Source organism: Geotrypetes seraphini, chromosome 1 (genome assembly GCF_902459505.1).
Source record: "Geotrypetes seraphini chromosome 1, aGeoSer1.1, whole genome shotgun sequence".
Classification (NCBI taxonomy): Eukaryota; Metazoa; Chordata; class Amphibia; order Gymnophiona; family Dermophiidae; genus Geotrypetes; species Geotrypetes seraphini.
The window spans coordinates 343,494,536-343,566,624 of record NC_047084.1 but is presented as its reverse complement, the minus strand read 5'-3'; the positions used below and the strand labels follow the sequence as shown (position 1 = coordinate 343,566,624).

The window sequence follows — 72,089 nt, the reverse complement described above, 5'->3', positions numbered from 1 at the left end:
GACCTATGGCATATGGTCCCCATTATCAGGAATAAGTATTAGATGCATTGCTATTGTTACCTCACCGTTCTGACAAATACTGATAAGTTTGCTGCTGAGTTTGTAATTGCTTTAAGAACATAAGAGCATAAGCATTGCCCCTGCCAGGTCAGACCAGGGGTCCATCGTGTCCGGCAGTCCGCTTCCGTGTCATCCCCCAAGGCCCATGGCCTGTAAGTGCCTCTAACCTAAAACGTTCATACCCTATTCGCCTAATGTCCTGTAAGTAACCCTCTATTTGTACCCTGCAATCCCCTTCGCTTCCAGGAAGTCATCCAGTCCCTTTGTGAACCCCAGTATTGTACTCTGTCCTATCACCTCTCCTGGAAGCGCGTTCCAGGTGTCCACCACCAAAGGGTGGCATTCTTGTCTCATATTGCCAGAAAAACCTTTGTGAGAACATTTTCTGTGTTTTGGGGCCACATTAAGGCAAAATCATACTCCAAAAAGATGAGACAAGCCACAAACTCTAACAGAATAATTATTAACAAACTGACACTATATAATTTGGGGGTAGTTGTCGGCAGTTGATATCTTGTTGATATGAGGTCATTTATCACCTGTTATGATTTGTGTATTGTATGGCGTAGTAAAGCGGATGGGACTTGATATACCATTTTTTCTGTATGAATACAATTTTAATTATATTGTAAGCTCTTCGAGCAGGGACCATCTCTTGCGTGTTTGTTGTACAGTGCTGTGTGCGCCTGGTAGCGCTTTATAAATAATAAATAGTAGTAATTATAATCAAAGTGATTTACATATTTTAGACAGGTACTTATTGTATACCTGGGGCAATGAAGTGTTCTGTGACTTGCTCAGAGTCACAAAGAGCAGTAGTGGGAATTGAACTCACAACCTCAGGGTGCTGAGGCAGCTGGTCTAACCACTCACGTTTCTAAGTTGTTGTTTTTTTAATTTCTTTATATTTCACATCAAAGAACAAAAACTGTGAAAAAGGAAATACAATATACATAATAAAGAATCATAAACAAAGTTTCTAAGTTTATTAATTTATATAATGCCTATCAACAGAAGTTGTCTAAGTGGTTTTTACATTCAGGTACTCAAGCATTTTTCACTGTCTGTTCTGGTGGGATCACAATCTACCTAATGCATCTAGGGCAATAGAAGATTAAGTGACTTGTCCAGGGTCACAAGGAGCAGTGCTGGGCTTGAACCCACAATCTCAAGGTGCTGAGGCTATAGCTTTAACCATTAGGCCACTCCTCCACTCTATGCCACTCCACTCTAAGCACTCTGTTGCTTCTAAGATAGTAACGCCATCTATGACTAGTCAGAGGTTACAGGACACTGTTTCCCTGATATTCAATGGTACTTAGCTGGCTGGACATCTCCCAGCCAGCTATGTACCGCTTAGCTGGCTATCACTGATATTCAGTTGAAGATAGTAGGCTACCCCTCATTGAATATCCAGCTTGCTAGATTGGCTAGTAACTGGCTGTATTATGCAACATAGCAAGTCACCGCCAAAATTCATTGGCTGGTCAGCAGATGGCAGCGTTTATAAAGTCCTCTGAGCTGTACAAACACAGGATGTAGCTAATATGATTTTCCAGACTTGATGAGTAACCTTTGACCATACAGTTTTGCAGATGATATCAAAATTACTCAAGATCTATTTTTTTTCTTTTCAGCTAGACCTACTATGTCGGCATCCATATGCCAGTCTACATTTTTCATTATGCATAAAGCTTACTGGACCCCTGCTAAAATGGCTAAAGTGTTACATGCGATTTCAGAGCTCTGTTGGTCATGCCAACAGCAACCTGGGACTCAAATACACCTCTTATATGAATGCCCTAACTTACAAGTTTACTGGTCAGACATTTGGTCCAAAACCTGCTCAATTTTAAACATGAATATTAATGAGTTGCCCATGTCATATAATCAATCATATTGTGTTCCTCTAATCCAGATATATCAATACCACTGTTATATAAAAAAATATTTGATTTCATGATTGCCTTAGCTATCCACCATATTGTTTCCAATTGGAAAGACAATACTAGGCTTAATTTTTACGAATGGTGAAATCACCTTTGTGTCATCAGAAAGTATGAGGAAATAATAACATTAAAACAAAATAACATAGCCAGATTCACAATAATTTGGACCCCTCTTGATGAATATGTAAGGACTCATGTAAATCCTAATTAACTTTACTTTGTATATTAACTATACTATATTTTGCATATTATTATGTATATTTTGGTATCTGCAGCTTATTGTTTTGTTTTATTCTTATACTTTTGTATTTGTAAAATTTCAATTAAAAAAAAAGATCTACTTTTCTTCCATTTCTGTTTTTGCTTTCTTCAGTTCTACACATGGCCTTTCCTCAGTGTATTGGGCAGACTGGATGGGCCATGAGGGTTACTGTATCTGTGTGTGTGTTATTATTTGCAAAGAATTTTTAAGCACTTCACATGCCAGCCATATAATGTACGCTGGCTTTTACAAAGCCGCAGTAGAGGTTTTTGCCATGGGCTGATGAGGTAAATGTTCCAACGCTCATAGAATTCCTTTGAGTGTTGGAGCATTAATCTCACCAGTCCACAGTAGAAACTATTACCACAGCTTTGTAAAAAGAGCCCTTATATTGTTACTGTAATCTTATTTAAATCAATGAAATGAGCTATAACATCAAAGATGAATTCTCTTAATACTCTTAAACTTAAAATTTAAGAAATGTTGCTATATTTCTTTCTGTGGAAATGAAGGCATTACCAGGAAATAAATTGGAATTTTGTTTAATAATTGAGGGACTTTTGTTCCACACTTCCATCATATCCAGTGAACTAAACAGGAAACAAAATAGTGGTCAGTGAATGATCAAATGCTGAAGTCAGACTTATAATCATAAATTACTTCAAATAAACTAGAAATCAACACAATGTTATTTGCTTTTTGGCCAAAGCAATCAGCACAGGAAAGATTCCTGTAGAAATGTTTGAAACCCCCTTCGTATAGCATTTTCAAACATCAAAGAGTTCATGTTGTGCTACTTAGTGCATTCTGGCAGCTTCTATTGTTTGATAATTAATCCTCTTGACATCAGTCTTGGTGAGGTAAAGCACCTTCTGACAAAACTACACTAAGAAAATTCCTTTGGCACCAGATGAAACCTAAATTCCTAAACAGCTATGTAGAGTACTTTTCCAAAATTGCTTAAGGTTTTATTTTTCTTTTTAATTCTGTATGATTAATTTTGGACATGGGTTGAGTCTCAGAGCAAAGATGGCCATTAACCATGTAGATAAGACAGGGGCAAGAGGGGACACTTCTGGTTGGAGGGAACCAAACAAACCATTCTCCAGCCCTAGCCCCAAAGGGCTTGATTCTCTAAAGGACGCTGATCTCAACGACGGCCTACGAAGCGGCCACCGATTGCGTGTCAATCACGCATCGGTGCCCTTTAGAGAATCACATTTTTTTTCTCTAACAGACGCCTTAAATGTAGGCCAGCATTTTACAGGCTTACATTTAAGGCGTCTGTCTCGTGCCTACAGAGACTTATAGGGACACTTATGGTCACCCAAGGCCACTTCCAGTGATGTCCATGCCAGCCTTGAGTGTTGGTAGGTGTGCCTAGACTCCTCCCTGTAGGTGCGAGTCAGACACCTATATTGTAGACGTCATTCACCGCATGGATTTTTTAAAATAAATGTGCATCCTGAGTGGCTGGAGAGACGGTGATAGGATGTCTACTGCTGCCTACAATCGGGATGCCATTTTTAGAATCAGCCCCAAATTCTCTAGTTGCTGATGCTGTGTTGGGCAAAATATTGGTGAGTATATAGTTTCTGTGACCCACTCTATTCTATTTACTTATTTGGTTTTATATCAAGTCCTCCCAGAAGAGCTCAGAACGCTTACAAATATGCATACATAATAAAGCGTATTTATACAAAATGATGGCAAACATGGCATGGTAGAACACTGTCTGACAAAGAGGGCAAAACATAATTAACAAAGCATGGTAAATATAACATGACAAAATATGGTATGGTGTGACATAGCATGATGAGCAAAGCATGGCAAAAACAGCATGGCAAACATAGTATAACACTTAGCATGGTAAAACCTAGCATGGTAGACGTGGAACGGCAAACATTGTGAAGCAGACATCATGAGAAACTGTACAGTGTGAGAGAAATGGTAATAGTGTGACAAAAATGTGGCAAAACATGGCTTGGTTAGAAATTTGGGTTGATGCACTCTCGAAGAGGTGAGCTTTTATTGCCTAACCTAGTAACCGCTAAAGATGTAGCCAGCTATTTTGTGGGCAGTCTGGAGGTAGAGTTGGCACTTAGGAGGTTAAATGTCTACATTCAGCACTTAACTGCCTAAGTTAACCAGACAAATTGGACCACATAAAATCCAGTCTTATCTTTATCCAGTTTCACGTAAACAATTAAGTGCTAAATATCGCACTTGCCCAGATAAAGGAGATCTGGCTGCCTCAAACCGGTGCCTGGATATGGCCTGACATTGAATATCTAGGTACAACATTTGTGGCAGTCAAAAAAAAAACGCTGACTTCTGCCGGCTGAATACGTACCACACAATGTCTGAAACAAATCAGTACTAGGATACATGAACTGAGCGTGCGCCAAAGTGCTGAAATCAATGGCTAGAGCACCTTGCCGATTTCTGATGCCTACCGGTGAAACTCTTTGACTGGTGGTGGGGCTTGAGCACCACTGTCAACCATGTATTGGCTGCCAGAATTCTGGAGGGGCCCTGAGCCCAAGGCGTGTGCGTGTATGTGTGTGGTAGGGGTGGGGGGCCCAGGTTCCCAAGGCCCCTGCTGGCTACACCACAGACATACACATGTAAAATTATGCATGATGACAATATGGCAAATTCCAGGCAGACCAAGGGAGGGTTTTGCCTGTATGTATGTAGGTTATAGATACGCTAATTTATTTGCACTCTTGCATTAAGTATGCATGTTGATTCATACCAGTTCACAATTAGAGACAGTCAGCATTTTTCAGTGGCATGATCTGGATAAAGTTGCTGAAAATTATTATGGACGATCAAGGTACCAATATTAAATATATTAAAAAATACGTGTTGTGAAATTCAGTTATAAGCAGGGATTCATCCAGACCATATGTACAAAGATATAGCTGACATACTCAAAATCAAAAAGATGAAAAGGAGAAAAATAAACCTCAATTGAGGGAAGTTTTTTTACACGTATTTTTTAATATATTTAATATTAGTTACACGTTTGTGCCTCAACAAATTATTGGCGATCAAGGTACCATCCATTCAGTGGCAGGACAGTCTGTGGGTAGTGTGGTCATTCCTCGGGTTAAGAACAAATTACGTTTTTAAAGCTGTTCTTAAGTCGGATTTGTATGTAACTCAGAACGTATAGATTTTAAGATTCTTGCTGCTTACCTCTGCTCCCAGCTGACAAAAGGGCCAACTTTCCCTACCATTCACAACCACATACTCTTCTTAATGTGGCCATGCATCATTCCTGAATCTGCTGCAGGAGAAGCATAGGAGTCTATGGCACTGGAAATACTGCTCAGTGAAATCAAATGAAGCCGCAACCGCGTTCTTAAGTACGAATCGTACTTAAGTTGAGCGTCTGTAATTCGGGGACTACCTGTAGTAAAATATTTAGGGGGAAAGTTATCAACATGGGCTACTGTTAGGATGGATTTTTTTTTTTTTTACCACTAACCACTGCCATTCTCTCTGTCTTTACTGTATATATGAGGAGAAGTCAACAGATGTATAACATCGAAACTCTGATAACGCACTTTATTTATTGACTTGATTTTTATATGTCTATGATTAAGCTATCCACAAACACTGCAGATCACTGAATAACAAAATGTCCTGAAACAAAAAGTTACACTGAAAATTGCTAATGATTGCCATAATGCCATCCAGGTCATTGGGGTCAGGCTGAGTCATGCCTGTTCCTACCCCATGCAGTCTGAATCTGGGAATGAAGGAGAGGCAGGCAGCATTAACTCACAGGGCACTGGTATGCCTGCTCCCTAGGACCTGAACAGTAACTATGCCATGAAAGCTGGATCAACAAGGCCCTGAGGAGTGAGAAAGAAGGGCAGGAAATCTTTCCGAACTTCAATTTGTTTGTAGATTCCACTCAGTTTATTCTAAACAGTGCATTAGGTGCTAATTAGAGAATGACACGGGGACAAATTTTTCCCCGTCCCTGCGGAAACTCATTTTCCCGTTCAGTCCCCGCCAGTCCTTTCCCTGTCCCTGCCCCATTCCTGCAAGCTCTGTCCTCATCTGCACAAGCCTCAAACACTATCACAAGTGTTCGAGGCTTGTGCGGTTAAGGCAGAGCTTACAGGAATGGGGCAGGGACAGTGACAAAACTCGCAGGGACGGAAGAAGGAAATTGAATTCCTGCGGGGACGGGGGAAATTTTGTCCCCGTGTCATTCTCTAGTGCTGATACTCAAACACCAAGCCATTTTTCAGGAGTGGGATGATCACCGAGTAACTTACCTCACAGTAGCCAGACTCCCTGCAACCAACCACAAAATTCATGAAAAGGGAGCACTGAGAGTAAAGAACTTGAGCTCTTTCATTAATACTTGGGGATTAGTCATTTTTATCAAGCAATGGAAAGGGGGACAGGGCAAGGTCCAGCAAAAGGGCAGCAACCAACCCGGACCCACAACACTCAGAGCAAGCACAAAACTAGACTAGACCATTGGCCACAACATTTTCATTTAGAAAGCCCCAGCACCGCACAAGTAAACAAGCATGAAGCCACACACACCACACCAAACCAAAAATATATTTACAAAAAAAAAGGAAAGGGGGGCTTGGTACACAGTACTGCCGAGTACCCCCTCGTAAAAAGCTCTGATTCTAAATGAAGCTTCATTGCTGGAGTCTAACAAGCAGAAAAGATAAGAAAAAATTAGACACTATAAAAAGCAGAACTTTAAATGTATTCAATATTTGACAGGATAACTTAAACCCCCCCCCCCCAAAAAAAAAAAAAAAAACCCAGCATGTCTGGTCCTGAAGCAGTATGTCATATTTCTAGACCAGTATTGCATAAGAAAACCCAATCTGTAAATCATGAATACATTAAAGTCCCCCTGTAAGGAATTGGAGAACCTTCCCCCCGTGACCTTTACAAAAAGAAGTACTCAGTCTCTACAACAAAAATCACCATTATTGGTCAGTAAAAAAAATCCAAGAGAAACCACTGTGGAGTGATGATGTTCCTGAAATGGGCTTTATTGAAAATTTAAAAATTCCACAAGTCAATGTAAGTACCGTATTTTCACGCATATAACGTGTGCGATATACGCGTTTTTACCTACCGCGCATACCCCTCGCGTGTTATACGCGTGAGCGCGGTATACAAAATTTTTTTTACATAGTTCCCACCCCGCCCGACGCCCAATTCACCCCCCCCAGCAGGACCGCTCGCACCCCCACCCCGAACGACCGCTCGCACGCGCTCCCACCCGCACCCGCATCCACGATCGGAGCAAGAGGGAGCCCAAGCCCTCTTGCCCGGCCGACTCCCCAACTCCCCGACAATATCGGGCCAGGAGGGAGCCCAAACCCTCCTGGCCACGGTGACCCCCTACCCCCACCCCGCACTACATTACGGGCAGGAGGGATCCCAGGCCCTCCTGCCCTCGACGCAAACCCCCCTCCCTCCAACGACTGCCCCCCCAAGAACCTCCGACCGCCCCCCCAGCCGACCCGCGACCCCCCTGGCCGACCCCCATGACACCCCCACCCCCCTTCCCCGTACCTTTGGTAGTTGGCCGGACAGACGGGAGCCAAACCTGCCTGTCCGGCAGGCAGCCAACGACGGAATGAGGCCGGATTGGCCCATCCGTCCCAAAGCTCCGCCTACTGGTGGGGCCTAAGGCGCGTGGGCCAATCAGAATAGGCCCTGGAGCCTTAGGTCCCACCTGGGGGCGCGGCCTGAGGCACATGGGCCCAACCCGACCATGTGCCTCAGGCCGCGCCCCCAGGTGGGACCTAAGGCTCCAGGGCCTATTCTGATTGGCCCACGTGCCTTAGGCCCCACCAGTAGGCGGAGCTTTGGGACGGATGGGCCAATCCGGCCTCATTCCGTCGTTGGCTGCCTGCCGGACAGGCGGGTTTGGCTCCCGTCTGTCCGGCCAACTACCAAAGGTACGGGGAAGGGGGGTGGGGGTGTCGTGGGGGTCGGCCAGGGGGGTCGCGGGTCGGCTGGGGGGGCGGTCGGAGGTTCTTGGGGGGCGGTCATTGGAGGGAGTGGGGTTTGCGTCGAGGGCAGGAGGGCCTGGGATCCCTCCTGCCTGTAATGTAGTGTGGGGTGGGGGTAGGGGGTCGCCGTGGCCAGGAGGGTTTGGGCTCCCTTCTGGCCCGATATTGTCGGGGAGTCGGCGGTTCTTCGGGGTGGGGGTGCGAGTAGTCCTGCCGGGGGGGGGATGTATCGGACGTCGGGGGGGGCATCAGGCTTTCAGGATGGGGACAGACCTTCAAGGGGGACAGGCAGACCTTCAAGGGGGGACAGGACTTTCAAGGAGAGTCGGAGCGGGCGAAAGGACAGTCGGGCTGCATGCGCGGTATACCCGTGAGCGCGGTATACAAAAGTTTTTGTACATAAATTCGTGGTTTCTGCGCGCTATACCCGTGTGCGCGTTTTACACGGGTGCACGTTATCTGCGTGAAAATACGGTAATCCACATAGAAATAAAATAATCCACATAAAAACCTTGAGGACCTAATCTGCCGAGAGCATGGGACCCAACACGGTCCGTGTTTCCACAAAGAAAATCTTCTTCAGGGGTCCCTGATAGTCCTAAGGTAGTAGAAACGTGGAATAAACAGTCCAAAAGTGCAAATGCGTGGAACTCCGCAGAGAAAGCGCTACATAAACCAAAAGCAATATGTAGAACAATGACTCAAACTTTTTTTTAGCTCCAGCACACTAAACGGAGCAAATGTTTTTTTCATGGCACATTATAATTGAATTCATAAAATTGCAAAACCAACAAAAAATTAAAATTGAGAGTTAGTTATTTAAAGTTCTTTAAAAGTTCAAGTTATATACCGCCTATCAAGGTTATCTAAGTGGTTCTACAATCAGGTACTCAAGCATTTTCCTTCTCTGTCCCAGTGGGCTCACAATCTATCTAATGTACCTGGGGCTATGGAGGACTGAGTGACTTGCCCAGGGTCACAAAGAGCAGCACAGGGTATGAACCCACACCCCCAGGGTGCTGAGGCTGTAGCTCCATCCACTGTAACAATGGTGAAACTAAAGTAGACGGAATTGCTAATCATTGTGATGGATATGCTTGTTTTTGAATGCAAATTAACTGAAAACACGGCTTGATAGTCAACAAGAAAACACCATTTGCAGTAGTTCTCTTTTTTAAAAATTTAATTTCTGTCAGAGCTGAAAATCCAAATTCGCAAAGTTAAGAAGATCCAAATGGTAACAAGTTAGGATAACTACTCCATAAAAAAATAAAAATAAAATGACTTGTCGTTAGTTTTCAAGGATCAAGCATGTCAAAGAATGATGCATGTCTGGGCAGTTGTATCCTTATGCACATAGACGCACATTACATTGACAGACTCTTGTGTATATGATGTACATGTCAACTATTCTAGTGCATACTTATGAAGGGAATTTCTAAAAATAAAGTAAAATTCTGGAATCTCTTGTGGCACATCTGGAATCTCTTCGGGGCACACCACTGTGTCGTGGCACACAGTTTGAGAGAAACTGGTGTAGAACGAGTCTTCAGCAAATGTAGAGACTTGTGAGCAACTCCCTATAAGAACTCCTGTTTAGTTGAGGCTGCATCAAGAGAGTTCGGCTCAGCAACAAATAGTTTCTTCAGCAATGTCCTCACCATTTTGGAGAGTTTAATTAATCACAATTTTGGAGAATTTCATTTACATGGAGTTTTTCTGACCAATGATGGTGATTTTTTTTTTTGGTATAGACCATTGAGGTCATTTATCCATTTCCTTACAGGAGGACTTTAATTTATTCATGACTTACAAATTAGGTCTTTTTGTGCAATACTGATTTATTTTTCCTTCTGTACCTTATAGTCTTTTTTTTTTTTTTTTTTTGCTTTATGAGATATTTCTAGACCAAACGGAAATCTCTTCAGCATCTATTAGGATTTTCCCACAGTCAGTCATAAGTACTGAGATCATCATAATGCCTTCTCCTATCACTAAAACCACACACAGTGTCTATTATGAGCTATCAAGACTCAAGGTGAACAAACAAACTACACCCCAGGGTGCTCAGGGAGTTGAGTGACGTCTTGATGGAATCGCTATCCGCGCTCTTTAATCTTTCCCTAAGTACAGGAAAAGTCCCGTTGGACTGGAAAATGGCTAATATCATTCCACTCCACAAAAAAGGATGCAGGACGGAGGCTGCGAACTACAGACCGGTGAGTCTCACATCGATAGTGAGTAAACTTATGGGAAACTCTAATCAAATGCCAATTAGATACGATCCTGAACGAGGAGAATCTACGAGATCCCAATCAACATGGATTTACAAAGGGAAGGTCCTGCCAATCCAATCTGATCAGCTTCTTTGACTGGGTAACAAGAAAGCTGGACTTAGGGGAGTCCCTGGATGTCGTATACTTGGACTTCATCAAAGTGTTCGAAAGCGTCCCACACCGCAGGTTATTGAGCAAGATGAGTTTGATGGGATTAGGTGAAACATTAACTGCATGGGTTAAGGACTAGCTTGGAGGTAGACTTCAGAGGGTGGTGGTAAACAGCACCCCCTCCGAAATGACGGAGGTGATCAGCGGAGTGCCGCAGGGCTCGGTCTTGGGCCTGATCCTATTCAAAATCTTCGTAAGAGACTTGGCTAAGGAGCTTCGAGGTAAAATTACATTATTCGCCGATGACGCCAAACTATGCAACATAGTAGGCAAGAGCACAATTGATAAAAGCACAGTGCCCGACAAAAGCTCAATGCCCGACAGTATGACACATGACCTACTCCTACTGGAGCATTGGTCAAAGACTTGGCAACTAAGTTTCAATGCCAAAAAATGCAAGGTCATGCACCTTGGCAGCAAAAATCCATGCAGGACTTACACCCTAAATGGTGAGACTTTAGCAAGGACTGTAGCAGAACGAGACTTGGGGGTGATCATTAGTGAAGACATGAAGACTGCCAATCAAGTGGAGAAAGCTTCATCCAAGGCTAGACAAATCATAGGTTGTATCCGTAGAAGTTTTGTCAGCCGTAAGCCCGAGGTCATAATGCCATTGTACAGATCCATGGTGAGACCCCATCTGGAATACTGTGTACAATTCTGGAGGCCACATTACCAAAAATATGTGCTCAGAGTTGAGTCGGTTCAGCGAATGGCCACCAGGATGGTCTCAGGACTCAAGGATCTCCCGTTTGAGGAATGGCTGGATAAGTTGCAGCTATACTCACTCGAGGAACGCAGAGAGAGGGGAGACATGATCGAGATGTTCAAATATGTATCGAGGTGGAAGAAGATATCTTTTTTCTTAAAGGACCCATGGCAACAAACTAAACTAAACTAAACTAAACCTTAGGTTTGTATACCGCGCCAACTCCACAAGCGTAGGCACGGTAAGAGGGCATCCGTTGAAAATCAGGGGTGGGAAATTTCATGGCGACACCAGAAAATATTTCTTCACTGAAAGGGTGGTTGATCGCTGGAATAATCTTCCACTACAGGTAATTGAGGCCAGCAGTGTGCCAGATTTTAAGAAAAAATGGAATTGGCATGTGGGATCTCTTCATGGAGGAAGTTAGGGGGTGGGTCATTAGTGTGGGCAGACTAGATGGGCCGTGGCCCTTTTCTGCCGTCATGTCCTATGTTTCTATGTTTCTATACCAGCTGTCTACCCCTCCATTCTTCTTTATCTTAGAGGCATAATCATCACAAAGGACTCTCTGTTGTTAACAAATTAGTGTAACTTGGGCAATTCACCATACATCCTGTGCTCTCTCAACATGCACATTCAGTCAAGGTGTCTCTTTCCTAAAGCTTGTTGAGGCTGGCAAGGACGCACTTCTAAGCCCACATTCCAATTAAAACCGCATTGTATACATGTAAATGTGTTGCCATAGTGTCTATTTGACACTGTGAAGTAATCCGTTTCAACATTAAATACTAGGACAGGGACAAAATCCAAGAATATTATAATAAGGCAAGAGGTTAAAATAAGACCACCTCTCTGGCGTCACTCGGAGGCCCGAATTAGAGATGTTTTAAAGAAATTGTTGAAAACATATTTGTTTGTGTCGGCATTGATGTTAGAAGAAGGCAAGAATCATAGAACGCAGCAACATGACACAAGAAACAAGAACATGATCCCAGACAATAACCTACCAAGAAACAAGCCCAGAGGCAGGGCAAAAATACTCCTTGCCCACTGTGCTGTCCCCTACACAGCTTTTTGTAAATAGGATAAAAAAAAAAAAAGCTCACTGGCATCCAGGGTTGGCGTGGGGCGGGTCCGAAGGTGCCCACGCTGTAGGAGTGATCCCGTGCTGGGATTGGGCAGCACTCTGGAGTTTGTGAGTGCTATATGCTGGCTCTTGGGTGTCCAGGAGCTTAGAATGAGCAGGCAGCAATGGGGCTTTAGATCTGTGGCACTTACTGGGAACATGGGGAAATAGAGACATAGAGAAGGGGGGGGGGGGGTGGGGGGGGAGAACAGGCCCAGGCTATCAAGAATCCTGTATGTCAGTGGCACAAAAATCCCAAAGAGGAGACCTCAGGGGGGGGGAGGGGGTTGCAGGAGTGAAGTACCCAGATCTGTGCCATGTCAGATGCATGTGCATCAGTCCCAAGTTCAGGAAGAGTGTAAGCAACAAAAAGACAGTTGCCATTGCTGCGGCTGAATATTTTTTAAAGACCCCTGGAGCTCATTTGAGTTTAGGGGAAGACGAGAAGGGCAGAGAGGCTGTAGGAGCAGGCGGGATGTGAGAGATGGAGTTCTGGCTGGACCCTGTGGGAGCTGACAGGACATGAGGTAATGGTTACATTTTGGTCCTGGCAGTGGCTGGAGAGTGGTGATGGTATGGCTTATGCAGCTGAGGGAAATTCTTGTGAAAGAGCAGGAGTTGCAGGAAGAAGCTGCTGGTGGCGTTGTGAGCTGGCTGAGCTGTGTGTGTGAGTGGTGCCTGTCAGAATGTCAGAGCTATGAGGTGTGAATATGAGTATGAATATGTGGAAACTATTGCCTTGGAGTTTAGATCAGTGGTTATTAAACCTGTCCTGTTCTAAGAAAAATGTCTTTTGTTGTCCTTATGTACAGCACTGTTAAACTATGCCCCAAAAGGCCAGGAGACATGCAGTTTATCTGCACTGTCATTTCCAAGGCTCAAACTGTTTAATATAATATCCCAGAAGCCTTCACTGACACTGGGTAGGCCACCACACTGTTATGTAATAGTAACATTTCCCACACTGTTTTATGTAAGCATATGGAGGTAACCAGTGGTTCCTGTCCATATGGCATTCACTTCTGCAACTGACCAGTGTGGTGTCTCTCTCTTATCTCCAATAGTACATATCCTGCTATATCTGAAGGTCCCCTGTCCTGTACAGTATTGTTTCCATGGCTATGGAGATAAGCAGTTCCCATTATGAGTCCAAATCTTCAATCTTTGGCAGAGCAGCCACTACTGGGCAGGGAAACTCAATATGCCAGTAGTGCATAAGTGCAGGAAGTTGTCTGTGGCTGCAGTCATTTGTACTGTCTACAGGGGTGCAGCCATCCATGCTGTATGAGGGGGTGCTGCCATCTGTGCTGTCTGTGAGGGGGTGCCAAGTGGTGCAGCCATCCATGATGTTTGCAGGGAGGGTAGTCCCCCATGCTGTCTGTGGGGGTGCAACTACCTATGCTGTCTGGGGGGGAAGGGTACAGCCATCTGTACAGTCTGTGGGGGAGGGTACAGCTGTCCCTGATGTCTGTGGGGAGGGGGAAGCCGCCTGTACTGTCTGGGGGGAGGGTGCAGCCATCTATGCTGTCTGGGGGGAGGGTACAGCTGTCCCTGATGTCTGTGGAGAGGGGGAAGCCGCCTGTGCTGCCTGGGGTGTGTGTGTGTGTGTGCAATCACCTATGCTTCTGCAGTGGAAAGCTGTTTGTTCTATTTGCAGGGGGAGCCAAGGTTGCAGCCATTCATGTTGTCTACAGGATTTGCATACATCCTTGCTGTCTGTGGGTGTGCAGCACCTGTCTATGCAGTCTGCAGTGGTGCATCCATTCATGATATCTATGGGGGCACAGTCATCCATGCTGGTATAAGTGCCGAAAAGGGGCCACTGAACTGATCGTGGCTGCTGCGACCATCTCAGCGGCCCCAGCAACTTGCCTACCCCCTACAGCAATGATCGCGGCAGGAGAGATGGCTCATCTCCCCTGCCACGATCCACTCTTCCCCCCCAACGATCAGGGCAAGAGGGAGCCCAAGCCCTCTTGCCCCAGCGGCACCCCGATTACATTAGGGGCAGGAGGGAGCCCAAGCACTCCTGGCCCTGCGCTTTCCAACCCCCCTCCACCCCCCACGATCCAGCCAGGAGGGAGTCTAAGCCCTCCTGGCCATGCGATCCCCACCCCCTACAAGATCAGGCAGGAGGGATCCCAGGCCCTCCTGCCCTCGAATTGAACCCCCACAACCGCCCCCCAAACCCCTGATCACCCTCCCCGCCAACCCATGACCCCCATGGCCGACCCCACAACCCCCCTACCCCCAATCCCCCCATACTTTGAAAACGTTGGCCGGATGGATGGGTGCCAAGCCCGCCCGTCCGGCAGGCCAGCCGACTCCGGATTGGCCCAAGCGGCTCAAACCCTGCCCACAGGTGGGGACTGAGGCACCTGGGCCAACCAGAATAGGCCCAGGAGCCTTAGGCTCCTCCTATGGGCGGGGCCTTAAGCAGTTAGCAAAGACCATGTTGACTCTTGTAATGGATTTAAATATTTGTCTCTAATAACCTGACATGAAAGTAAATTATTTTCATAAAGTAATTTAAAAAAACAAACAAACAAAATTTTCCTAAGTTATTCTTCAAATTCTCACAGCACTATAAACTCAGCTTTGAAAATTCACTTATTGCCCAATAAAACCAACAGTAAAATGCTAATTAAACACCTTAAAATCTGACACCAGATAACCAAATCCAAACCAGATCTTTTATTTTTTATATACCATTCTCTCTAGGGAGCTCAGAATGGTTTACATGAATTTATTCAGGTACTCAAGTATTTTTCCCTGTCTGTCCCAGTGGGCTCACAATCTATCTTTTTAAAAATATATATATTTTATTAAGAAATGCAGCATAGACAAGAAAATACAATATACAAGTATGAAAAGCCAGTACAAAGAGCATACAGTATACAGAAGCAGAGATATTGAATAGTAGCCCAACAAGCTACTCTTTTTTATTTTTTTTTATTTTTATTAATTCTTTATTGATTTTTAAACAAGAACAGTGTTATATAAATAAAAGAACAGTATATTATTGCATTCAGTCATAACACTAATATCTATATAGATATCAGAACTATCATTCAATAATTACGTTATTTTGCATATAGTAATAACATAAGAACCAAGTAAATAATATAATATGAAACCAAGTTACCTAAAATATCATTATTAATATTTCCTCCCCACCCTCCCTGGATGTGTAAAGATAAATAAACCAAGAAAAAAGTAAGACAAAATACAGTATTATATTTGTACAAATGTAGTCAATGGGCACCAAATTTTGTTGAATATTCCACTAAGTCCCCTACACTCTGCATTAATTTGTTCATATTTGTATATAATACACACATTCACCAACAAGCTACTCTAATAAGTCACAACCAACACACTCAGGTCTTACTTCAACCAGAAAACTCCCCTCAACTCCACTGCACAACCAACAGCCAACCATAGAATGTTTTCCCTGGTTACCAGGGCAACGAGTAGGCCCATGCCTGCCTGTGCCAATGGGTCTCTGAATTCTGCAAATAAATCTCTTCATGAGACCAAAACTCTCTCAGCCTCAGGAAAAGAAAAAAGGTTTAACCCCACAGGTGTTACATTAGGAATATTGGTCTTTAATTGGAGACTTTAGAGGGATCTCTTCCTGGTTTGGGTATTACTATTATGTTAGATTCCATAAAGGAGCTTTTTGCCAGTTGAGTGATCAACTCTACTTGATTTAGCAAATGTTGGTAAAGAGTTAACAGTTTAGGTGCAATTAGATTTGAAAAGGCTAGATAAAATTCTGTGGTCAGACCATCATTACCAGGGGCTTTGTTTTTTGATAATTGTTTCATGGCATTAATAATTTCAGAAAGGGTTAATTCTTTTTCTAATAGTAATTTTTGATCAGACGTTAATGTGGGGTGGTCTAGATTCTCAAAAACAATATATATCGGATAAAGAGAGATCAATCCTAAATCCACAAAAATACCTCTCCATTTGCAATTTTCAAATTCCTAATTGGAAACAGTGAAGTTTTCTCTTATTAGACTTATCTCTGACAATCATACACTTTAGAAGTTTCTTCAAAGAGGAGAGGCCTCAGATCCCCGTATGTTGTCAGTAAATAACTACACAACCGCACTAGATAGGGAACTAACCTCATCGGCACTCTCCCCCTCCTGCCTAATTTTATGATGATATCGAAAAACTCTCAGATAACTTATAAAGAACTTAGCTTCGTTTAGGCAGGGAGAACATAAGAACATAAGAAATGCCTGCACCGGATCAGACCTGGGGTCCATCCAGTCTGGTGGTCCGCACATGCGGAGACTCAGCCAGGCGTACCTGGGCGAATACCTTAATCATTTGTATCCCTCAATGTGTCCCGCATGAAGATGTGCGTCCAATTTTACCTTAAATCCTAAAATGGTGGTTTCCTCCACCACATCTTCTGGGAGAGAGTTCCAGGCGTTCACCATCCGCTGTACGAAGCAGAACTTTCTGACATTTGTCATGGCCGTAAAGTAACCCCTCTCAGTTTCAGTCCATGACCTCTTGTCCGAGTCACATTTGACAAAGTGAATAACGCTGTTTCTTGCTCTCCATCCTTTCCCCTTGTCGGTGAGGAGCTTGCTCCATTTTGTTGATTCCTTTTAATATTTTAAAAGTCTCTATTAGATCCCCTCTCAGTCTTCTCTTCTCAAGGGTGAATAATCCCAGATTTCTGAGGCGTTCTTGGTAGCTCAAGTTCTCCATACCTTTTACTAGCTTCGTCGCTTGCCTCTGCACCCTCTCCAGCAGTGTTATATCCTTCTTCAGGTACAGAGACCAGTGTTGGACACAGTATTCCAAGTGTGGTCTGACCATTTCTCTATAAAGCGGCATTATGACCTCTTTCGATCTACTCGTGATTCCCTTCTTTATCATGCCCAACATCCTGTTAGCCTTCTATGCCGCCGCCGCGCACTGAGCCGACGGCTTCAGATTCCTGTCTATCAGTACCCTCAGGTCCTTTTCCTGTTCGCTCTTCCCCAATATTATACCTAGCGTTTATACTCATGCTCCTTGTTTTTCCTGCCCAGGTTCAAATCTCTCTGGAGTTCCTCGTTGTCTTTTTGTGATCTGATTGCCCGGCAAAGCTTTGTATCATCTGCTAACTTGGTGATGAGACTGGTCGTTTCTTCATCCAGGTCATAGTAACATACTAACATAGTAGATGACGGCAGCTAAAGACCCGGATGGTCCATCCAGTCTGCCCAACCTGATTCAATTTAAATTATTTTTTTATTTTTATTTTTTTTAATTTTTTCTTCTTAGCTATTTCTGGGCAAGAATCCAAAGCTTTACCAGGTACTGTGCTTGGGTTCCAACTGCTGAAATCTCTGTTAAGACTTATTCCAGCCCATCTACACCCTCCCAGCCATTGAAGCCCTCCCCTGCCCATCCTCCACCAAACAGCCATACACGGACACAGACCTTGCAAGTCTACCCAGTAACTGGCCTAGTTCAATATTTAATATTATTTTCTGATTCTAAATCTTCTGTAGTTCATCCCACGCTTCTTTGAACTCAGTCACAGTTTTACTCTCCACCACCTCTCTCGGGAGCGCATTCCAGGCATCCACTACCCTCTCCATAAAGTAGAATTTCCTAACATTGCCCCTGAATCTACCACCCCTCAACCTCAAATTATGTCCTCTGGTTTTACCATTTTCCTTTCTCTGGAAAAGATTTTGTTCTACGTTAATACCTTTCAAGTATTTGAACGTCTGAATCATATCTCCCCTGTCTCTCCTTTCCTCTAGGGTATACATATTCAGGGCTTCCAGTCTCTCCTCATACGTCTTCTGGCGCAGGCCTCCTATCATTTTCGTTGCCCTCCTCTGGACCGCCTCAAGTCTTCTTACGTCTTTCGCCAGATACGGTCTCCAAAACTGAACACAATACTCCAAGTGGGGCTTCACCAATGACCTGTACAGGGGCATCAACACCTTCTTCCTTCTACTGACTACACCTCTCTTTATACAGCCCAGCATCCTTCCGGCAGCAGCCACTGCCTTGTCACACAGTTTTTTCGCCTTTAGATCTTCGGACACTATAACCCCAAGGTCCCTCTCCCCTTCCATGCATATCAGCTTCTCTCCTCCCAGCATATACGGTTCCTTCCTATTATTAATCCCCAAATGCATTACTCTGCATTTCTTTGCATTGAATTTTAGTTGCCAGGCATTAGACCATTCCTCTAACTTTTGCAGATCCTTTTTCATATTTTCCACTCCCTCTTCGGTGTCTACTCTGTTACAAATCTTGGTATCATCTGCAAAAAGGCACACTTTTCCTTCAGCAATGTCACTCACAAACATATTGAACAGGATTGGCCCCAGCACCGAACCCTGAGGGACTTCACTAGTCACCTTTCCTTCCTTCGAGTGACTTCCATTAACCACCACCCTCTGGCGTCTGTCCGACAGCCAGTTTCTGACCCAGTTTGGGTCCTAACTTCAGCCCTTCAAGTTTGTTCAACAGCCTCCTATGAGGAACTGTATCAAAGGCTTTGCTGAAATCCAAGTAAATTACATCTAGCATATGTCCTCGATCCAACTCTCTGGTCACCCAATCAAAAAATTCAATTAGGTTCGTTTGGCACGATTTACCTTTTGTAAAGCCATGTTGCCTCGGATCCTGTAACCCATTAGATTCAAGGAAATACACTATCCTTTCAGCAACACTTCCATTATTTTTCCAACAACTGAAGTGAGGCTCACCGGCCTGTAGTTCCTGCTTCATCCCTGTGACCTCTTTTATGAATAGGGACCACATCCGCTCTCCTCCAATCCCCAGGAATCACTCCCGTCTCCAGAGATTTGTTGAACAAGTCTTTAATAGGACTCACCAGAACCTCTCTGAGCTCCCTTAGTATCCTGGGATGGATCCCATCTGGTCCCATCGCTTTGTCCACCTTCAGTTTTTCAAGTTGCTCATAAACACCCTCCTCCGTGAACGGCGCAGAATCTACTCCATCTTCTCGTGTAACTTTGCCAGACAATCTCGGTCCTTCTCCAGGATTTTCTTCTGTGAACACAGAACAGAAGTATTTGTTTAGCACATTTGCTTTCTCCTCATCACTCTCCACATATTTGTTCCCATCATCTTTTAGCCTAGCAATTCCATTTTTTATCTTCCTCCTTTCACTAATATATCTGAAAAAATTTTTATCTCCCTTTTTTACATTTTTAGCCATTTGTTCTTCCGCCTGTGCTTTCGCCAAACGTATCTCTCTCTTGGCTTCTTTCAGTTTCATCCTGTAGTCCTTTCTGTTCTCCTCTTCTTGGGTTTTTTTTTATATTTCATGAACGCCAACTCTTTCGCCTTTATTTTCTCAGCCACTAGGTTGGAGAATCATATCTGCTTCCTTTTTCTCTTGTTTTTATTGATTTTCTTCACATAAAGGTCCATAGCCATTTTATCGCTCCTTTCAGCTTAGACCACTGTCTTTCCACTTTTCTTATGTCCTCCCATCCTAACAGCTCTTTCTTCAGGTACTTTCCCATTGCATTAAAGTCCGTACGTTTGAAATCTAGGACTTTAAATATCGTGCGGCCGCTCTCCACTTTAGCCGTTATATCAAACCAAACCGTTTGATGATCGCTACTTCCCAGGTGAGCACCCACTCCAACATTAGAGATACTCTCTCCATTTGTGAGGACCAGATCCAATATCGCTTTTTCCCTTGTGGGTTCCGTCACCATTTGTCTGAGCAGAGCCTCTTGAAAGGCATCCACAATCTCCCTACTTCTTTCCGATTCTGTAGACGGAACATTCCAGTCCGCATCCGGAAGGTTGAAATCTCCCAACAGCAGAACCTCCTCTTTCCTTCCAAACTTTTGGATATCCACAATCAGATCCTTATCAATTTGCTACGATTGAGTCGGAGGTCTGTAGACTACACCCACGTAGATAGAAGTTCCATCTTCTCTTTTCAGAGCAATCCATATTGCTTCTTCCTCTCCCCAGGTCCCTTGTATTTCGGTCGCTTGGATATTGATCTTTACATAGAGAGCTACTCCTCCACTTTATGACCATCTCTGTCCTTCCTAAAAAGATTATATCCCGGTATGTTTGCATCCCATCCATGTGATTCACTGAACTATGTCTCTGTGATAGCAACAATATCTAGATCTGCCTCCAACATCAGGGCTTGCAGATCATGAACTTTGTTGCTTAGACTGCGAGCATTTGTGGTCATCGCTTTCCAGCTATTTTTCAGCGATAATCTCCTTTTTCGTATGGATTTTTGTGTCGTTTCACTTTCCGTTGCAATACTAAGAAATGAGTTGCTGATATTGCTTATGTTGCAGCCTTTACTACTATCACATCTTTTCTTTTGCCGGGGGTGGTCTCTATAATTGTCCTTCGTACATACACCACCCCCACCTTCTAGTTTAAATGCCTAGAAAAATATTGTCTAAATTTCTCTGCAAGGTTTCTTTTTCCTGCTGTAGTAATATATAGCCCATCAGTACAATATAGCTTCTTGTCCTTCCATGTATTTCCCCATCCTCCTATGTACCTGAAGCCTTCTTGATGACACCAGTTTCTGAGCCATCTATTAAAGTCCTCTGTGTTTTTCACTCTTTGCTCTCCCTTTCCATATGCAGGCAGTATTTCAGAAAAAGCTAAAGTCTTTACAAAAGGTTTCACGCCCTCACCAAGCTCCCGAAAAGCTTTCTGTGCTGCAAGTGTGGAGTTGTTGGCCAGGTCATTTGTTCCCAGATGGATAACAACATCAGTGTTAAAATCCTTAGTTTCTTCCTTAATTATAGTCAGTATTTGCCTGGAACTCCTGGTAGCTGAGGATCCTGGAAGACATTTCACTATTTTGGTCTCCTCGCCCTGTGTTGGAATCCCCCAACAGTAATAGTTTTCTGTTTTTGGCTCTTTTATTTGTACTTAGGGTGCGCTTGTTCTCTTGAGTTACCTTCATTGGTTCCAGTCCCACCTCCCTTCTGTTTTCTTGAGTATCGTAGTGCATTAGTGGAGCGAAGGAATTCTGTAGAGGTAATATTAGTGAAGGTGGATGTTTCTGTGTTACATGTCGCAGTCTTACTGAGCCTACTGTGACCCATTTATTCCTGGGCTGTTTTATTCTTTGAGGTAGAGGTGGTAAGTTGGTATGATTTTGTGGAGTGATGGAAGCTGCTTTAATTGTAGTCAATTCCTGTTTAAGTTTGCAGAGCTCCTCCTTAATACTGGCAAGTTGAAGACAGATGGGGCAAGCCTTAAGCCTCCAAATAGTATGTCTTGGAATTAAAGCACCACAGTGATTGCATAGAATAAAGGTCATCTTGATTGGTTGTGAAGTCCTGATTATATGGGTCTCTGTATATGAATAGTGGCCCCTGAGGTTGGTGGGACTATAAGTCTTACCTTTATTCCTATGAAGGGAAAGGGAAAGAGGAAATAAGATTTAACAGAGGAAAGAGAAGGGTTTATTTTTTTGTGCTTTTTTTTTTTTTTTTTAGTAAGAAACAGGGATGAGAAGAGAAATTAAGCAGATATAATGCTGAAAACCAGTGAAAAGAGCAGAATATGAAATGCAGAGCAACTTATCTTATTTAATGAAATTCCAGGGCAGCCTTGTTCACAGCGATGTCCCAAAGATAATGCAATTAACCTTAGCAGTAAAACAGAGCCCCTCCCTTCTCCACCTAATCAGCAGAAAACAATGGCTGAATACTAGTAAGACAGAAATATAGGCTCAGTCTATACCACCTAAAACACAGTATTTTAAACAAAAATGCAGGTTCTATCAGTGCTACCCTAAAACACAGGATTTATAACAGATTTTCCCTACTTTAGTCACCCTGAGCCACAGGCACCAGGATTTAATTAGAGTTAACAAAGTCTTACCCTTTTTCCTATGAAGAGGAAGAGGAAATAAGATTTAACAGAGGAAAGAGAAGGGTTTTTTTTTTAATTATTATTTTTTTAATTAATTTTTTATTTTTTTAGGTCATTTATGAAGATATTGAATAAGATAGGCCCAAGAACCGAGTCCTGAGGCACGCCGCTAGTTACTTGCTTCCAGTCCGAGTACTCCCCATTTATGCCTACTCTTTGTTTTCTGTAGTCCAGCCAATTTCCTATCCATCTTATTGTATCCCGTCAAAAGTATTGTAACAGAAAGCTTCTGTTTTCTTTGCTTTACTGGTTTGTTCCTGCCAACGTGGAGCTAGCTGGCATTTCGCTGTATAGCTGCGTTAGGGCAGTGGACTCCTGTACAAATAATGCAAAAACAGCACTGTTAGAGTAAGACTAATGCCAGAATACCTCTCTCCGTACTTATACTCACTCGGCGAATGTGTAAACGCTCAAATTGGCAAAGATGGATGCCGCTTCGAACTGCCCAGTTTTATACTACTGCATGTGACATCATGACATGTGACATGTGGTCTAGGTTCTCCCCACATTTGTGAAATAAGGACACTGATGGGGTAATTTCTGAGTCATATAGTTTTTTTTATAATTCTCGAAGAATTGTTGCACTGTTTGAGAGTCAGTTTTATGGGTTAAACCATTAGAATCAATTATGTGTGAGATTATGTGTGAGATACGGGTGCGATTATGTTAAGTTTTAGGTACTGAGCTAGCATATGTCCGGATTTGTTATTTTCCGCATAGTAGGATGATTTTTGTATAAAGATAGAAGCATGGGCTTCCTTGCTTAGAATTGTGTTATAATTATACTTTTTAGTCAATAAGTTTTGATAAATATTGGAGTTATTATCAGTGAGATATTGGTTCTCTAGTGATTTACCCCCTCCCCTTTTATCAAGCCATGTTAAGATTTTTTATCGCCGGCTGCTGCGGTAAAATCTCCGACACTCATAGAATTCCAATGAGTTTTGAGCTTTTACCGAAGTGGCCAGCGATATAAACCCTAATGCAGCTTGATAAAAGGGGGCCTTAGTTTCTTGCTCCAGAGTTTTTGCTTTTTAAGTTCATTCACACCTGCAGAATAATTTGTAATTGTTCCTCTAACGAAAGCCTTGAAGGCATCCCACCATATATAAACAGGGTGATTTTGAATAGAATTATGGGAAAAGTATGCCTTGAGTGATGGTTTGGATAAAGGAGGTATCTGCTAGAAGAGAGGAATTAAACCTCCATGCAACATTACACTGAGGGGGACTAATGTTTGAAATAGAGAGATTGTGGAGTGATTTGATAAAGTTTTGCTATGAATCTGGGAATTAATAATGAAAGGTAGAAGGGATTTGGAAATGAGAAAAAAGTCTATTCTAGAGTAACTGGAGTATGGGGAGGAAAAAAAAAAGAAAAGTCTTTTTCAGTGGAATTGAGTCTCCAGGGAACTATCCCCCTCCTTTACTAAAAGGTAGTATGGGTTTTAGCGCCGGCATATGAGTGTCGGAGCAGTTGACGCAGCTACCAGCACTAAAACACACGCTACATGTTAGTAAAGGAGGGGGTATGAGTCTTAAATTTTGCTTAATATTTTTTTAAACAGTATTTGATTTAGCTAGAACATAAGAATATAAGAATAGCCCTACTGGGTCAAACCAATGGTCCATCTAGCCCAGTAGCTCATCTTTGTAGTTTTTGCACGGTGGTTTTGTTTGAGATCCAGAATGATGAGGACTTTGAATCCTTCATGATAAATTGGAAATTTAATTTTGGCTTTCTGCAGAATCGAAAGGGCATGGGGATATCTTAGAATCTGGAGGACAAAAGGGTGTGGTAATTGTTGCTTGGCGGGCTTGCTGGAGGGGTATCTGTGGACCCTCTCTATTTCAAGCGGTGTATCAAAATGGAGATCCGAGAGAGAAGTCAGAAGATTTTCCAGGTATGTGATGAGATCCAATCCTTCTGCACCCTCTTTGGTAGCACGAGATAGAATCATACTACCACCACTAGGCCTGATGAAATAATTTGTAAAGGCTTTGAATAAAGATGGTTTGTGCATTGAATACGCACATATAGTTTTTGCATGGTAAGTCTATTACCATGCAAAAATTGAAAGCAGGAATTTTCAATGGTTCACAGATCAGACGACTTATAAATGATTCACATTTCATAGCATCGATGAATGAAATCAAATTATGTGCCTGGTCTTCATTAGTTCTTGTTGTGAAAAGCTTTCTTAGCAACAAGAAGGCAGACAACTCTACACAATTAGTAGAGGATGTGCTCTTTCATTTCAGCAGGTTTGGCTGTAACATGTGTGTTAAAGTCCATTATCTGCACAGTCACTTAGTTTGCTTTCTAGAGAACCTTGGTGACTTAAGCGTAGAGCAAGGTGAAAGATTTTTGTTCTGTACAGGAAAAGCCAGTGTTCTACTCAGTAAACATCACCCAAGTAAAATGGGCACCTCCTGTCCCCACTTCTTTAGAAAGAACACAGGAACTAAAAGCACCCCCAGAGAAGTACTTTCTAGGGCCCCCTGCCTTGATTCTGTATAATATCTCCTGTCAGGATAGCAGTAACTGGAAGATTTCGTATACATGGGTCCAGAGTAACCAACAACACATTACTGAGACGTCTTTCTTTTTTGATGTATCTTGCTTTCCTACTATCCCCCCTCCTCCCACCTCAGCCCCTCCTGTACTCTACCTTTCTGATATCAATATGTTTCAGGAAGGAAAGCCCTTTCAGGTTAAATATGATGCACCACATGATGTTTTATATGATGTAGAATACCATTTTCTTACTTGGCATTTATTTCCAAAATTGTTTTTAGTTAATCATAGATACCCAAATTGCTCGCAATTTGTTGCTAACCACATACATATGCTGAATATTTGGTTTGACATGCAGTCAGGTACCGCCCAAACCACGCAACGTAGAAATAAACGTGAATTATTGGACACTATTCTAGGTGGCACAGGAACTGCACTAGGTGCTCTTAATACAATTGACATAGAGGTACTACGCAATAAGATGGGATCCACCTCTCAACATGCTTCTGATGGGTTCACCTCACAGCATATTATTAATGAAGCTTCCTCTAAATTATCCAATGTAATGGTAGACACATTTGCTCTTATTTCACCCATTATAGAACATAAAACTGTGATCTTAGCACATGAGGAATATAGGTTGGGAAAAAATATTTCCTGGGCTATGGCCTGTGATCAAGTACAGATCTAGCTTATTACTATCCTAAAAGAAATTCTAATCACAGCTAAGTTAGGCCACTGGCCCCTGTCTCTGGTCCAGATGGCTAGTACCAAAGTACCTGATTTTGCTATAGCGCACCTTGATTGGTGGACAGTGAGTGTTCAAATCTGTACACCACAAGGATACTCTATCTGTACTTTGATCCCATTGTCAGGACACCACACAGTTATTTATCCTGTAGTTAATATTGGTGTGCAGCTTGATAATATGCTTTTATATCCTTTGGATCATATCACATGGGTACTACCGCTGGATGATACCTGGACTTCATTTAAGCCAATGGATCCCTCTCTCTGTGTGCAGACACCATTTCATTTCAAGTGTGAACCTCATCAGTTTAAAGAGACTGTCACTTCCTGCTGGACTAATTCATCCTCCTGCTCCCTGTCCGCAAAGATCTCCTACTCCTCTACTTCTTCACACATGTTGTACTACCTTGGAGCTGGACATTTTTGTTTTCACCTATTCTTTCCACAAAATGTTTCCTGTTCGTTGGATCCCCGGATTCATGACAGCCACCTTCCTAAGAACGCTTTGCTGTACAGTTCAACTTATTTAGTAAACAATACCTGGTGTAGTCATTCACCTCTGTCCTCCATCACCATTAATGGGACAACCTACTCCACACCTCTGGTAACTAATGATTCTATGGACATTCCAGACTTTATTTCATATGCTGTGCATCCACTACCTCTTGGAATGGGGAATGAGACATTTCAAAAGCTGCTGAACTTTACTGAACTCCATACTTACATTGAACAACTTAAGAAAACCTCCAAAGAAGTGAATCATACTATCACTTTTGAAAATGGACAGATTGCACAAACTGTAGAAAATTTGCTACGAGACGCTCATGTCTCAGTTTGGGAACTTTTCTTTGGGTATTCGCCCACTGCAAACCACGTATTTAATGTTTTAATTCACCCTATCATTATCTTAATTATTGTACAAATTTTGCTATGTATTATTATGATTTTTCTTTGCTGTAAAGTGAAACACATGTACATTTCTTTACAACCCATATTATACAAAGTTCCTTCTAGCTTTTAAGGCAGTTATACATGTATTTCCAGTATCTTCTCTGACACTTGCTAATTTGACTAATTTAGTTCTAATTTGGTTTTAATTTGGCATGGCCTATTGCATTACCATTACCAGGGTCAGAGATAATATTATCCCATATCCCATACTTAAGATACTCTCTCATGACATCTTGGTACCTTTATACCTGAACCTCCTGAAAAAGCTTCCTGCATCCCTTATGCACCGTTCATTCGCTCAACGATGGGTAAGATATAAGCATACTGGGATCTAAGGAGTAGTGGCTCGTGGCCAGTAGGGGGTGATGTTTATGGGACGGTAATGGAATAGATATCAGAACATGATAGTGCAGTATTTTTGTGGAGTTTTTCTACAAAAGTGCCTGTTTTTCATATGATTCTGGGTAATTCTAGTTAGATACAAGCATATGTGTTAGTTAGGGCCACGCCCAATAGAAGCGTACGACAAACTGGTGAATAAAAATCTAAATCTAAATGTAGCTAAAGCCAGAAAAACACACTACAGATTAATATAAGGGAAAGAATGGTGTTCTTTTTGTGTACTTTGTTGTTAGGCTAAATCATGGAGGAAATCATAAAGGATACATGGAATCCATTTTGGGTTCTTTGTTTTGCTATATCTGCTCTGTCTTTGGACACCATTATGTGCCATTGACTAGTTTCTGTCTTCTTTGTCCTCTCTGTTTTTCTTTGTTTAGTTTTCCCGCTCCCAGCATCGTGGTGTTAATTAATACCAGCTGTGCTTTAGACTGGTTAGGAAGATAACGTGTCCCAAACTAAGATATAACAGGAATTAAATATAGTTATGAATGAAAATTATGAATGAATGAATCAAGTTATGAACGAATGGGGGCCCCTGGTGTGATTGTATGATTGTGTATTGAACAAAAGCATGTTGTGTATCTTTGCAACCTAAAGAAATCCTAAAACATCTGGAAATGAGTAACAATTTCTAGTGAAGAGAGAGGGAGACCAGCCCCTCCTCCTCCTTTTCTAGGAAGGCTTCTGTGTAATGGCTATGTGATTTGAACCTGTAGTTTAGGGAGAGCCCTCTTTTCCTCTAAGGCTGACTAATTTTCAGCATGGTTCATAGGGCTGAGAACATTTCAGCATCTTTTTAACAAATAATTTCTCTTAATATACTTTTGTGAAAATTATGATTTATATTCAGAAATGACTATAAGCAAACAAATGTACTTTTCTGAAACTTTTGTCTTTGTCTAATTTGAAATACCTCTTTTGTTGATCTTTATTGGTTGAGAAACTGATGATGTCACAATGAGCCAAAAGTATATAATAGAGGGTCATGAGATCCTGAGGTGAGCTCGTTATCAGAAAGCCAGCATTTTGGCAACTATAACGATCTCCCACTAATGTAATGGCTAATGCATTTATGCTGTATTCTTTTGGTGTGCCATGATTGAAGATAAAAAAACAATAAACTTACTGGTAACTTTACATTAGTGAAATTTTACATGTGTTATTATTTTTCACACCTTTGAGCTTATGGCGTCAATGTCCCTTGCTCAGATCCCCGCCCAGATGATGGCCTATACAACCTAAGACAGAGGTTTGAACTCATAATGGGAACTGTTTATCTTCATAGCTTGGAGATTCTGCAGGACAGGGGACGTAATGGAGATAAGAGAGGCATCTGCGAAATTCAGACTGGCTGTTTATAGAAGGGTACCACAAGCTTGCCCTCATTTCAAAGAATAAAAATAATAATAAAAAAAAAATATGGGAGATGTCAGCATAGCTATCGCTAGCATTCAGCATTTTCAGTTGGCATAACTTATGTCAGCAAAGGCCTATGGGAAATTATATCAATCTGACTCTGGCATGTGAATGCAGATAGACCCTGAGGGCAGGGAGACTGTTTTAAGTAGCCCTGATTGATATGTTTTAAGTAGCCCTGATTGAATCATGATTAGCTAAAAGGTGTTAATGTGTTAATGTCTGATTAAGAGGGTGCTTAGGACAATGGGTCCAGGTGCACAGATAACTAAAGTTAATCAGAAACTGTTGTCAGAGGCATACTGGAAATTACATTTGACCATAACCTATTCTTCGGCTGTCTAGCACAAGTTTACTAAGGAGGGGAAGATTTAACTTCTATTGAAGCTCAATAGTTTTCTATATTCAGAATAAGATTCCAAGCTATAAAAGCCTCCTCTCTGCAACACACAAAAATCTATCTCTTGGCTCTTGGGTCTTGGCTCTCTTGTTCTTTCTTTCTTTCTTTCTCTCTCTCTCTCTGGCCGATCTCTGGAACCCGAAACTTAGACTATCACCCCATCTCCCTTTCTCTCTCTCTCTGGCTCTCCCTAGAACTTCAAACTCTCTGTCTCTTTGCCTCTGAACTATGTAAGGCAGGGAAACTGCTTTGCTCTCTACTTAATTGTAATGCTTAATTATTGTAATGCCTATGAATACTACTTTTCTGTAAGCCTATTTCTATAATATATTCTTTATGCAACCACCTCTGGCTGTGTTTCGTATTTGATTCTACTCCTGGTGAATCATCTGTGAGGGAACTGAACCTGGGACCTGGCGTTTGTAAGGGTGCCTCTCAAGTGACCTCACCAACCATATATTGTGGGGGCCACTAACAAACCTTACAAATGGAAGCCAGATACCAAGGAAGATGGGATGCACACAGACTATTGTTGGAATCTTATGCGGGATTGTCCTGGCAGATCCCACTCTCGGAAGTCTTACAAAAGGAGCTTCTGTATCATAAACTTATGCTTTTGGTATGAAATAAGTAGATTTTCATTTTGTATACTATTCTTTTAATTTTCTTCATGCTTAAAAGATATTAATTTAAACACTATATTAAAATATCCTGATTTTGTAATGGGCGAGCAGAATGAAGAGTGATATATGGCACATGTTTTGTATCTCAAAATTAGGGCTGATAGTGAGCAAGGGTCATTGACGCCATTTGTGAAAGCTTCAGGTTTGAAAATAATTCTACATGCAAAATGACACCAGCGCAAGGTTTTAAAATTATAACCAGGATTTATTGAATTATTGGTTCTATTTTCCCATTATTAGATCAAAAGAACAGCATAATTGCTTACGTTGCGCTCATGGGAGATCATCATCGTGGCCAAAGACCTGGCCTTCTCACAATGGTCTCGTCTTTCTATCTCATTACAGTCTATTATATAACTTTTGGTTTAGTGACATCATCAAGTTTGACGACCAATAACATTTCTATGGGTGGTCTTAAAGTTTAGACAAAGAAACATTCCTCCATGTTTAAAAGTTAGTCAAAGTTTCAGATGATTTCTGAATTAACATTAACATTCAAAAGAATTCACAATTATTAACATGGTAAATTCTCAGTCCTTCCATGCTGACAAGTTCTGAGCCTTAAAGGAAAAAAAAAAACTCCTAAGCTGACAGATTCAAATTGCACAGCCTTACACAGAAATCTTACTCAGGAGAAAAAGGGGGGGGGGTTAAATCCCCCTCTCCTCTTCCTGAAGCGTGGGCTTCCAATGCCCCCCTTCTCCCTATTCTTGAGACTGACTCTAATCACTTCCAGATGTTGTGCTCAAGATTTTTCCTTAGTGTTTATTCTTATAAACCATTTATATATTACCACATATAACATTCATGGGCCCCAAACATTCATAATTTCATTCATATCTTGGCCATTCATACTTCATACATTTTATATCTCAGTTTGGAATATGGAGTCTAATATGCTTTTCCTAACTGGCCTGAGCACATCTGTTAACAATTAGAACCACGAGGCTAAAGGCGGGAAGCTGAACAAAGAACAGAAACTATTCACTGGCACAAGATGCTGGCCTAAGACAGGACAGTCATAGTACATACAAAAGAACCTAAACTGGACTCCATGTAATCATGATTTCCACCATGATTTAGCTCAACAGCAAAGTACACAAGAAAACACCATTCTTTTCCTTATATTAATCTTTAGTGTGTTTTTTCTTCTGGCCTTAGCTACATTATATTTAAATGTTTTATCCACCTGTTTTTCCGTACGCTTCTATTTGGGCGCAGTCCTTAACTAACACAGATGTTTGTCTAACTAGAATTACCCAGAATCATACGAAAAACTGGCGCTACAAAAATACTGCACTATCATGCTTCTGACATCCATCTCATCGTACCATAAACACGAGCCACGATTCAGTCCCCTCTTGGATATTACTGAATTTATGAAGTAATATTCATAATTGAGCTCGTGGTCTTATCTGTGGCGCTGGGGTTCACTCAGGGTACGGTTCTTCTTATGGATCAGTGTGTCTGTGCAAGTATATTCTTTTAAATGCCAATTAGATAGCAAAAGCCAGAAAAATGTACTACCTAGGCCTGCAACGGCAGGTGCCTAGAAGATCTTACCCAAAGCTTACTTGAATTCTCTAGTGAGAATGCAAGCAAATCCCATCCACTATTCTAGATAAAACCCATCTAAGTGTACATTTATGTAAGTTGCTGTCTAAACCATATCATATAGGAAACTTACCATTCCAGTGATAGCTAGACAGTGTCTGTTCTAGGTGCAAGTACAGTCCTAGAGCAGAGACGTCTGTTGTTTTATTCATAGAGGTATTCATGAAACTCCAGTAATTTTAAAGTTTAAAAGTCAGAAAATTTAGAGAAAATATAGCTAAAGAAAAATAGAACCCTAGATTTCCCTAAGATAAAGAGAACCTCAGTATTACCTAATTTAATTAGTCCCTATGCTCAAAAGTGTTATGTTATAAAATTTTGGAATTAAATCAATAAAGTGTAAAATAATGCACAGTGTTAAGAAACCCCAAATATATGCTTAATATGGAAATGTACTTATGTGCAGATAATGCATGCACATCAGATATAAGTTTTCTTTTTTCTGTGTGTGTTGCAGGAACTCATTTCTCAAATTTAAATTAAAATCATTAAAAGGACTGATGATATCAGCTGTTAAACCCAATTAAACAATATTGTGGCACTGTGTTGCAGCTTAGAAGCTGCCACTGTGTATGGAAATACAGTCATATGAAATAAAATTTAAAATACAGGATACACAAAATATTTTCTGAGAACAATGCATGAAGACAATGATAAAGAAAATACAGTTATTAATACAATATCAGAATAAGTCTATGAAATTATGCAAAAGCATAATTAAAGTTCAGAAGCCTAATTCAAATGAAATGATTTAAAGTAACGTGGTTTAAGATAAAGTCTGTTTTTTCGTTCAAAATTTTTTATATGAGTCCAGAAATGTCTTTTGCAAATAGTTTTAGCAACTTGTAAGGTCGGAGTCTCTAAATTAATTTCAGTGAAATTTAAATCATGGCTTTAAAAAGTTCATGCTGCAACGTTTTCATAATTCTAGCTTGGCTTTTCTGTAACTATGGAACTGCTTTTCTTTACACCCGTACTGGTACAACTGAAAGGTAAGCACAGCTCATTAGTTGAAGACAAAGGAACACTGAAATTCCCGCCGAAAATTCAGCATCGGAATTTTTCTCTGTGTTCTCCACAGCTCTAGTGGTGGAATGTGGTACTGCTGATCAGTGTAAATCCTGGAAGGAAAGCACATGTTCATTAACAAAAGAACAAAGAAAAAAGAAACACATGGCACGTTATCCCCTCTGCAAACTGTACTAATTCTTGTATTGCAGAGTTACAGTCTCTGTGTTGAATTGTTGAAAGGATTCAAAGAAGGTTCTTAACTGAAACACAAAACATACAGATTAAATAGACTTTTCTCAGGGTCCTGTAGTACCAAAATATGGCCACAGGAAAATTTAAACATGCAGACACATTCTCTACATTAGACTTTCTTTTTTTCTAACATCAGGGAATTATTCTCAATTCCATATTCTTTATTAGGTTCCTATCCTGAAGAGCTTACTTGCAAAAAGTAAGCAAAATTTCAATTCCGAATTCATCCACTTACATAAAAGTTTATTATAATTGTTCTTTTTCCCGTTAACCAAGGTAGCAAGCCCTTTGTTTCACATTTATTTCGATTTTCAAAAAAATATAGGTACTTAACCTCTACTTTTGTTAATCTTTTTATTTTAAACTTCCCAATTTAATTTTAAAATGCATTTAAATTTAATTACTCCCTAATCATACATTTCGATGCACAATTTTAAAAATACTTTATAAACCATGCAGGGGCACAAAAATTCATATTCAAAACTAATTTGAACCCTGAGATAAAACACAAAGGCAGGAATTTTTTTTTCTCATGCACTGCTTTGCTTGCTCACAAAAACAATCTTTCTTGTAAGCATGGTATCTGTTTTTTAGAATAAATCTTTTTCTTTTCCACAAAATTATCCTTTCACTGTTGAATATATTCCCAAGTCCAGCAGAATTCTTTCTTTTCTCCCATCTTCCCTATCGAACCTTCTCCTCATCTTCTGCCCGATTCCCACTTAAAATATCCCTTATAATCAGGTCATAATTCATAGCACATCCTTCCTTAACACGTCTCACAAAACTTTCTTCCACATTCTTGTACGTTCGTTCTACAGACTATCTCCCTGCTTTGAAATCGCCAGACATTTAACTTTCTTTTCCTTTTCACTTCACTTTCTCGTTTAAAAATCACTTTCCAATTCCTTCTGATCCTACAGTTCTGTTCTTCCAACATTCTGATAACCTTTTTAAAATATAAAGAAACAACATACAGGCTACATAACATCTTTTTAATGCATTCTTTGACATAGCCCTAGGCTACAAACAGCTCTGAAGCTACTAAAGTACCTCAATTGTTCTTAACAGCACAGATCTACACTACAAAAACAACATACACAAACTTTCCGGAACTCTAAACAGCATGCTGGTAAAGTTTTATCAGAGAGAGACCACATTGAATCCTGATATTCACACTACATAAGCTTTTCTTTTTTTCTACTACATCGGAAACAAATTTAAGCCACGGATACATAGGATTCTCATGTCTTGCTAAACTACCAGTTCTCAATAAACCCTTTTAATATGCAAACAGACTTGCTCCGAGACTTCTCAAAAAAAAAGAATCAAATTCGTTAACTGACTAGTATATAAGCAAATACCTGTTGGAAAATCTGTAGCCCTGAGACAAAAGAACTCCATTGCTGCTATTCCCTCCCCCTCTTTCCTCACGTGATAGCTCTGTGGAAGGCATCGAGGGAGGAAAAAGGTGGGGGTGAAAATCCCCCATTTGCAGCCCGCTCTTTCAAACAAAGGAACAGCATAGAGCGAGAGGGGACTTCTTGTAAGATACCATTAACTTTTCTTTTCTTTTTCCAGAGACAAGAGAAACAGTTAGGGCAGAGCAAAAAAGACAGAGAGAGACAGAAACTGGAGTTTAGAAAGACAAAGCTGAGAAACACAATTTCTTTTTTCCTTTCAAAGTAGTTACTTCAGATAGGCACTGAAAATGCACAGAGGGAGACAAAGAAGGAGGGGGTGCCCTCAGCCCGTTTTTTTTCAAACAAAAAGACGGGTGAGGGAAACTTTTCAAAGTCAGATTTAAACAGACAGTTTTCTTTTTCACAGAGAGAAAGAGTTAGTTCAGAGACAAAGCTTAGACACACAGCAGGAAAATATATATTTTTTTCTCTTCAAACTCAGTAACCTCTATTTTCTCAGCATTTTTAGTATAATTCAAACAAGCAAAAACTTATGTTCACAGAGGAGCTCTCTACTGGGCACTTCTACCTTAATTTTTTCTTTCAGACAGGCACTGCTCAGTTTAAAAGCCAGATGGAAAAATGCCAGCACTGCAAGGGATTTTTTTCTTTCTTTTCCATTAACAAGTAATTTCCACTAACTTTATACAATTATGTACAGATATATACAAGCATGCTCCTTATTGTTAAATAATATTTTTTTATTATAATTTTTAATTAATTTTTTTTTTTTTAATTATTATTTTTAATTTTTTTTTAATTATTTTTTTTTTCTTTAAACAGGCGTAATACTCACAATTTTCCAGTTTTCCGGTCCCGTTTTATCTCTAATTTCCGCCATATTCCTGCGCAGCCAGTCAACCTGTGACTACCTTTTGTTACACAACCATGCGAAATCTCTAGAGTTCCTAGAGTTTCTATGAATAACCTATAAGCTTTTTCAAGGCGTCAAATCGGATCCGAGTCACGGCCCCAATTGAGCAAGGGTCATTGACGCCATTTGTGAAAGCTTCAGGTTTGAAAATAATTCTACATGCAAAATGACACCAGCGCAAGGTTTTAAAATTATAACCAGGATTTATTGAATTATTGGTTCTATTTTCCCATTATTAGATCAAAAGAACAGCATAATTGCTTACGTTGCGCTCATGGGAGATCATCATCGTGGCCAAAGACCTGGCCTTCTCACAATGGTCTCGTCTTTCTATCTCATTACAGTCTATTATATAACTTTTGGTTTAGTGACATCATCAAGTTTGACGACCAATAACATTTCTATGGGTGGTCTTAAAGTTTAGACAAAGAAACATTCCTCCATGTTTAAAAGTTAGTCAAAGTTTCAGATGATTTCTGAATTAACATTAACATTCAAAAGAATTCACAATTATTAACATGGTAAATTCTCAGTCCTTCCATGCTGACAAGTTCTGAGCCTTAAAGGAAAAAAAAAACTCCTAAGCTGACAGATTCAAATTGCACAGCCTTACACAGAAATCTTACTCAGGAGAAAAAGGGGGGGGGGTTAAATCCCCCTCTCCTCTTCCTGAAGCGTGGGCTTCCAATGCCCCCCTTCTCCCTATTCTTGAGACTGACTCTAATCACTTCCAGATGTTGTGCTCAAGATTTTTCCTTAGTGTTTATTCTTATAAACCATTTATATATTACCACATATAACATTCATGGGCCCCAAACATTCATAATTTCATTCATATCTTGGCCATTCATACTTCATACATTTTATATCTCAGTTTGGAATATGGAGTCTAATATGCTTTTCCTAACTGGCCTGAGCACATCTGTTAACAATTAGAACCACGAGGCTAAAGGCGGGAAGCTGAACAAAGAACAGAAACTATTCACTGGCACAAGATGCTGGCCTAAGACAGGACAGTCATAGTACATACAAAAGAACTTAAACTGGACTCCATGTAATCATGATTTCCACCATGATTTAGCTCAACAGCAAAGTACACAAGAAAACACCATTCTTTTCCTTATATTAATCTTTAGTGTGTTTTTTCTTCTGGCCTTAGCTACATTATATTTAAATGTTTTATCCACCTGTTTTTCCGTACGCTTCTATTTGGGCGCAGTCCTTAACTAACACAGATGTTTGTCTAACTAGAATTACCCAGAATCATACGAAAAACTGGCGCTACAAAAATACTGCACTATCATGCTTCTGACATCCATCTCATCGTACCATAAACACGAGCCACGATTCAGTAGGAATCAGCAGGTCAAATATACCCAGAAACAAGTCTAACATTTGAGGCACCAAAATGAGTGTTGGCCAGTGTTTAAGTCCATCTAATTTTTAAGACCATTGATTTCTTTCATCCTGGTGTGAAGAAATGAGATTTTGCTGGAGTTTGTACTACAGATCTGATTCAGTGTTTCTATGTGAGATTCTGTTTGGCCTAAGATGGATTTTATTTCATTTATTTCTACCTTTAGTTCAATGAGTGAATTGTGGCTATCTTGCAGAATGCCTTTGATTGAGGGGATCTCGTCCATAATAGTTTGTAAAGCAATTTCTTCGGATAGATTAACTTCTGTTGAGCCATGTAATAGTGAGAGATCATGTTTTGGCTTTTTAGAAGCAGGAGAAATTGGTTGTTTAGAGTCAGTTTTTGCAGATTTGTTAGACGTGATTGTCTAACACAGAATTAAGATGACAGAATGATATAAAAGTGTTAGCTGATAAATGCAGTCAGCTGGATTCTTTACCCCGAGTCAGGCGTAATGAAATTACTTCTTGTAAAGCTGAACAGCGTCCCCAAATTTACCACTAATGGGTGCCAGAGATTTAAGAGGAATCTTCAAGTACAGCTTGATATGTTGCCTATACATGTTACATCATATGAACTCCAGAAGGAAGCTCATTGTGGCACAACACAAGTACCATGGTAAGTTTTCTCGGTAAATTTGAGGGACTGAGATCTTACTCCACATACCCCGGCTTAGGAGTGAGGTTGATTGCAATCATGGTAAGCACAAAGCTGACCCATTGGCAGACATTGCTCCTCAGTGATGCTGTCCTTCAAGGTGACCTTTCTCTTCCAAGGCAAAATCAAAGTTGTCAGCTGGAGATGGAACTTTTCTACTATATTCTTGAAGACTTTTTCCTCTATATACTTCTCTGTCTGCCTCAGCTCCTTCAGGCCTGCTACTTTAACCTCAAGAGATCAAATTCAGGACTCCATTTACAAAGCCGCAGTACTGATTTCCTCGTGGCAAATGCACTGATGCCCACAGGACCCGAATGGACTTCGGTGCATTTGCCATGGGGGAGCTGCTACCACGGCTTCATAAAAGGGGCCCTCAATTTCTGAAAATCAGGAGTTCTCTGTACTGACTACATGCATAGATTCTCATATCAACTAAGAGACAATCATACATGGTACTCAATCATACGTGGTACTCAATTCAAAAGACTGGATAGCCCCCATCTCACTGGTTTGTTTTTTTTCTTTGTACTGATGAGTTGAAGTTTCTAAGAGTCTAGGAATACCTAAACTAATCAAAAGGACCTTAAGACTATTTGCAATATTTTATGCTATTCTGTGTTTACTTCTCCATGCACTGTAAATAATCTATTGCTAAGGATTAATCATTTACAGATGAAAATTCCTTGTGGTGTATTTTCTTCCTTCTCCTCTTAATTGGAACAATTGACTCTAAATTATGTGCTGTGCCAGGCTTGGGTGCTTAATAATCTTTTTGGGATTGTGACCCCATGATGGGGGGCCAAATAAAATTGTGTAAAATCCCCTTGTGGTGCAGCATAATGATGTACCTAAGGAGAGCCCATCCAGGTTCTGGTTCCATTTAGGGTCCCAACTCACAGTTTGGGAAGCTCAGATCTAAAGCTAGTACAACTGATTTTAAGCTCTAAGGCAGGGGTGTCCAATGTCGGTCCTCGAGGGCCGCAGTCCAGTCGGGTTTTCAGGATTTCCCCAATGAATATGCATTGAAAGCAGTGCATGCAAATAGATCTCATGCATATTCATTGGGGAAATCCTGAAAACCCGACTGGACTGCGGCCCTCGAGGACCGACATTGGACACCCCTGCTCTAAGGCAAAGTAATACTTAATTTTTATGCTTTTGGGCAGTAAAAGAATAACTATGAGGAGTGGAGGAGTGGCCTAGAGATTAGAACTCCTGCCTCAGCACCTTGAGGTTGTGGGTTCAATTCCCATGCCATTCCTTGTGCCCCTGGGCAAGTCACTTAACACTCCATGAACATAAGAATAGCCTTACTGGGTCAGACCAATGGTCCATCAAGCCCAGCAGCCTGTTCTCACAGTGGCCAATCCAGGTCACTAGATTGTGAGCCCGCCAGGACAGATAGGGAGAAATACTTAGAATACCTGAATGTAAACCACTTTGAATAGAAGCAGTATATAAAAAAATTAAAATAAACAAATAGTGAAAATTGAATTCATATCCTTAAAACAATCTAACACTTAGAAAACAGATTCCCCAATCTTCGATGGTTTGAAAACAACTCAGTGTTCTACCCACAATCCCCTGGGCATCTACTAGGTCTCTTTGGTGAGTAGTAGGGAGCCAGACTAATTCTCAAAAGGTGATTGCAGGCCTTTTGTTCCATTAGTTGGCAGTCTGACCCATAGCAGTAGTATTAAAATGCTACAACCAGAGGACAGTGGCCACCACTTATCAAGCAACAACCACCAGAGCAAGAGTGAACAGAGAACATCCCTGCCCATAACTACATGTCTTATGGATATACATGTAATGGGTAATTCTATAGCTGGGTGCCTGCATTAATGCATCCTTTGCACATGTAAAGTTACAGAATATTAGCAGTCTTGTGGATAAGTGTACATTTACACACATAAGTATTAGCAGAGTATATAAATACAGGGGAAACATACACATGAATGAGACATAGGTGTGTCTTCCATTTACTTGTGTAGCTTGTGGAACATTGTTAAGTTATGCATATCCCTGCCTTATTTACAGGATTGAAGTTATGTCAGCTGTATGGCTGGTATAACTGCAGTTACACAAATGTAAGGCACGTCGACACTGGGTTATATTAATCCTCTATAATAAAATCCTAAGCGTGCATGCGCATTTACAATGCCGTGATCCCTGACAGCGTGATGTGTCACTCCATGGCCGTGTTCGATTTTTGTCATGTGCATCGGCTTGCATAGAGAGCAACGGCAGGAGGGTGTCCTTCAGCCTAGACAAAGCCGACAGGGTGCGGGTGCTGCGAGGCATCCATCTGCTACTGCTGCACAGGGAAGTGGAGGGGGAGAGGGAAAAGGGGCTGCTTTGGGGGGAGGGGTGTGCTGGGGGCAGGCAGCAATCTTGGTTTGTTCGGGGGGCCAGAGAGAGATATAGGCAGGGGGCCAGGGAGAGAGACAGAGAGACAGACAGAAAGAAGTGGAGGGGGAGAGGGAAAAAGGGCTGCTTTGGGGGAAGGGGTGTGCTGGGGGGCAGGCAGCAATCTTGGTTTGCTCGGGGGGGGGCAGAGAGAGATAGGCGGGCCAGGGAGAGAGACAGACAGAAAGAAGTAGAGGGGAAGAGGGAAAAAGGGCTGCTTTGGGGGAAGGGGTGTGCTCGGGGGGGGGGGCAGAGAGAGATAGGCAGGGGGTCAGGGAGAGAGACAGAGAGACAGACAGAAAGAAATACAGACAAACAAGGGCCAGAGAGAGACATAGATAGAAAGAATGACAAACAGGGGGCCAGACAGAAAGAAAGCGGCCAAGGAGCGAGAAAGAAAGACAGACAGGGGGCCAGGGAGAGACACAGACAGAAAGAATTACAGACCGACAGGGGGCCAGAGAGACAGACTGAAAGACAGACAGACAAAAAGCGGCCAACGAGAGAGAGAGACAGAAAGAAAGAAAGAAAGATAGACAGCTGCTAAGGAGACAGAGAGACAGAAAGAAAGACAGACAGACACATCTATTCTAGTACCCGTTAATGTAACGGGCTTATAGATTAGAATTCTATAATGGAATATGGGCGTCAAGTTGATGTTATAGAATAGGTTCTCATCATGAGTCCACAGTGCACCATAATGGGGGCATTGCTTGAATTTCATCTCACAGAGCAAATAGAGAGTACTTGCCTCATAGGAGAGCAACAAAAGGAAAACAAAAAAAGGCAAGGAAGATTTCTTAAACAACATGTGTATACCTTTATTATTAAAATGTCCTTTTTATGTAACAAGGATCCAAATTAACAAATGCCTTCATCAGGGGACACTGGAAATACTCGTATATAAAACATAAATAAGTATACTGTAGAACAATAAGATAAAAATATCAAATAAGTAACATGAAAAGAAACCATAAAACATAATAGCACAAATCTTAAATAATAAAATGCTAGCCCATGCATGCGCACTCGCGACGCGTGTTCCCTGATCCCTTTTCTGTCGGGATGTGGCCGCACAAGTGTGCATGCGCACTTATTATCTCACAACAGCCTCCCTGCTCTCCACCTAGCGCTGCTTTCAAAGGGCCCGGTCACCATGATCGATTCCACAAGCCGGGACCGCAGCCAGCCGCCGATCGCCTCCACAGCGCCTCTTTCCCTCCGTCAATGGCGCCGAAGCCCCGGGTCAAGGAGAGCCCCGTGCGCGTCTGATCCGTGCTGCCCATCCTCCCACCGCGACACAAACCTCCGGCCTGCAGCAGCTCCACAGCCGCCGATTGCCTCCACAAGCCCGCGAGGGGAGGAGAGAGAGGGCTAGGCCTGTCCCGCTGCCAGCATGGCCCCGATCCCCTTGTGCCCGCTCTCCGCCCCACTGCCAAGCTCTGGAGCAAAGAAGCCGTGGTCCGGCCCGGCCCACTGAGAGGGAGAGCGGCGCTGGCACCGAGGAGGGAGGGAGGAGACACACACAAGGGCTCTGCCGCCAGCTCAGCTTGGCCGCTCCGTCTCTGCCAGGGCTAACAGTAGCAGCCCCCAAAGCTCCTCACTAGCCTGTCCCGTCCCCTCCAGAAGGGTTAGGGTTAGAGTTAAAGTGAAATGTGGCCTGGGCAGCTGTAAAAGGCAGACATGTAACGAAGCACTCTTACGCTTCATTGGGGATCCGATCTGGGAAGGGAGGAAGAGAATTGGCTTGGGGGTAATAATGATGATGAGGTAAGGAAAGGGGGTGAGAAATAAGATGGAGAAAAAGGAAAAAGCAATGAAGTAGGGGAAAGGAAAGACCAGGATAAAGGGTCAGATAAGGAGAAATGAGGAAGGGATGAGAAATTAGATGGTGAGGCCGAAGGAAAAGGCAGAAATGGAACTAGGAGACAGCAATGGAAAAACTAGAAGAAGGGGGAAAAATTGAATAGGATAGTGGAAGGAAGACGGTCTGGTGTGAATATTAAAAGAATGGAGACAGGCAACAGGAAATGCATTTTTAGAAGGAGAAAAGAATGTAATCGCAGAAAGCGTGGTTGGAGATGAAAGAATGGAAACTAAGAGTTGAACCCGGAAACAGAAATAAGAATGAAATAAAAAATAAAAAGATCAATTAAAGGGCTGCTGCTGGATAAGGTGAGCAGTGATGGGGTGGTGGAGGACACAGGGGAGGAAAAAGGAAGAGAGAAAGGGTGGTGGTGGACAGCCAAGGAAAAAAAAAATAAAGACAGAAATACAGAAAGCGGCTAAGGAGAGAGAAAAAGAAATAAAACCACACACTCACACACACATATTCTAGCACCCGTTAATGTAATGGGCTATAAGACTAGTATGAATATAAAACAATAAACATCAATAAGATATAAAAATCAAAATACTGCATTTAAAACAACATCAGAGGATATATATAAAAATGACAATGCAATCCATTATTATCTCCGATTGAGATGGTGCATAAATACTTCAGGGAAATTTTAACGATTCCGTAAGAAAATTTACCACCTATAACTGGGGTTCAATATTTATCTCCAGGAAAGAAGCAAGATAGCTCAACCCCTATTGAAATTGGAGTAACAGAAAAGGGAGAAATGAACTTACAGAATTTTTGGAAAGTTCTCTGGAAGTATTTACGGAGAGATCTACTTTCTTGGTGACATTCGCCTTGGAGCATGACAGGCATTTACTTTTTAGACTATGGGCTCATTTTACTAAGGTGCGCTAGTGTTTTTAGTGTACACACAAGATTAGCGCGCACTATAGCCCGCGCTAGCTGAAAAATTACAGCCTGCTTAAAAGGAAGCGATAGCGGCTAGTGTGCGTGGCATTTTAGCGTGTTCTAAAACCGCTAGCGCGCCTTTGTAAAAGGAGCCCTATATTTTAGACACATGAATGATAAGTTCTTTGGTTCGACAATTTGGATTTCTCCAGATGTCGCTCAAGTGACGCAGAAAAGGAGAAAGGAATTTCTACTTTATAAATCCAGGGTTTTAGCTCTGGGTGCGTCCTTTATTTTGAAGTTTCTGGCTACGTGCTGTGTTTCACTACAGGAAAAACATTTTTTATTTTTTTTAACCAAAGCAACTGTTGGAATTTATTGTGGCCAAAGAAGGGGGTGGAATGGTGATAGGTCCGATAGTCCCTCCTGTAGTCTAAGACCAGGCTGTCGGCAGTGCAGGATTAATTCGTCGAGGGCCCATAGGCACACTAGTACACTGGGCCCCCTGCCCCACCCCACCCCATCATGCGCCCAAGCGGAAACAGGAAGCTGCGTCAGAGGGAAGTTTTGGGCAAGCAGCACCGCTTGCAAAATTACAGTTTCCATTGCCTTTCTTATCCGCTTTGCTTGCTTGTCTTACTTTCCATCGAAGAGGGGGGGCCGCTTTGCTGATCGGGGGGGGAGGGGCCGCATTGCCGATCGATACTGGAGGGGCCCATCGCCGTTTGGAAAAAGCAATGTTGATACCCTCCTTCATTGGGCCACCCTGACCATTTCAGGCCCTAGGCACGTGCCTACTGGGCCTATTGGTTAATCCTGCCCTGGCTGTCGGGGTTTTCTATCAGTGTCTCCCAAGCTGTTCTTAAGATGGATTGTATTTCCATAATTTAATTCTAATACTTGGATCTTTATTTTATTGTGTGGACTAAGGGCTCCTTTTACTAAGCTGCGCTAACAGTTTTAGCGCGCACTTAGCGTGCACTGCATTGCCGTGGGCGCTAGACGCTAACGCCACCATTGAGCTGGCGTTAGTTTTTACATGTAGCGTGGGGGGCAGCGCATGCTAATCTGTAGTGCGCGCTAAAAACACTAGCACACCTTAGTAAAAGGAGCCCCAAGTAATCAATAATTATTTTCTTTCCATGCACCACTGATTTAAGTGAGGCTGGGTATATAATTTCATGTTTTAATAGTACAAGTCTGTATTCAAGTATTGATTTACTTGTTTAAAAGTTTGAAAAGTTGAATAAATAAATAATTTTTTTTTATAAAAAGGCAATGCGATATGTGACAGATATAAAAGGAACCATAAAGCTTTGTGAGCAAACAAGAACAAGATAAGTACATGTCCATAAAACTAGCAAAGCCAGATGTGTGTGTATATTGTAAAATTAAAATCGTAAAGCATTATGACACAATAATCATAAAACACTGCACATAAAATGTAATAGCAAAATATTAAGATCAAAGCATCGCTTTTAAAACAGCATGATAAGATATATAAAAAAACAACAAAGTAAAATATGACAGAAATAAGAAGGACTGTAAACCATTGTGAGCAAAATAAAAGCGAGACAAGTCCGTAGCCATTAGACTAACAAAGCCAGAAGTGGGTGCATGAATTCCAGAATACGAATGAGACCAAGATTAGCTAAATGGAATAATATTGTAAAGCATTTTGCAGCTTAAAATATACAGAGTGGTGTAAATTGAGCGAAGCTAGATAGGACGTGTGCAACAGGAAGGGCACAGAGTTATTGAAATGCATATGTGAAAAAATGGATAACACAGAGATGGGTGAACAAAAACATATGCTATGTGTTAGAAATGCATAGAAAACACACTGTAGATGTAAAATTGCACCACAGGTATTACTCTGCACAGTCTAAATGTTCCCCCCCCCAAAAAAAAACCCAACAACAACAAAAGAAGGAAAAGAAACATTTTAACACCAGAACAGCTATGGGTGAACTCATGAAAGATGTAAGGGGGACATACCTCAGACAGAGTCAGAAAAAAATCTAATTGAAAAGAAAAAAGGCAAAATTGAAGTATACTGAAATAGAACGGACCGTGTAATAACTGAGAGGAACAAAACCCCCCAGTATGAAACAGCCCAAAAGCATTTTAATAATAAAGGTCTCACACAGGTTGTTTAAGACATCCCCCTTGCCTTTTTTTTGTTGTTTTCCTTTTGTTGAATTTCATCTTGCCCTATTGCAGAAGGGGCTCCAAGTACTTGCTGAACTTCTGTGAGCATCTGCTCCACTGTGCCTGCCTCTCATTCATTCTAACTCATGGCACATGAACATAGTATCATTTTATTATCACACTGTGGGGCTCATTTTCAAAAAAAATGCAGACATCCCAAAACTGGCATAAACTGGCATTTGGACGCTTTATTCGCCAAAACGTCCAAGTGCGGGTTTTTGAAACTAAGGGCTCCTTAAATCAAGCCGCGCTAGCGGGGTTAGCACGCGTGACTTTTAATCACGCGCTAACCCCCCGTGCTGGCCAAAAAAATACTGCCTGCTATTACGTGCGTTAAACCGCTAGTGCGGCTTGATAAAAGGAGCCCTAAGCTTTCAGATATCTTGCAGGGCATTCACTCGCCAGGACGTCTTTAAGGGCTCTTTTTACTAAGGTGCGTTAGGGCCTTAACGCGCGGAATAGCGCGCGCTAAATTGCCGCACGCGCTAGACCTTAATGCCAGCTTTGAGCTGGCATTATTCTAGAAGCGTACCGCACGGTTTAGCGCGCGGTACTTTTGTGCGTGCGCTAAAAACGCTAGCGCACCTTAGTAAAAGGATCCCTAAATGTTAAGGAGGTGTGTAAAAGACACGTTTTGGGCGGGCTTAGTAACTGGATCTTACAGGGATAATCAAACCTTTTTTCAAGAAATCCAGGGTATCATTTGGATATTCAGAGTTAGATCTGTTTTCAAGGTCTAAGTGCCAAAAAGACCCAAACTTAGGGTTAACAGATTTTACGTTAGTAAACTTCGTACCCTTAGACCCAACCCTAGGCCCATCCAGTTCCACCCAACCCCGCTCCATTATGCCCCTGCCCCGCTCGCATAACTCATCCTTTGGCTCGCCAGAAAATTCTTTTTGGCTGCTTGTCATACTTACTCTAATCATGTCTATTTCTAACTTGGCATCAGACACCACAGTCATTTTAGGTCTTCTAAGAACATAAGAATAGCATGACTGGGTCAGAGCAATGGTCCATCAAGTCCAGTAGCATGTTTTCATGGTGGCCAACACAGGTCCCTAGTACATGGCCAAAACCCAAAGAGTAGCAATATTCAAAACAGTGGCTTCCCCCATGTGTTTCTCAATAACAGACTATGGACTTTTACTAAGGGCCTGTTTTACAAAGGCACGCTAGCGGCTGCCGCATGGCAACAGCCCCGAAGCCCTTTAAATCTCTATGGGCTTCGGGGCCGTTACCGCGCTGCAGCCGCTAGCGTAGCTTTGTAAAACAGGCCCTAAGTCATAGCAGTAATGCTGGGAAAATCAAACTTGACTCCACTGTGGTATTTTACCAGACCATTCTCTCTTGCACAAAAAGAGTTAAGTAGATTAAAAAGGTCCCCTTCAGATTCAATTGCTTGCATGAGAGTTTTTTTTATCAAATCACTTACGGCATATTTCTTTGACTCCCACAGTATTTACATGTGGTTGATTATTTTGGCAAGGAGAATGAGAGGTAGGATGAATAATAATACCTTAGCTAAAGCTGTTAATACTCCCCTACATACAGATTAACCCAAAGCCACTGATTGCAAAAGCACCGTTTCCTCAAGGTAGTGCAAAAGGGAAAGGCCTGAATCTCACAGAAGGATTTTCCCAGTGCCTGAAACCAAACTTCCCATCTATTGAAAAATAATTTATTTGTTTTAAAAAAGAGGAAATGGGAAAATGACTGCCCTAAGGACAGGGGTTGTTCCCTGTAGAAGGAATTCTTTCTTGTTTGTGAACCCAGGGATGTTTGGAAGCAAAGCTATTCTATAAGGAAAAAAATGTGCACAGAGGCCAAACATTTCCGATTCATGCCCATTTCTTTTTGCCTTTATTTCAGGGTTTCTGGGAATTTTTTTCTTTTACTTTTTAATTAATTTGTGGATGAACCGGTACTAAAATTTCTAAGGCATTTTAATGAACTAAGGGGCCATTTTACTAAAAGATATTAAGCCCTAATGTGCCTTTAGCAGGTGAAAAAAGGCTTACAAAATCGTGAAAGTGGTTTTTAGTGTCTGCCAATGCGCTGCTCTGATGCTCATAGAATTCCCATGAGTGTCGGCGCAGCGCACAACATTCAGCGCGCTGGTCAGCATTAAAAAACACTTTTGCAGTTTTGTAAAAGGTGGGGAAATGCATTAAAGCATTTTGCTGTAATTTTCCAGTTTGTGTGTGCTAATTGTGCTTAAAGGCTATAAGGAGCCTATAGGAGCTCCCAAATTATAGTGATAAATGCTCAGACCCACAACCGAAGTGCTCTAATAGTGATATTAAGCAGAGGTTGTACAAGAGACCATCAAAGCTTCTTATAAGTTCCTGACCGCTCCTATTGTTCTTTTTTTTTTTTGGTACGTTTATGAGAAACGGGAAAAGGCCTCAGAAATGGAGCCTACGCATGGTCATAGACTGAATTGATCAAATTGATCAGCGTAGTTGTCACGCTCCTTGCTCCAGTCATCGGCCAACAAAAACCCGTTTATTTAACTTTATTTCTAGAATGCTTAAATCTTATTCTATCATATTTATTTATGATGATAGAATAAGATTTAAGCATTCTAGAAATAAAGTTAAATAAACGGGTTTTGGTTGGCCGATGACTGGAGCAAGGAGGCTATAAGAGCTCCCAAATTAATATTTTTGCAAGTCCAAGGCGCTAATGGAAAAATTTGCATGGAACCTGGAAAAAATATTTTTAAAATCTGGGCTTAGCACATGGGAAACTCTTATTTAAAACGTGTTAAACCAGATGGTAATGTGTTTTAGTCAAAAGGCCCTTATGGAAGCAGTTCTACAAGTGGGCATATCCTTTTAAGTATCCTGAGGCCATGTAGTGAGATCCTATTCTGTAATGCAGTATTTCCAGGGCTGGATTAATGAATAGGCCCAGTAGGCACGTGCCTAGGGCCTGAAGTTGTCAGGGGAGGCCCGATGAAACAGAGGACTCAGGTGTTTTGTTTTGTTTTTCCTTGGCAACATGAGCCCCTCCCGGAGATTGACTAACATCGCTCTCCCCCCGGCATCAACATTAATGAACCATGATAAGTGGCGTCAGAGGGGGTGGACTGGCAGATGCAAGGAGTTGCTGCAAGGTCCCGTGATGACTGCATCTGCCAGTCCAACCCATCCAATGTCACTTATTCAGGTTCATTGATGTTGATTCCGGGGGGGGGGGGGGGCTGCCGATCCTTCCTGGGGGGGTCCGCATTGTCAAAAGAAAAAACAAACAAACACCCGAGTCCTCTGTTTCTTTAGCAGGCCCCCTCTGACCTAGAAGGGTGGTGGAGGAAGAGAAAGGGGGCAGAGTGGTGAGGCAGGATGGTGGAGGGAGGGAAAGGGGGCAGGGTGGTATGGAAGAGTGGTGGAATGACAGAAAGGGGCAGATGCTGATGGAATTGGTGTGCAGGGAAAGGGAAGAGATATAAGGGGAAGGATACTGGATGAAAGTGGGTTGAAAGGAAAGAAAGGGGGCAGATTATGGAGTTGAGGGAAGGGAAGGGGAGAGAGACATAAGGGGGAAGGATCCTGGATGAAATTGGGTTGGAGGGAGAGAAAGGGGGCAGATGCTCATCAACACGGATTTACCAGGGGAAGGTCCTGCCAATCTAATCTGATTGACTTCTTTGACTGGGTGACCAGTCATCTGGACGCCGGGGAGTCCCTAGACGTGATATATTTGGACTTCAGCAAAGCTTTTGATAGCGTCCCACACCGCAGGCTGTTGAACAAACTAAAATCGATGGGATTAGGAGATACATTCACTGCATGGGTAAGGGATTGGCTAGATGGTAGGCTTCAAAGGGTGATGGTAAATGGTACCCCCTCCGAAACGTCAGCAGTGATGAGTGGAGTACCTCAGGGCTCCGTCTTAGGGCCGATTCTATTCAATTTATTCATAGGAGATTTGACCCAAGGGCTTAAGGGAAAAGTATCACTGTTTGCCGACGATGCCAAACTATGCAACATAGTACACAAAAGCAGTGTGCCTGACTTTATGACGCAGGACCTACGACAGCTGGAACAGTGATCATCAACTTGGCAGCTAGGCTTCAATGCTAAAAAATGTAAAGTAATGCACCTAGGCAAAAAAAATCCACACAGAACTTACACACTAAATGGTGTCCAGGACCACGGTGGAACGTGATTTAGGAGTGATCATTAGCGATGATATGAAGGCTGCCAATCAAGTAGAGAAGGCTTCGTCCAAGGCAAGACAAATGATGGGCTGCATCCGTAGGGGTTTTGTCAGCAGAAAACCTAAAGTCATAATGCCACTGTACAGATCCATGGTGAGACCTCATCTAGAGTATTGTGTTCAATTCTGGAGACCACACTACCGGAAAGATGTTTTGAGAATTGAGTCGGTTCAGCGAATGGCTACCAGGATGGTCTTGGGGCTCAGGGATCTCACGTATGAAGAAAGGTTAAAAAAACTGCGGATGTACTCACTGGAGGAGCGAAGAGAGAGGGGGGACATGATTGAGACCTTTAAATATATCACGGGGCGTATTGAGGTGAAAGATGATATCTTCAGTCTTACAGGGCCCTCGGTAACCAGAGGACACTCGCTGAAAATCAGGGGAGGGAAATTTCAAGGTGATGCTAGGAAGTACTTCTTCACCGAACGGGTGGTCGATCATTGGAACGAGCTGCCTCAGCAGGTGATTGAGGCCAACAGCATGTCAGATTTTAAGAGAAAATGGGATATTCATGTGGGATCTATAGGGGAGTAAAAGTCAGGGAGTGGGTCATTGGTATGGGCAGACTCGATGGGCTATGGCCCTTTTCTGCTGTCAATTTCTATGTTTCTATGCTGATGGAAGTGGGAGGAAGGGAGAGGAGAGAGTGAAATGCCCGGCCATGGGGGTGTGGGAGAGGGAAGGGAAGGAGAGGATAGAGATGCCAGACCATTGGAGGAGGGAAGGGAAGATGATGGATTGGGATGCCACACCAATGGGGGGGGAAGAAGAGATGGAAGGGAGAGGCAGACAATTTCTGGAAGAGGCATAGAAAAAAAGCAGATGCCATATGGAAGAGGCAGAGAGACGGCAGACAATGGAAGGAAGGAAGAGAATGATGAGAAGATGAGGAAAGCAGAAACCAGACAACAAAGGTAGAAAAATATTTCTATTTGTTTTATTTATTTCTTTTTGCTTTAGGATAAAGTATTATTGTAGCTGTTTTGATAATCGTTTATTAATAGAAAATGGAAATAAGATGATCCTGTTTATTGGACTAATTTTTCATTTTTGGACTAAATTTACATTTTTTACTAATTCAGAGACCATATCTCCTTTCGTCAGGTCAGGACAAGGATACTGTAACAGCAGTATAGTTTACTGACCTGAAGAAAAAAGTTTTAACCTCTGAAAGCTAAGTGAGAAATGTATTAGTCCAATAAAATGAAGAGCACTAAAGTTTCTTCCCGCCATGCCCCATGCCTCCTACCCATATGCAAAATATAAATTAGTGGGCTTTCCAAAGCCCTGCTAGCTGAAGATCTCTTCCTCTAGGAAGGAAGGGGAGATTTGTTCAAAGATGTTTGGAGGTTGCATAGAAGAAAAACTGTATGGTAATATTTGTTGTTTGTTTTGAATTTTAAAATAAAAGAGGAAAAAAAGAAACTGGAAACAAAGAAGTAAGTAAATAAATGGGGGTGAGGTAGGGGGCGGGGTATGGTGGGATGGTGCAGAGGGGGCCAGTGTACTTGTGTGCCTAGGGGCCTTCGACGAATTAATCCTGCCCTGAGTATTTTTCAACTTCTTCAAGCCAAGTACCCCCTAGGTCTAACAAATATTAAAAGAGTACCACCGCCCAAGCTCTGCCCCAGACCTCACCCCCATAATAATAGTACTAATTGTAATGCAATTTCTTCCATCCATTTTTCATATAGACACAATATAATCTTATTAATACATAATGGTAACCACAAAATAAAGAAAAAATATAAATCACAGGGTACACAGAGAAAATGTTAATTATCATTTATATTTGGGGTTTTTTTTCCCAAAGAGGCAGATAACTTTAAAATATGCAATGCCACCTCAGTAACAACGACAGAAAAATAGACAAATATAGTGAAAAATATAGACAGCACATATAAATTCTCAAAACTGACACATTTCGATCTCTAAATTGAAAATACAATCATTTTTCCCACCTTTGTTGTCTCTAGTTACACTTCCTTCTGACTGTGCAGCGCATCCAATATTTCTTTCTTTCTGTCTCCTGCACACTTCATCTCCTCTGGACCTCATTCCTTTCCCCAACCAACATCTCTCTCTGTCCCTCCATGAATCCAACTTTTCTTCCTCTCTCCTCCACCCCTATTGGCAACATGCCTCCCCCTCTCTCACTGTCCATCTGTCTTGAGAGATCCAGGCATCTCTCCCACCCCCTCTACTGCCACATCCAACATTTCTCCCTCTCTCATCTCCTGGAGCATATGCAGTATTTTTAACCACTGCCCACCAGCCCCATGCCCACTTCCTTTCTATCACCCCACAACTCTCCCTCCATCATTATGTACAATATTCCTCCACCTTGAACCCCTTCAATCTATCCCTCTCCACCACCATCTCCCTCTCATCCTTCTCTCTCCCTGCATCTCTACCTCTCTCCCCTCTCTCTCTATGTCCAATTTCTCTCTTTCTTCTTTCCCCATGTCTTTCCATCTCACTCCACACCTATATCCAACAATCCTCTTTTCCTGTTCCCTCACCCACCAGCAGCATCTCTCATTCTCTCCCTTCCTAACCCCCAGCCCATGCAGCATCTGTCCTTCATTTATTCCCAACTCCAGCCCCCACTCCTCTCAGCTGGATCCAACCTCTCCCCAGTTCCTGATTCCCCAATGTACCAGTGCCCCGCCACTGTATTTTAAAATCTTTGGGCAGCCGGAGGCCCAATAAAGCGAGCCTCCCGCCATCTGCCTGCCTGCCTTGGAAGTGTTGTTTCTGAAGCTTTCTGCCTGTGCAGACTGCTGCAGAAAGAACACTTGCGGGGCAGGCAGATGGCATGAGACTGGCTTCATTGTGCCTCCAGCTGCCCAAAGATTTTAAAATACAGTGGCGGGGAGCTGGTAGGTGGTTGGAATCGGGAATTGGGGAAAGGTTGGATCCAGCTGAGAGGAGTGAGGGGCTGGGTTTGGGTTGGCTTTGATGGGGGGGGGGTGCAGGCAGGAAGGAGGGATCCCCAGCGGAGGCAGCTTAGGTGGAGGTGGACGGGCAGGCAATATCCGCAGTGGCGCATACCCCCAGCAAGCGGCTCATGTACCCCTAAGGGTACTCGTACCGTGTTTTGAGAAACAGTACTGTAATGACATCAGGGTGCCCAGATTCTGTTATGGAATGCTAGCATAACCCAATATTGGTGTTCCTTACATAGTGCTGGAGTACCTGCAGGTGCCTAACAGCAGGAAGGGCACAAGTAACATGTTACAGAAGACTATAAGTGGCAGCCCCGCCCATGCTTCTCTCATACTCCGCCCATGTGAACACCCCCTTGCATTGACATATTATGCCACTTACATGTGTTCTTTGTTGTCACTTATGCACATAAATCCAGTTTTCTGTACACTAACGTTCCCTGTTCATTAATACATAACTGTAAGTGCTTTGTTCTTGTAGAACAGCCCTTTAAATGTGCACTGATAAATACACACCTGAATTAACTGCACAAAAATCTCAAGCTGCTAATTGGCAAAGAAGAACTTTTTAAGTATGCATACAGCATGCTAATTGATAGGCATTATTATTTTAGGAAAAGTAGTCACCTTGAGCAGTCCAGGATGTGGGATAACATTTGATGTTTAGAGTTTTGTTTTATTTGTTTGCCAAAGAAAATTTTACCTGCCAAATCCGTTGTGTACACACAATGTAACTCTACAGTGTGGCAGAAGGAATTTGCTGATCTTATCTGTAGACTTCTCTGCCTTGTCAATAGTTTTACAGGTTGCTTCTCTTTTTAATTTTTAGGTTTGTCGTTAATATTGCATTAGTAGATCGCAGCATATGAGGGCGGTTCAAAAAGTATCAGACCTTAATTTTTCTTGTGTAAACAAAGCTAGGGAGGCATGGTTTGGTGCACGTATGTAGGCGACCCTAATATGCATGCTTGAATTTTTTCCTGCCTACAGAAGCTGTCAGTCGCCAGCAGACCGCCGATGAGTGAGGAAGTGTAAGTGACCGCCATCCGATTTTCATTTTTGACAAAATGACAGAAAAGTTGAACAACGCTACTGCATTAAATTTTGTGTAAAGCTTGGTGATTCCCAAGTGGAAATGATCCGCAAAATTCAACAGGCCTTCGGGGACAAAGCAATGGGCACCACATAGATAAAGGAGTGGTACAACCATTTCAGAGTTGGCCGCACATCATTGGAGAATGAAGCACGTTTTGATAGGCCCTCAACATCCAGAAATGAGATCGTCATTGACCAAGTGAGGACCCTAGTGATGCAGGATCGTCAAATCACTAAGGAGTACTACCAAGAGGTTCTGCTTCGCCTTCGTAACGCTGTGAGATGCAAACAGCCGGACCTGTGGGCAGCGGGCAATTGGCAGCTCCGTCACAATAACGCACCTGCCCATTCTTCACATTTGATACGGAGTTTCCTGGCCAAACCAACACACCTGTGATTCCTTAATAATTGTGAGAAACAATACAAGTATCACTCTAATATTCAAAGCTATCCTTGTTATTCCCACCCATGTGGGTACTCAAATTCACATATTGTCTTTTTTATATAACAGTTGCTGTTTTCAGAATCCAATATGGCTTCCCCAAATGATAGATTCTTTTAAGCCCATTGAGAATCAAATCATAGATCTAAAAAATTCTCCTTTGTCTTTATCAGTCTTTAACTTTCTTATTCATACAGCTCTGTATCAGTTAAAAATATTTTTAAACCAATGTTAAAACAATCTGTTGTGCTTGTAAGTGGTGTAGTAAGGGGAGCGAGGGGGGCAGTCCGCCCTGGGTGACATGTTGGTGGGGGTGCCAGCACCCCTTCTCCTCTCTGACCCCCCCACCTCCCCATTCCTCCCCTCCATGCACCCACCTCCCTTCCCTTCCCCCATACCTCTAGTTGAAGTTGTTGTTCATGGTGGTCAACAATGTGCTTTTCGCGACCCCCATCGGCTTTCCCGCTGACATTTCTGGGTGCTGTGCAAAGGAAGTGACATCAGATGGAGAGCTGAAGGGGTCGCAAGGAGCTCGTTGTTGACTGCCGCGAGCAACAGCTTCAACTAGAGATATGGTGGAAGGGAAGGGAGGCACGTAGCAAATGGAATTGGGGAAGGAACGGGGGAGGGGCTTTTTTCTTTCTTTTTCTAATGGGACAGATATTGTGCATGTGAAACATGCACAGCATCTGTGCCCATTAAAAAAAAAAAAGGTTTCACAAGTGACTGGTCTTGACCAGTCGCTTTTTTGGATCGCTAAAAGCAATCACTTTTTTTTTAGTGCATCGGGAAGCCATGTATGAGAATCAATTGTTCTACTGGTTTGCATGTCATTTTAATATTAATTAGCTTATTTGCATGGTCAGATCGGGGAATGAGCGGTCATGCAGAAAACCAGGTGGTGAGCCATTTTCTGTATCGGGTCGGCAAATGCAATCATCGCTAAAGCTGTTAAAATAGGTTTCACGACGATCACTGGCTTTAGTGCATCTGGGCCTGAGTGTTTATCTCAAGATCGCACGCAATTTTTGGCACCATTTATAGAATCCAGAGATTAGTGTTTGATTTTTAGCAATAACCAAATAAATTTAGACAGGATAGGCCTAACTGTATGAAATCTAGTTGGACAAATTTATTCTTATATATCTGATATCATAATTAGACACACAGGCCATTTCATGAGTAGTTTTGAAACTGCAGACAAAACAATAGCTAGTCTGTACTTGTTCCTCAGTATTTCAAGGGAATGTGGGATCAGACCTCTAGAAGCACTTTTGCCATCTATTTTGGACCACAATGGCTTGAAATTGATTTGAAGATATCATTTCTTATTAAATGGGTGGAGCCCTTGGAAATGTAGGTGGCCCATTTGTGAAGAAAGTGTACTCTTTCTGGAATCTGTGTGCTTTTTGTAAAAGTGTATCCTCTTTCCCAAAAAGTGCAAACCAACAAAGTCTGTAGTAAACAAAAACACAAGATAAAACAAAGAAAAACTGCAGACACACGTACAAAGATGCAGGCTAAATTTATTTAAATAAAACTATGTATGCGGTTAATATTACCACCTTAAAAACAAACCAAAGGACCCGACACGGTAGGTCATACAGCGATTTCTCTTCGGCTATCGATTTCCACTTGCACAGGCTAAGTTTTTTGTTTGCGGTTTTATTTGATACCTTATCAACCTGGGACCACTGATGAAGGCGTGTTAACTGAAACACGGACCGTGTCTTGTCCTTTGGTTTGTTTTTAAGGTGGTAATATTAACCGCATACATAGTTTTATTTAAATAAATTTAGCCTGCATCTTTGTATGTGTGTCTGCAGGTTTTCTTCGTTTTCTCTTTCCCAAAAAGCACACACTCTTGAAAACATTGTAATGGAAAATTGCCCAAAGAACCCCACACAAATTGAACAGTCTATAAACAATGTGAACAATGGCAGAAAATAAATACATTCTGGCTGCAGGGAGAACGTGGTTCATTCTACTATCAGAGGTCTACAGGCCTACTTAACAGTGCCATTATATCAAAATATGTAATACATATTGAAATATGAATGTAATGTAACCATTGGCACTATTTAAACTTACTTAGATGAAGAACATTCCAATATCTAATATAAGCATATGTAAGAATTTATCTCACATTCATGCTGTACTTCATTCATCCAGAATTACAACTTGTCTTACTGGTCCTCAGCAGGCCACCAAGCACCTTTCATAGTGCTGGGCTTTACGCTCCCATTCGTCATCGGATCCAGCTTTTATAAATACTTTAAATACTATAAATACTTTATCTTGAATAAATATGTACTAAAAGTACTTAGCTGTGCAAAAGACGCTTTTCAACGGGGGTAGAGTCACCAACATGTTTTGCCCATGTAATTCAAAGGGCTTTCTCAAGGCTACCACTCCCTACTTGCACCATTCAAACTGACCATTGCGTCTAAGAACATTCAGAATTGGTCTGTCATTAAAACTGGAAAACCATTATGACTAGTAGAAGTAATGAGTGAGAATCCATCTGTATGCGTAGGAAAGGAAACAACATAATATGCAAAAGAACAACATAATATGCAAAAGAAGAGAAAAAAAAAACAACTATTCAAAGAATTAGATCTTGCTTTGCCCTGGATTAGCAGCATTGAATGTTGCCACTATTTGGGATTGGTCACCGTGAAGACAGGAGACCATTAGTCTGACCCAGTAAAGCTATTCTTATGTTCATATCAATTGCTTATGCTTAAGTTTCCATTCATCTCTCCTTAATCATTTGTGTATCTGGTTTTGATCAAATGGATTTCCCCATATCTGTCTCAATAGCAGACTATGGACTTTTTCTCCAGGAACTTATCCAAACCTTTTTTAAAACCAGCTATTTTAACTGCCCTTACCACATCCTCTGGCAACGAGTACCAGAGCTTAACTATTCTCTGAGTGCAAAAATATTTCCTCCCATTGGTTTTAAAAGTATTACTCTGTAACTTTATCGAGTGTCCCCTAGTCTTTGTAAATCCTGATGCAGTAAAAAAAAAAAAAAAAAATCGATCCTTTTGTACCCGTTCCATACCACTCAGGATTTTGTAGGCTTTGAGCATATCTTCTCTCGGCTGTCTCTTTTCCAAGCTGAAGAGCCCTATCCTCTTTAGTGTTTGCTCATACGAGAAGAGTCCCATCCCCTTTATCATCTTGGTTGCTCTTCCTTGAACCTTTTCTAGTTTCACTATATCTTTCTTGAGATAAGGTGACCAGAATTGAACGCAGTACTCCAGGTTATAGCATTGTCCCTGTTTTGGTGCTGTCCTAGTGCCATCCGTAGCCATGCTCCTTTGTAATATGCGCTTGCAAATCCTGGAATTGCAAAATTGGGCTTTTTTATAGTTTATGTGAGATTTATGTTTAAATGCTGATATTTTACACATGTAAATCATAAATAGGGCTTCTACAATAAGGGCCTTAGTATAAGAATATTCCTTTTAAATTCCCCAATTCATCTCTGTGCAATTGTGCTACTTCTTCCCATGGGGCGTTGGCTTTGTAAAAACTTGCCTCATAGCAATTCTTCCTCTTGGCTCAGAAAGCTGTAAGGCCGTTTGGTGTGTATCATTTTGCAGGTATCAGCTTTTCTAGAACACTGCCATAATTTGAATAAATGAGGCTATTTTTTTTGGTAGCTTTTGCGTTTCCTGGTTCTTGCAGGACCATTTCCTGGTTCTTCTTGGTTTACTCTTTTTTCTTAAGATGTGAAAACCCCCTGTAAATTACTGAAAGAATCTGAAATTGGATAGGAATAATTTAAAACAACAATTTAATAATAGGCTCTTGATTTACCTAAAAACTACTTACAGAAATGGTTTAAAAATTGCCTTCTCCATGGTGTGATAGAATATATGCACATTGGGGTAGTCATTCACTGTGAAAAATTACAAATCCAATATGTTTTTATACTGTATGTCCTCAAATCACTCAAAGAGAGCATAATTAGCCCAATTTATATATAATGAGTCAAAATGTTGTGTGATCATGGCACCGAGGTACCCCCCTCTTCAAACCCAGCATGCACCCAAAAAGAGGGAGAAAAAGCCTCAGACTAATGTAGCAGTATGGAACCAAAAGGTACAAATTAAAACTGCTTTAAATACTTTCACTGGCAAAAAAAAACTCCCTCACAAAGCAGCTCAGTGAAAGTATTTAAAGCAGTTTTGATTTGTACCTTTTGGCTCTATACCGCTACATTAGTCTGAGGCTTTTTCTAATCTAATCTAATCTTTGGTTTATATACCAGGTCATCTCCCAGTGGAGCTCCACTCGGTTGACATCTAATTAAGACTAGAGTAGGTGCATGTTGAGTTTGAAGAGGGGGTTACCTCGGTGCCACGATCACACAACAGTTTAACTCATTATATAAACATATTATATGTTGTGCGTCCTCGTATGATTTGTTAACCCAATCTAATATAATAAAACGCTAAGCGCGCATGCGCACTCTTACCGCATGTTCCCTGATCCGTATGACCGTGGCCGGCAAGAGTGCGTATGCACGCTTAAAACGACCCCACGCTCGCGGCAGCAGAACCCAAATGGCGGCCTGGGAAGAGAAGCGCTGACCAAAAAGACTCCTTTACAGGCTCCCCACTCACTCCATAAGTTTTTTTCACGGTCTGACCCTCCCATCCCTTCCTGACGTCTGACCGGCTCACTTAGTCCTTTGCTGCCCCCCCTTCCCTTCCTGCGGTCCCGACTACAAACCTGCCGACTCCAGCAGCGTCTGCAGTACTCTACACATGCTGCTTCGGGGCCTTCTACTGTCCTGATTTACTCTGGCAGCGGGAAGGGAAACGCTGCGGCTGCACAAGGAAGTGGTGTGGGGGGAGGGAAATGGAGGGGGAGGGAATGCTGCTGTTGTGGAGAGACAGATAGATAGAAAGAAAGACAGACAACGGGAGGAAGGGAGTCAGAAAGAAAAAAAGAAAGACACAGGGGCAGGGAGAGACACAGAAAGACAGACAGACAAAAGGGGCCAGGGAGAGAGACAGACAGAAAGAAAGACAGCGGGAGGGAGAGAGAGACAGAAATAAAGACAGACAGACATATATTCTAGCACCCGTTAATGTAACGCGCTAAAATACAAGTTTATATATATCAAACAAACCGTCAGAAAGGGAAAACACTGTAAAAGCAAACAACTTCATAAACAGTGTCATATCAAATCCATCACCTATCTAACACGATATAATTTTCTGATCTGGGCTGCACCTAGAATATAACATCTCAAATATTTAAAGATGCATCTCAAAACAATTTGAGATCAGCTGTTCTAGTGGGAGGTAAAAATAGTGAGTAAAGAACGCCACCACCATCTTGACTCAATAAAGCAGTGAAGTCAGATGACGGGACGGCTCCGGTAGTCTTGGACTTATTTTAACAAAATATTTAGTTAAGATGTTAGACTGGGATTTAATTGTGATTTATTCACTGTAGGAGGGGTTTCCTTGATAAAGCTTTGGGCAAAACATGTTGGATTAAAAGACATCCCAGATGGATTAAAACTTGCTATAAAATGCTGGCTTAAGATGACCATAAATTATTAAGCCCCACCCACTTTTACAAAACCATAATGTGGTTTTTAGCGCCGGCCATGGCAGTAACAGCTCTGAGGCTCATAAGAATTCTATGATCGTGTTACTGTCCCAGCTGTTGCTGAAAACCGCAGTTTTGTAAAAGGGGGGGGGGGGGGGAAGATAAGTAAACATTTGCGGTTTTGTAAAAGGGGGGGTAAGTTAAGAAAACATTTATTTAAGCATTTTTATGCTAAAGATTTTTAAGTCAAACTGATTTAAATTTAATAATGATTATAGTTGAAGGACCCATGAAGATATGACGCATAAAGCTTTACGCTATGAAAGTGAATTGAGCATCATGTGGTGTCACAGAGGCCCTGTAATATTGTTACTTTGTTAAATGGACTCAGAGACTAATATTGAGTCACTTTTAAAGGAAAGCAGCTGCTAAAATAACCCCTGTGAAAACTGGCTTAAGGATTTTATTCCTCCTCATGTATTCTTCCCTTAGATGCCCACAGATCAAGGGCACGTTTTAGCAGAAGACCACATGTGAGAGATGCATGTGAAATAATTGGTCAAACAAAGGATGAGACAAAACCTTCTCTTTATAATATCTTAGATGAGTCAGCCTTGAAACAAAACCAAGTCACACCTATATTGTGCTGTTGGGACTGTGAGTTGTAACCCTATTCTTAACCAAACTGGCACACCTAATCATAAGTAATGTTGCCAATCTCAAACCAAGGAAGTAGGGTTTCAGGTCCAGCTACTGACTCATCTAAATTAAATGATTCATAAAAAATCCATCAGCAGACCGCAAGTCAATGTTTATTGTCCTATAATAAAGTTATTCAGTTACATATATTTTGCTATCTCGCTGTCATTTACATAGCATGTGCTCAAGTACCTTGCATATCAATTACCTTACGAATTGCCAAAGGTCCTTCTAGCCCAATATCTCATGCCTAACAATGGCCAATACTGGTCACATGTACCTGGTAGGATCTCAAAGACTGGGCTAGATGCATAAAACACGGCCGTTAAGACCGTATGAGTTGCTGTTGGCCGATTTTGTGGCCACTCTGGAACAGCGACTGAGGTTCCAATAAGTTTCCATGCAAATGACTTGCACGGAGACTCGCCATAATCCTGTCCCATCAGTCGCTGGGAGAGCGACATAGAGCAACTGACACAATCAGAGAGCCGGTTTGGGGAATCCCAGACTGCTGAGTGACAGGGGAAGCCCCAAAGCAACCTCCTGTCACTCAGCTGTTGGGGCTTTTTTCTTTTTTTTTCAGTGGCACACATGTGCATGTGTCACACATGCACAATATCAGCCCCCATAAAAAAGAAAAAAGCTCCTCCCTCCTGCTGCCGGCCACTGCCCTCCGGATCCCTCAACACCCCCAAACTAACTCCCCCAATTAAAGATCGGCAGGAGGATACAAACTCTCTCCTGCCACAGTGACCTACCCCCGCCGAACTTAACACCCAACCGACCCTTCCCCACTCCCCTTCATTTAAAAAAAAAAAAAAAAATCAGCAGTAGGGATGCCTACTCCCTCCTGCCATTGGATGCCCCCCATCCCCACGAACCCCTCATAACTCCAAAACCTCCCCCGTACCTTGTAATTTGATGCCCAGCCCCTCCTGTTCCGCAGGCCACCACTGAAAAATGGTGGGCCTTCCCCTTCCCAGTACATGCTGGGATGCATGAGAAGGAGTCTCACGGCTCCAATTGGCTCAGATGCCTAAGCCCCCCCTTGAATGAAAAATAATAGCTTGGGTCACTGGGTGCCTTCACATGAGTTGTATAGTGTAGTACAGGGGGAATATAGCCAGGGGCTGGACTATGTGGCATGCATTGGGCAGGGAAAAGCTGACTCTCAATGCTTTACCCTCTGTGAGATGCTACCATCCTCCTCTGGCAGCACACCAATTAATTCACCTTTATAAAGTTAATTCAACCTTTCACTATTACCTCAGGTCAACTTGTTAATAAAAAAGTGTTTTGGGCTTTTCTGGAAACTTAGGGGTCCTTCTATCAAGCCGCGCTAGCGGGGTTAGCACGTGGGACATTTTATCACGCGCTAACCCCTGCAGCCAGCTAAAAAACGAACGCCCGCTCAATGCAGGCATTAGCGGCTAGCGCGGCAGGTGGCTTAACGCGTGGTATTATGCACGTTAAACCCCTACCGCAGCTTGATAAATGGACCCGTTAGAAGGATTAGAAAGTACTTAGATAATTATCACTTCCGCCTATTAGTATAATCTTTAGTTTGTCTCAACTGGACAATTGCAATGTCATCTTTTTAGATTGCCCTAAATTTATAATTTAAAAAAACCCTCCATACGCTACAGAATACAGCCAATAGATTAATCTTCAGATTGAAGAAAAGTGATAAGATTACACCTTATTTATGTGAATTACACTATAGAAGGGAGACTACTTTATAAATTCTATTGTATTCTATTTAAAATACAGTTTGGAGAAACTCCTGATTATATGCCAAATCTCATTAAAGTTTCTAATAATCCATCTTTGACCCTAAGAAACAATCATATTCAGGCATTTTGGTTGTCAATCTGGGATCAAGTTAATCTAATGATGGAAAGTCATGTGGCATTGTCCTATGATACGGTTATTTTTGGAATGTGTATAGGGCTAAATGCCAAATATCTGCAGCAAATAATAAGCTTCTGATGATCCTTACTGGTGTGGGGATCCAGTAAATAACATTTAATTGGAAAAACTGTTCTAGACTAAATTACAGTTTCTGGTGGAACTCAGTATGTCATCTATACAAAATGGAAAGACTACTTGCAGTACAAAAGGGTTATTTTAAAAGATTTCAGGATGTGTGGAGGCCATTAATAGAATATTATAATGATTAAGGTTAATTTATTATTCTTTTTCCTTATGTGATAATTTGTAGAAATGGGGGGGTAGGATATTCTAAATAAATATCTGTATATTTTAAATGATTAATACATATAAGAAATATAATATATATGTATGGATGGGAAGGGGAGGGGGGTAAATTTATTGGAAATATATGGTTATGGAAGTTCAAGTGATGTTGTAATATGATGAGTTATATTTACTGTACACTTGATGTATATAATAAAATGAATAAAGATTTGGAAAAAAAAAAAAAAAGAAGAAACAATCATACTTTTCGGTATCTAGTCATTAGGAATATTAGAGCGCAATAAAACCTTTAACTCCACATGGGCATATCATGCATCAAAACTGTGGAAAGCATTACCAACTAATATTAACCAGCAATCTAATTTTAAATGTTTCAGAAAAGACCTAAAGACCTATCTATTCCATGAATTTGTTACTAATAACTCCTAAATATTGTAACACTAGTTTTTAATTCGTATCACCATAATTATTCATGTAAACCGCTGTCAACTTCATGGGAGTATTGGCAGTATACAAATAAAAATTGTATTGCATTATATTGTATTGTCCAGGTTAGTCTCTGATTCAAAGAACACAGGGGCCAGTTTTCAAATAGACATTGCCCATTGGCTTTTCTCTTCACTGTGGCTTGTAACCAGCTCTTCTTATGGTTCCTCTGTTCTTTTTCTTTGTATCCGTAAGACACAGGACTCTTCTTTAATCCTTCTGTCTCAGGCAACTTCCAGTCCAGGCTTTTTCCTTCTGTCCTGGTTATCTGCTGGCAGGGTGAGAACTTCTTACAGGATTTCCTCTCCCCTGTCTTATGTACACTCTGGTTTTGTAATCCTTCACTGTAATTTCTCCCTGAGTACAGCTACCTCTTAGTAGGGTGGAGTCAGCAAAGGAGAGCTCTAAACTTTGCTTGTGAGAGTTTATATATTACTCTATCACATCATACCTAGGACACATTCTCTTTAGATATATCACACCAAAATATTCCTCCTAGCATATAGATCCCATGGGGGGACCAAAGATACCAAGTAGTGAATGACACAGGGACAAATTTGTCCCCGTCCCCATAGGAACTCAATTTCTCCGTCCCGTCCCCATGAGTTTTGTCGCTTTTCCTGTCCCATTTTTGTAAGCTCTGCCTTAACCGCACAAGCCTCGAACACTTATGATTTTAAAGTGTTCGAGATTTGTGCAGATGAGGACGGAGCTTGCAGGAATGAGACAGGGACAGGGACAGGAAAAGAACTCGTGTGGATGGGACGGGAAAATGAGTTCCCAGTGGGGAAAAAATTAGTCCCCCTGTCATTGTCTAATACCAAGCAAAGGTTATATGAACCCATTCCCCCATGCTCCCTCCCCCTGGAACTTTAATTAATCAAAACGAAAACCAAATGTGTGTGTGTGGGGGGGGGGGGAGGGTTGAGGGCATGGCAACCCCCTACACAAATATTTTATATCTGGCATGCTAAAACAATGAAGTTTTCATTAAAGCCTATTGTTAGAAAGATTTTTAAAAATATGTTCGAAGCTGGATTTTAAAAATCTAAAAAGTTTAAAGTACGTAATTTAGGAGTTCTTTTTTAATAAGGTAAATTTTCAATAAGGAGTTTAACTTCTACAGCCCACACAAATCAAACTGAATTTCAAACAAGAACTTCCTGTGTAGAATGCTTTGGAAGACTGACTTATGTAGCCAGAAATATGCCAGTATGCTTATGAGGTATCGGTGCATATTAATGGCATGCTTACTATCTATATATATTTTTTAAAAAGCAATGAGTTCATGCAACCCCACCTAACCATTTTTTGCTCACTAAAGGCGGTGGAGGGGTTTAATCAAAACATACATCTAAGTCCGATTTGGACGTAGGGTGCCTGTTACGGGAATAGCCCAGATGTGGCTTGTAGTCTTCTTGCCACTGTAAATGCCTTTTGCGTCTAGATGTCTGTAACAATCTTGATGCTGTTACCCCTGTTACAGATACCTGCCAGCAAGTTTCAAGCAACTTTAATTGAAACTAGAGGCCCCTTTTACAAAGGTACGCTAGCGTTTTTAGCGCACGCACCGGATTAGCGCGTGCTATAGCGCATGCTACCTGAAAAACTACCGCCTGCTCAAGAGGCGGTGGTAGCGGCTAGCACGCGCCCACCTTTGTAAAAGGAGCCCTAGATGACAATCCCATTATTACTTTGTAAAATAACGTTAGCCTATAGACTTGAATGGGGACAAATGAAATGAATGCACTAATTCTCTGGTATACTGTATAGTATATTGTTTCCTTGGTAGTTTATTTTACAGTTGTATTTCTTATATTTTATTAATGCTTCTATATTTGTTTTTATTTTATTCTAATTATGTATGCAGATTATTAGAGTCTCAGGACAATGGATAGGAGGGTTCTAGATCTTTTATTTGTAATAAATAATCATTTGACATGATATTATATAATTTTTCAAGTATCCATTTTAATAGAAAACAATTATTAAACACAAAATCTAACCAGTAGTTCATACATTAATATCAAAATTTTCCAGTTATCACAAAAATAAATATCAATATAAAAATACAGTAACATAGCAAGTTTAAATTAAATAATTTACACATTTATATTCTGCTTTTTCTCATAAACAGTATCAAAGCAGATTACAAAAAACTAAGATAAACAATATTGTTTATTGTTTATTTTTCCCCCTCCTTTACAAAGCTATGCTAGTATTTTTAGCGTCGGCCTCTGCGGCAACAGCTCCGACACTCTTAGAATTCCTATGAGTGTCTGAGCTGTTACCACCCCGGCCGGCACTAGAAATGCTAGTGCGGCTTTGTAAAGCAGGGGGTTAATCTTGATATACCGCCTGTTTTTACACAAGTAGAACAAAGCGGTGTACATAATAACAAAAAACAAAACAAAACAAACTTCTTCAGTAGCTTGACCTAACTTTCTTAGGGCCCCTAATACAAAGCCGCGATATCGATTCCCCTGCGACAAAGGTACCAAAGTCTATTAAATTCCTACGTGCTTCAGTGCATGGGAGAATCACTAACCTGGCTTTGTAAAAGGGGCCCCTAGTCCCTAATAAACTAATAAACTTAGGGGCCCTTTTAATAAAGGGCGTTCAGTCATTAGTGCAAAATTAATGCATGGAACAGGCTACCGTGCAGTAATTTGCCTATTTCTGCACATTAAACTAAACATTAATGCATTTTTCAGATTTATTTTCTCCTGACAGGGTGTGGAATGGGTGGAGGGTGGTCACTGTAATGTTAACCAACTTGCATGTTACACTTAGGGCCCCTTTTACAAAGCCAAGGCAAATGGGCCAAAGACCATTGAATTCTTATAGGTTTCGGAGCATTTGCTACGGAAGAATCACTACTGCAGTTTTGTAAAAAGCGCCCTTAATCTGCCAAAGAAGCTAATGAGGAGGAGGTAAGTGGCCCCATGTTAACTCTCAGCAGGTACTGTGTACTATTGGCAATATTAAATACATGACCTGCAATTTTAATAGTGGGAATACCCCAAGAGCTGCTGTGTAAAATTTGCAGTTATCACATGGTAAAATCCTTCATTACGCTGAGAAAACTGAGATTTTGACACATTTTCATAAAAGGGCCGCTCTAGTCTACCCCAGCTCTAACATAACTTTCCAAATCTGATTTATGATTTCCAGTAAGAAGAACCTAATATTCCTACTTTGTAATCTTTTTTTTATTAAGGAGTCCTGTAGCTACGCCATGGCAAAAAGTGGCCTTAGCTCACCCTTACACGGTTTCGACCAGCGTGCTAAGGCCTTTTTGTATTTCTTGAATTAATGGCCAGGTGCTAATGTTGCCATTAGCACGCATCGTGAGTGCTTACCAGTCCCCATTTTATAGGCAGTAAGAGCTCACACACTATTCCTCCGCTAACCAGTTACATAGAAACATAGAAGATGACGGCAGAAAAGGGCTATAGCCCATCAAGTCTGCCCACCCTACTGACCCTTCCCCTTAAGTCTATACCTAGTGGCTATTTATTCAGATTGACCCTCTTAGGGATCCCCTATAGGCATCCCATTTATTCTTAAAGTCCCATTTATTCTTAAACACGATGCAGGTCTCGATCATCCCATCAAGTCTGCTGACCCATCCTCTTAAGTCTATACCTAGCGCTCAGTAATTTAATCACGCCACCTGATTAGTGTGGGAAAGCCCACTATCTGCCCCTGATATGCCACCTACAAAAAAAAAATAAAAATTTGTGCGTACTTAGCAGTTACCCCAGGCTGACTGAGCGTGTACTGTACCATACCATTTTAAGTCACATTAGCCATGCATTAGTGCCTCTAACGCAGCTTAGTAAAATCCAATATAAAGAAATGGTACAGCCCAAAATACTTTTTCTCCTGGACCTTCAGATGGTATGCACCCAGTTTTGATCCAACCAGCCACTTATTGAATCACAGCCATATCGTCATTGATCCATAGGTATTTTTTACAACAAATTCCAAGTGTATTCATTTAAGTATTACATCGTTCATTTATCTTATCTTATCTTCCTTCAATTCAAATTCATTCCCCCCCAGCCGGTCCACGCTCAAGACCACTCCAAAATAGTCTGAGCCGCTTAGTAAAAGCGATATATTGTTACGCAGATACATGAAAATATTTTATAATATTTAACTTATTAATAAATAATCAATAAATATATAAATAAACACTCAGGCATATTTCATAGTCTGCACCACACTATAAGTTGATCTCTGGCTCCTTCATCAAGCGACCATGCCTTCTATCAATCGTAGGGCTGCTTTAGAAGTTTCTGAGCTGTTTGGCGTATTCAGTCTCTTCGCCTTCCCTATCACTGGCTCCCAGGTGTGGGCTTAGAGCTTTAAGGAGAAGAATGATGAGTGTTAGAAAAAAGTCAACAAAAATACTGACTAAACTACAAAGACATATAACACATAACGAGAGTCTTATTTTCAAAGATATTTATGCATCTGTGCCTGAAGCATTATTATTATTATTTTTTTTAAGCTTATAGGTCAGAAGGGAAACACTGGAACAAATCTTTTTGAATTATTTTCATCATATTTTCAGAATACTGCCCATCCAAAGAATTCTATCTATTCTAAAGCAGTATTTTTATTTAAGAGTTAGCCTTTTTGATTGCGAGTAGCATTTTTCATTGTTTATTAAATTAATTTTTTAATTGTTATAGAGAAATTTACATGTGCCTACTTGACAGCATAAAACATGAATATGCATGAGACAGATTAGCATACAGTGGAGGCAGTTCATGCAGATTTATCGCATGTATATTCCTTGTGGATATCCTTAAAACCTGACAGGTTGTGTGTTGCACGGATAAGGCTGAAAACCCGTGGTTTAATAAAAGCTTTATATCTTGCATTTTAAGACCAGATTTCCTGAGACAAAAATAACCTAATCTACTACTTGTTTTCTCCTGTTTTCTTCAAAAATAAATTTATAAGAGGCTTGAGCACGAAGAAATCACGTTTTATGCTATCATATTGGCCATATAAAATTCCCTGAGGTAATACACACACAAAAAGTTGTCACACATAAATCTAGCACTGCTTTTCACATGACATACACATATGCATTCCATAAGTGGCTATTTTCCCTATAGTAATATTGTAAAAGCAATAGATGCATCTGTTGTCTTTAAAAAAAAGCATTTAATTTCCCACTCATGCTATAATTTCAGCACCTACCATTCCCCCACCTTTAGCGTTTTTAGCACCGGCTGGGGTGGTAACAGCTTCGACACTCACAAAATTCCTATGAGTGTCTGAGCTGTTACCGCCCCTGCGGTGCTTAAAGCACTAACGCGGCTTTGTAGAGGAGGGGGTTTATAAAATACTAACACTTAGGCATGTGAATGCAACGGTCAGGCACTTAAATGTCAGTTGGGTGCTAAGCGGTATTCTTCAAGCTCAGCACACAGCTGCAAGGGAGCTATGCATGTGGGTAAAGCATGGGCAGGGCAAGGGTCGGTCTGCACATAGGAGCAGAATGGGATGCTTCATTGCGGCTGTTTAAGAGCCGCCATTTCAGAACGGTCCTTTCATCGCAGCACCAGTTTAGCATGGCCTATGGAGTGCTGATGGGGAGGTGTGGATCGAGGTGGAGTGCTGATGGGGGGGGGTATGGGCTTTGGATCGAGGTGGAGTGCTGATAGGGGGAGACATTATTTCCTCCCATGAGATGGAGTGCTGATCAGAGGATGTGGGGGACTTTGGATCAAGGTGGAATTCTGATCAGGGTGTGCTAGGGGCATTGCCCCCTATCACGAGGTGGCGTGATTGGAGGTGTGTGTGTGTGTGGGGGGGGGTTATCGCCATGTGCTACATGCTGGATCAAGGTGGAGTGCTGATGGTAGGATGTGGGCCATGCTGAATTTCTCCCATGAAGAAAGGGCCGTGATGAAATGGCAGGGATGAATTCTCTCCTTTCTCTCTTTCTCTCCTTTCTTTCCTTGACCTCTGAGGGATTTTCTTTCTTCTTTTCTACCCTTTCCTTCCCCTTTCTTTCCTTCGTTTAGCCTCTCCTCCCCTCCCTTTTTACTCTTTTCTCCCCCTTCTTTTACTTTTCTTTCCCTCACCCTCCTTGTCTTTTCTTCCTACCACTTTTACCTTCCCTTGTTGTGTAACATAATTGGACATGCTTGACCATCGTACTGTATTATATTATCTATTATCATTAATCCCTGATTTCTTTGATATTGCCTTTATATGATTGTCCTTGATTGTTCTTATGACCCTTGTACACCTTTTTTCCTTTTTGTATTTCACTAAAACTCAATAAAATTTCAAGCTAAAAAAAAAAAAAAAAGAATTGTCCTAGACCCCATGGAGGGCAGTCTATATAGCTCATCCAAAGCTGGGTGCTGCGTTGATTGGCACTAAGCAGAAATTTTGTACAGGGCACTTAGTGCTAAGCATTCTTCATACATTACTAGCTTAGTGTGCATCTTGCATCTGCCTTTGGGCATGAGCACTTATGTCTGCTAAAGCCTGGTTTAAATGCTGGTGCCCCAACTAATGGGATTCAAGCATTGATCTGTACTTAGGGGCTGATCTATAAACAGCAACTAAATCAGCCAGTACCTAAAAAAAAAAAAAGGTACCCACCATATGTTAATCACACTTAGGCGCCATTTACAGATTCGCGGCCAGCGGTACCTATGTAAAAATGTATGCGCCTGAAAGGTAGGCAAGGGGGTTTAAAGGCCTACATTTCAGGCACTTAAGTTTTTGGAGAATCGCGCTTAGCGATGCCTAAGTCATATGCTCCACCCATAGAAACGCCCACATAGGTGTTAGGCGCTGCTAAGTGCATTGCGACAGGTGCCTAGTTTTTACGTTCATGTTTGTCTGTGTTTTTAATTGTTTTAAAAAGTTTTTATAGTTATAGTTTAGTGACGTATTGTCACTTCAAACTTGTATTTTAGTTAAAGTTTGTCCTTTGTTTTTACAAATTTTTGCACCACCTAGAAGGCGGTATAAGAAATTTTAAATAAACTTGAAACTTGAATCGGATAGGCACTTATCACCCAAATACAGTTTTTAAACGGTCTGTTAAGGGTATTTTGCCAATTAAGTAAGGCACCTAAGAGGTGTCTAACTTTAGGCATCCTTTATAGAATCAGCCCCTTATTCTATAACGCCATGCCCAAATTCTGGGAATGCCCCTGTCCCACCCATGCCCCTCACATGGCCATGCCCCCTTTGCAATTACGTGATACAAACTTTTAACCATACATGTTATAGAACAGCATGAAGGGCAGATCTGTTCATTACTCCTAATGACTCCTAAATGCCTGCCAATGCCAATTAGATTGTTAGCATCCATTAAGCCAATTAGTCTGGGACTCAAGCATGGAATTGCACTCCCAACTTTGGAAGACCTATATAGAATCCAGGAGATGACATATAGAATACTATAAGTACGTGCTGACATGCCTGCCTTTTACATGACATAAGTGATAGCACCTAAATGTTGGCATGAATTTGCCAACTTACGCTCTGTCAGAGAATCTGGGAGCCCAGATGCCTTAAAAGAATTTTCACTCAGAGACCTACATTTGAGTGCCCAAATTTGGATGACTTTTATGGAATTGACCCCTGTGTGTACCAATGTGTCTTGACAGTCTAGCCATCCTTTTATACAATTGACTCTCCACGCTTACCATGCAGTTCTACAATTTTTCTTTAAACACATTTATGTTAAGATTTGTTTTACCTTTCTAGAATCTTCTTGATGATTCTTTCCACCCAGGGAGCTGTCGGTTCCAAACACACTCTCTGCCCAGATTTTAGTGTTGCACTAAATGAAGCAAAAGATCGTAATCATTATAAATCCTCACAACGTAAATGATTGAAGTCTATTATAGCTTCTCTCACATGTATTGCAAACTCTGTTGTGTCTCCTCTATCAGGGGTTCAGAGGTCCCATAGATCTCCTTGTTTTAACTGGTTAATTTAGCTCTAGGCATTTGATATTATTGTGATTGGATCTAATTGGTCTGGGTTATTATGGCCTGTTTGTGGCCTGGTTCCATTTTTTTGTAGTCTTCCTCAAACTGCTCCCCACACCCTCCCCCTTTTGGTTATCAGTTAAATGTATAATTTAGATTGTAATCTTGGAATAAATTATATTGGGCTAGTCAAATTGCCTTCCCTCCCATTTATGTATTCTTTTCTCATTGTCTTTGGTCTATCTTATTTACTTAAAAGTATTACCATATATGGTTAATTTTTGTTCTGTATCAGTACCACTATGAAATTTCACTATGAAATTAAAATGTTCATAAATAAATACCCTTATTACCAATATTGCTTTGCTGTTACGACTTATTTGGCAGTGTATATTCTTCCAGTTAAAAGAAAACAGAAAGTGGAATGCTTACATGACTTCAACATTACTGCAGTGGGGGCCACTTGGAATGAGCTCCACATTCTGCATGAGCCTGGCGGAGATGAATCCGGACTCCGTTTTTACACATTGGCAGCGCAGTTCTGCTCCCATCCGTGCTAATGACTTTGCTGTGAAAAGAAGATGAATGCATGAATACAGATGGCCAGGTCAGGCCTTGTATCTGGAGTCTAAGGCCCTTTTTTACACAGCCGCTGTAGCGATGCTGCCACAGTCAATACACCAAAGCCCACAGGAATTGAATGGCTTTCAGTGCATTGACTGTGGCAGCATCCCTATCATGACTTTGTAAAAGGGGCCCTAAGTTTGTTTTACTTCCCAAGATAACCAGAAATACAAGAGTGGAAGAGAATACCCATTCTCAATTAGCATTTATCACAGACATTTGAAATCAACATTTTACTTATTCTAACTAAGTGCAAACATGACTGAAGACGGCTTCTAATTGGGTTTTTGCCAGGTACTTCTGACTTGGATTGGCCTCCATGAAGATGAGATACTGGGCTGGATAGACCATTGGTCTGACCCAATAAGGTCTGACCCAATAAGGCTGGATAGACCATTGGTCTGACCATATAAGGCTATTCTTATGTCCTTATCTTCATGAAAGAATTTATCAGGTAAGAATAATGCTGTAAAATTATTTGTTTTGCTTTTCACTTTAGGATATCTTTTATTATCCTTTTAGAGATAAGAGATCACTTCCATATTGGAATATATAAAACCTTTCCCAATAATTATAAGTAGTTCTGAGCTTCAGGTGTTTATTATTGTTCACGATTAATTCATTGCTGAAATGAATTTTCTTACCAATGAAGTTAGAAAAATGGTTATTTTCCTACAGCTACTGTATGGTTGGCAAATGAGTTGCTATCGCTGATATTTCATGTGAAAAGACAGAGAAGTTCAAAACTCAAGTTGAAATTATCAAGTAAAAATGAAAAAAAGTACATTTTATACATGAAGCTTAAATTGAAGAAGCCAGCATTAAAATAAATTCTTTGCAAAATCCACATTAAAAAAGCCAGAGTCCTTTCTACAACAGAATTACAGTATTTCTAAGAGCTTTATCTCCATACATGCCATGCTTGCCATCACCTCACATAAATTCATTTTAATACGTATGTAAACTTGTAACCCAGTCTGAGCTCTCCTGGGAGGATGGGTTATAAAACCAATTAAATAAATGAATCAAGTTTTTCTCACCGTCAGACAGGGAAAATGAGAGCAGGCACATGATCAGGGCAGCAGCAAACATTCCGGTCCTGGCTTCCATGGGTAGAGCAGCTTCCTTCCCTATGTTTTGCTTTGGTTCTTGCTGCAGAGAGAGTTCAGTTGTCTGTATGGTCTGAACAGCAAAAGTGATCCAACTTATATCCTGAGGAAGCCGGATTCTACTCTCTCATCTGATGGCTGGATTACGCAAGAGGGCTTTCCAAAATATGCAAGACCAGCGGCGTCATTGTCCTCCAAACTGGTTCACTCTAGTTCAGCTAAAAAAATGTCTTAACCCTCAGGACAATAAATACAGTATTAGAAAACACCTAAATTGCTGCTGAATTCATTCAGTTCATAGTTTGATTCTATGCTGTATGTGTTTTGTTTGCCTTACTTAATTCAATAGTTTATTTTCTCTCAGATATTTCAGAAACTCCCA

At 41.5% G+C, this 72,089-nt stretch overlaps 1 protein-coding gene across 1 annotated transcript; it reads right to left on the bottom strand.

The window, feature by feature from the left end:
• Positions 1 to 63,884: 63,884 nt before the first annotated feature.
• Positions 63,885 to 71,792, bottom strand: LOC117368446 (interleukin-8-like). Its single transcript, XM_033962114.1, has 4 exons — positions 71,639 to 71,792; positions 70,407 to 70,542; positions 69,740 to 69,823; positions 63,885 to 66,360 (listed from the first exon to the last, which is right to left on the bottom strand). The coding sequence occupies exons 1-4, from the start codon at positions 71,706 to 71,708 to the stop codon at positions 66,333 to 66,335; spliced, it is 318 nt and encodes a 105-aa protein (XP_033818005.1). The 5' UTR covers positions 71,709 to 71,792; the 3' UTR covers positions 63,885 to 66,332.
• Positions 71,793 to 72,089: the final 297 nt, after the last annotated feature.

Coding starts and splice junctions, on each gene's coding strand:
- LOC117368446 (XM_033962114.1), bottom strand. CDS start 71,708: ATGGAAGCCAGGACCGGAATGTTTGCTGCTGCCCTGATCATGTGCCTG. Junction 69,824..70,406: donor TGCAGTAATGTTGAAGTCAT/GTAAGCATTCCA, acceptor TGCTTCATTTAG/TGCAACACTAAAATCTGGGC. Junction 66,361..69,739: donor ATCAAGAAGATTCTAGAAAG/GTAAAACAAATC, acceptor TTCTCCTTAAAG/CTCTAAGCCCACACCTGGGA.